Here is a 72,089-nt window from a genome sequence, read left to right as displayed (position 1 = left end):
CTTCTACATCTTCATCATTCAGATTTATTATCTGAAACCCATATAGTTGATATAATATGTTCTTGAATAAATTCTATTTATTTGTTGGTTTTCTCTTAATTTGATTGTAAATTTCTTTTAGATTAGGCAAATCTTGTTAGGTAGGTATGAATTAGATTTATATATTGATATCTTTAGTATATAAATTTAATTATTATAAGGGATGAGATGTCAAGTGTGTCTTGGAAGCTTTGTGTGAACAATTTTATACTAAGAGAAAACAAAAATTTAGCTTTCTGTAGCCATTGTATTGAACCCATAAAAATTAGACAAAAGACGAAATCCGTGGGATGAAGTGGCTGGAGAGAGAGTGAGGAGGAAAGAGAAGAAAAGAGCAAGAAAGAGAGAAGAAAAAAATGTAAAAGGAAGGAGGCGAAATTTCTATTTGGAATTGTGGTTACTAGTATTAAAGATAGAGAATTTTTCTATTGAAGGTTTATTGTGTGGTATTTCCATGGACAATTTGGTTAAATGGTTCTACCTACAATTACATCTATTTTATTTATTTTACTTGATTCCAGTACTATAATATTTAAATTTAAATACTTGTTAGTTGAAGAAATTGTGGAGCTGAAGTTAATATAATTATTCTTGTTATAATTTCTACTATAATTGTGTATGGAATTGAGATTTGTTATGAAGTTGATAATTGTTGTTCAATTATATTTAGAAATGAATATGACATAGTTATAATATTGTTTAGGCAAGGAGAAAGAGCAAACAACTTTGACCCTATCAAAGGATAAGTGAATAAATTGGGAAGTAGTCAAGGTGAGTGTATTCACTGAAAGCTTTACACTTGAATGTGTTATATTGAAGTATTGAAGTCATTTATGTGAAATGAAATGCATATATATATATATATAAGGTCCATACTCTGGCCTGGAAAGAGAGTACTTTAAATGAGGTCCATACTCTGGCCGGAAAAAGAGTACCATATTTAAATAAGGTCCATACTCTGGCCTAGAAGGAGAGTACTATAATATATAAGGTCCATATTCTGGCCTAGAAAGAGAGTACTATATTTTAATGCATGTAATATGTTAATGAAGTTTTATTAAAGCTATCAGATAATAGTTGTTTAGAATTACTCTGATGTAGTAGTGTTGCATTCACTGGGCTTTAAGCTCACTCCTTCCATATCTATATTTTTTTCAGGTACAAGGTTGGGTCGCTACTGCCAGGTCTAGAATTTTTGAGTGGGAATGGGAAAAAGAACAATGGAACGTCTTTTGTTTAATATGTAAATATTGTAATAGAATTTAATAGTATAAGTTGTCGTTAATATTTTTGTTTGTCAGAATTTGCATAACAGGCCTATAAGTAGTTTTTGAATTGTAAACTGTTAAACAGGTGCCCTGATGTAGGATGACGTTATGTTTGAAGGAGGTTAATGCAGATGGTTAGATGCATTCCAATTTATTCAATTTATTTAATAATGTAAATTGGGTTGGGACGTGACATAAACTATCATTGAATGCTACCGAATCAAAAAATCGGCCTCTAGATGGAATCAGGCGATTGTTGGAAGGCAAGGATGTCCCCTTCCTTCAGATTCTTCAGCGCCTCAATTAAGAGGACTTTTAACAAAATGAAATAAAGGCAAAATTAAAGAAGAGAATCAAGCAACCTATCCAAGCGTTCTTCAATTCCAAATTTTAGAATAAATAAAGGAGACAAAGCAAACTGTCCAAGTGTCCAATCATTCCAAAAACGACTTACAAAATAAAATGGAGGCGACACAAATATCCAAGCATCCACTTTATTAAATAAGAAGTAATCTTATACAAAAGTACAAGAGACAGTGTTTGAATATACTAAAACTACTCATATAAAAGACGGTAAAATACAAGTTGAATGAAAGTAAAAGACTACAATGTAAGAAAATGCTGATTGTTGTTTGGTCGAGACCTTTTATACGGTCTTCTGTAGCAATATGTATAGACAAACACCAAATCAGTTGAGACTATTTTTGACAGTTACAACTCCCATTTGTTCTAAATTCAAACTTCCCCTATTTGAAATTAAATACAAGTGTATTTGTTTTGTGCCAATCATGTACGTCATCAGAGCCTACAAACACGTCCTTTTGTATTTGTCATCAAACTTGTATGTATTAAAATCAAATAACTTGATGACATGGCACTAAACTTGCAAAATGTAATTTCCTACACTTGTCTTATTCATGGCATCTCACATGTTTATCCTAATCTTTGCCACGTGTCTTCATAGATTTTCTAAAACAAATATAATACCATATGCTGATATGGTAATCATCTTTGAATTGAATTCTAACGATAACAATCTCCAATTGACTCTTTTTAAAAACAAAATGACCTTTTTTCCTCCAATTGGCAAACACCATGTGGTTAAACAAAAATTTATTTTTAGAGTGCAAACAATGCCCCCTAGCTGTTTAAAAATGAGATCGGATCGAATTTTTGAATAGCTAAATTTGATGGATAGTGATCGACTGCTCGAATTTTTGAAGAGCTGAAATTGATGGACAGTGATCAACCGCTCCTTATTCAACCCTTCACATTGTTAATCGGCCCTTCATCTTCTGACAGTCCTTTAACCATTTTTCTAATTAGCACCTTATTGTCATCAGTCTTTCTCTATTTTGCTTGTTTGCATTCTTTTAGCCACTTTCTAGCTACGATAAATCCATCATAAGATCATTTTTAGCACTTAACCAATTAAGGTGCAGATAATGCATCACCACCAAAGCAACAAGTAAGTGGTTTATATGCAAAACTTAATTGTGTAAAGGCTAATTATTTTTAGCCTCTAGTTAATATCCAATCTCAGCACCAAATAATTGACAATTTCAGCCAAAACTTGCATGTTTGGCTATCAATCAACAACCCATACTTCTAATCGATTTTACTAATCGATTCTTCTTTGGTACCCGAAGTGGTTGTCGCAATGTCTCTTCTTGGATTAAATGGAAATTCCCTAGGCCTTTTTGGGATGATTCTTCTCCCCCCCGCCCCCCCCAGTTGACCTAATTATACTATTTGCCACAAGGTAATGATATTGACCTTTAGTTCTTGATGAGGGAGCAAATCAGGGTCACACACTCTCTTTTCAGCAATTCTAACATTTACATGCATTTATTTCAATTTTTTTTCTTCTTTTCTTTTCAACTTTTTTCTTTTCTTTTCCTTTCTTTTTTTTTTTTTTTAGTAAAAAGAGTTTTGTGCTATGTTCGGATCCCTTAAGCTTTCTGGAAAACCCATGTAGCAAGTTTTAATTAGGTCAATGACTCCCAAACGGTTTTAGGGCTTTAGATGTTAAGACACCCCAAATGACTTAATCACTTGAGTTAACTAGGTTACAGATTCAAACTAACTCTTTAACTTACTTTTTCTTAAGTTTTTCACCCTTTTACATGAATCCTCAATGCTTAATGAGGCAAGAGTCCCAGTTACTCAGTGAAGAACATCATACTTTTGCATACATTCCTATCATTATGCCACAGTCATCATATTTTCCAAACCTACCAACTCATTTCAGTCAATCAAAAAATATAACGAGATGTCAAGTTTACCCCACATAATAAATGCAAGTGTGCTTATGTGTCAAGTGAAGTACTCTAGAAGTCAAAAATTATGAGAATAATGTGGACCACCTATGTAGACAAGAAGTCAAAAATTTGCTATTTATCCCTAAAATAGCATTAATTCCACATACATGATGTATTAATCCATTAAACATTGTTTTGGGACATCAAACTAGCTTCACAAGTATAAAATCATTGCTAACACCACATGCTCTCAGCTCTACCATTCAGAAATTGTAAATTTTTTTAAAAAGTGTGGAATTAATCAACAAACTTGCAATTATATTGCCTTACCCACAAACTTGAACAACACATTATCCTCAATGTGTAATTAGAACAAAAATAGAAGAAATGTTAGAACAATATTACCATAAAAGTGATGAATGTCAAAATCAAACATTCCAAAGCATAGGCAATTGTTAAGTAAGGTGGTACCCCCAAACTTGAATTCAAAAAGCTATTAATGAAAGCAACTAAACACCACCACGTGAGGGTGAACAAATCCCCAAAGGGCATTAAATAATAAATACACTCTCACTATCGCACACATATAGAGTAAAGAGTCATGATAAACAAAATAGAAAATAACTACAAAAACTACCAAAATAATAATAATAATAATAATAATAATAATAATAAATAAATAAATAAATTTAGAAAACCTATGAAATCTACAATTACAAACAAGATACAATGTGTCCCATTGGTGCTAAGTTTAACGTCTCTAGCAAAACGGAATGTCACTCTCTATCCCGTATCTGATAACTCGACTACCTCCATTTCGTGCACCTAAATTCCTGCACTTGAAAGTGAAAAAAAAAATAAAAATTTAAATCAAGAAAAAATTATATACAAGTCCTAAATTAATAATCAAACTAGAACTAATATCTAACTTAACAATGAAACCATTACACAATTCTCGGTAACGGCAATAAAAATTGATGTGTATATTATCAATAATAAAAACCACTCACAATAGAACGAATCCTTGTAGGATAGGGTTATTTTGAAGGTGTCAAACCTCAAGGATTGTGGTGGATTGTTAAGTATAAAATTAATCATAATTTAATTCAAAAGAAAATGATTTTGTTGTTTTCTACTTCTAAATTGTAACTTAATATAAACTAAATTAACAAGTATTGAGATCAAGTGAAGAAGAATTTAGGGATTGACTTCACCACTGATCTCATAACATGGTCAATTATCTCAACTATGCGAAATTCATATTATGCATATTCAGGAATCAAGTGGCTACAAGCACACTTTAATTCAATTCAAAAGGTATATATGAATAAACACTAAGTCATAACTCATTTTCGATGGGCACGAATTGTCTACCTAACTACTCCAATCTACCATGTAGTACAACTCGTCTTCCCTAGGCATGAATTATCAAAACATTCATTCGTACATATTCAATTAAGCACTATTGCATGATCACTACTTAAACCCTTAAGAGAAGCCCATAGCCACCAATCCCTCACAATAAAAGTTGTTTGATTTTGATTAAAGCAAAATTAATTCTAAGATAAGAGATCAATTTCATCAAAAATTAATTATTTTCATTAAAAACCCCATACCTTAAAAATACTAAGTCAATTGTTCAAACCATGCAATCAATATACATATAAAAATCCCAAAGTTAAGAACAATCCAACCATGCTACTTAGACTATGGTAATATCAATTCCCTAAGGAATGCTTTAGCTACTCATGGAGAGGAAAGATATTATCATTGTTGGTGTGGAAGCCATCTCCATGAACCCCCAATTAGAATCTTCAATCTTCAAAACCTTAAAAGCCACTACAAAGTCTATATATATATATATAGGAGATGGCCAGCAGATGGGGAGGAAGAGAATACAAAAGAGACTTTGTAGTGGCTTTTAAGGTTTTGAAGATTGAAGATTCTAATTGGGGGCCATGGAGATGGCTTCTACACCAACAATGATAATATCTTTCCTCTCCATGAGTAGCTAAAGCATTCCTCAGGGAATTAATATTACCATAGTCCAAGTAGCATGATTGGATTGTTCTTAACTTTGTATGTTGTAGGGTTTCCTTCCAAAGAAAGGAAATAGAAAAAACCCAGCAAAACAAAGAAGCCCAAACAACTTTTTATATTTTCGTCAGTTTGCAATATTGTTTTGACCTATTTGGAGTACAAATCTCGAACCTGCTATTAGACACAAAAACGACGGGCTTCGATGTTCTTTCCAGAGCCACTGAGTTTTCCCAATTCCGAGTTTCGGGTAAAATGTTATTCCCAAAGTACTGAAGTAGGTTCAGAATTTCCTGCTCAAGTTGTTTCCTTATTAAAATATAAAACCTTCTTTTCTTCATATAATGACCCAAAAATGAATTTAGCTTGCTGGAAACTCCTTTAAAAGTCTTCTAGAAATATCCTTAAATGATATTATCCATTGGATTACCTTGGATACTGTAGCTCTCGCGGTCTTCATCCGTTGATTGAACTCAAATACCCTAAAAGCAACGGAATAGACTGAATTTCTGGAGATTAATTGAAAATAACAAAAATAAAAAATATATCATAGGTAATATGAAATAAACATTGCTAAGGTATTAGAATATGCAAATCTAATGGCTCGAATGTGCAACATTCAGCGCTTATCATGGAACTGATGGCACCGTCTGCGATCGATACTAAGAATACACCTATTGTTGGAGCGGCTGGTAACGTTGCGGTTGATAGTGCTGTTGCTGATAGAAATAATAGTATGGCTAAACATGTGTTGTAACTTGTGGTGGTGTATTAACCATACAATGTGACCGAGCCATAAGTTGCTAATTTGAATTTACTGCTAAAACGGCAAGTGAATTACAAATGTTTATTGCCAAATTGTGCAAATGGTCAATCACTATATACATTTTATGAAAATCACGTTCATTTTGTCTTTTTTTAATCACCATGAATGTAAATCCAAAAATTCCAGCCCTTTTGATTTTTAGCACTCCTGATTTTTTTGATTTTCAACGCCTCTGATTTTCTGATTCTAACACCTCTGATTTTCTGATCTTCAGTGCTTCTGATTTTACTCTACTGAATGGTGGTGTTCACCCCCTTTTCTTAAACATTTCAAGTTTTGGAAGAGACAGAGCAGATGTCACTTTTCAGACGCTAAGGCGTAGTTAGGGAATTAGTTAGTATTTTATAGTCTATGTTTTTCTCCTTGTATAATTTTGGGCTTAAGCATGTAATATTTATATTCATTCCAATGGCAATGTAATGTTATTATTTTGGGGTATGTAATTGTTAACAATGGAATTGTATCCTTATATTATAAACGTGATTATGGATATTGTAATTTTTACAAAGTATTGTATTAACATTGTAATAATATTCTTTAGTATAGTAAATATAAAATTCTATTTTGGGTATGTAACCTACGATCGTAATCATGTTAACCTTCTTTGGTTTGAGCAGATTGTTTGGGGTATAAATATATATATATATATGGTGTTTCAGTGGCATTTTAGTGGTATATTAATGGTAGTTTAGTGGTTATGTTTTGGGTGGTTGATTGCACGTGGTTGAGTAATAAAAGAAACAAATAAATGTATGTTTAGGAGTTTCGGTTGACGTGTTCCTTCTCACACGTCGAACGGTGTCTCAAGATTTTGGACAGTGAGTATTTTCATTGTGGATAGCCTTATTGTTCGACTTAAAGTACTCACACACATCAAATGAATGTCCCAAACCAATCGATGTGTAGTGTCCACACGTTGACTGATTCCTGCTATTTTCCGTTTATGATTTATTTTTCCATTTTACCTCTTATCACCCATTTAATATTACTAGTATTTACCACATGACCCAGTAAAAATGCAATTATTGTGTTTTAACCACATGTTCGACTGTATTACCACCAGACTTCATCCTAATCATTAGATATCCTTGGTAAAATGACTGTTTTACCGTTTTTGGGTCTTAAACCATTATAATTGAGTAAAACGACCATTTTGCCCTTGTTGGGTCTTAAAGTATTAATTTATTAGGAAATGACCTTAATACCCTTGCATGTCCCCGGATTCGGGTAAGAACCCGGTTGACGATTCGGACCCCCGGGTTCTGGTCCTACAATTAAAATAAAACAACATGATGACATAGCATTAAACTTGCAAAATGTAGTTTCCTGCACTTGTCTTATTCACGGCATCTTGCATGATTTTCCCAATCTCTGCCACGTGTCTTCATAGATTTTCTAAAACAAAAATAATACGGTATGTTGATATGGTAATTATCTTTGAATTGAATTCTAATGATATCAATCTCCAACTGACTCTTTTTTAAACAAAATAACATCTTTTCCTCGAATCGGCAAACACCATGTGGTTGAATAAAAATTTATTTTTAAGGTGTAAACAAATCTAACCTCCGAGGATTAGGTTGCTTTGATCATGAACTTTTCACTTTTAAGAAAAACTAGAGGTAAATCTAAAGGAAAAAGTGCAAGAACCTCCCCCCAACCCCCACCCAAATTAAATCAAAATTGTGCATAAAACACCATTACTATTTAGTATGAGCATATAACTATTTATATGGGAGAGTAAGAAAAGAATCCATATGGTTGATGCCGTTTATACGGGAAAAAGGAAATGATGATGATGATAATAATATAAACTCTTAACATTTGAAAAATGTGTAAAAATTGCCACTTCTATCTTATGTCCGTTAGGAATTATTGATTAACTAAAAAAAAAAATCAAATGAAAACGTCAAAATATCCTTTTTAAAATGACCAATATTCTATATATCATGTTTAGATGCCTCTCTTTTACTTTGGATGGAATTTTGAATCTGTTATGTATATTATCATAATCCACATTTGGAAAATAGGATTTTAGGAGTGATTTTGTAGATATATAATATATCTGTGTATATAATTATATATATAACGATTGTTTATATACTATAATGTGCAGAACCACTAAACAACACCTCTATATCTTATCCGTTAAATTTGGCGGCACTAAACCCACCATTCTCCAGGTTTAGCACCAAGTTTTCTTCTCTCGCTTGAGATTTCTTCAATCACTTCAAGATTCAATAAACAATTGAACATTTCATATATCTGTTTTTTAGGATCCATTGATTTTGTTTGTAGATGTTGTGGGAAGGAAGCAATATGGAAAGCTCAGACACTTCGTTCTCTCTCTAATCTTTGGTGCTAAGAAGAAAAATCTTATATAAATGAAAACGAAGATACGGGTATAAACTTGAACCCATGTTCAATCTGATGATGATTATATAGAGAGTTTGATTCGAAACAAGTCTTGATTCAAGCATCTATCAACATGCTTGGTTTAGTTTTCTGATTAAGAACAGATCTCTGTCTTTAGAGAACTGAAAATCAAAAAATTATACAAATTAAGCCCTACTTGATCAAAGTTTTCGAGAACTAGTTTTTATAAACTCACTTAAAAAAAAAAAAAAAAAAAAAAAAAGGAAAAATTGTTTTAAGAAAATTGTATTTTATATATCTTTGAAAATAATTTTCTATTTTCTAAGTTCGTCATTTTGAATGACAAACCAAGCAAGTCCTATGTTTCTTTAGTAGTTTTCGTTAGGAGTTGGTTTAAACATGCCCGCTTAGTTGCAGTGGTGTATGTTGGGATTTGTATATCCTGGCATAGCGAATTCTCACTTGGATATTGGAAACATATATTCCTTGCGGTAATCTGAAATTATATTTATGTTTTATATAATTAGTGAATGCAAATGTATTATGTTTCGAATCATTGTGAAATTGAAAGTGTCCACTTGATTGCAAAAGATATTTATATGTATAGGATGACGATTAATACAAAAGTATAAATAACAATCATGAATAGTTCATAGTCAATAATTAAGGATGAACTCTTACTTAACTAAGACTTGAACTAGATCCGCGATAGGTTGAAATATATATATATATATATATATATATATATATATATATATATATATTGTGAGAGCCGTGGTATGCAATTACTCCATATCATCGTCATGGCATTTGAGTCTCAAGCATGAGAATAGTATAGATTTATGATTAGGCCCTAATTCACACAGAGCTGGAGTGGGAGTGAATTCAGCAACGGAAGCGCGAAGATAGGAAAATCTAAGCCACGCAGAGTAGGAACTAGAGTGAGAGAATGCACGAAGCCTGAGAGTAAGAACACGCTCGGAGCGTGAGAATGGTACCCATTAAGTAGAATTATGTGACTTAGATTAAGCCACATCGATGAGTATATAAGTATTGTGTTAAAGTGTTTCTCAAGTTTATCATAATACTTTATTTATGGTGGAGAAATCTATAGTTGAGGTGGAGCAATGAAGAGATCCTTGTTTGAGGTAAAACTATGTTAGAGTATGTACGTGGACATAGTTTCATTACGTGTTGATTACGCAAAGAATTGGGATACTCAATGTTACTAATTTTGGTGTACACTTTGGCTACTGCCAAAGTTGAACTTGTTCAAATAGGGCTCAACTGGCTCAAGTGTGGCGTCGACTTTAGCTACTGCCAAAGTTCAAATTATTCAAATAAGGCTAAGCAGGTTCAACTTGGATAGTGAGTTACGTTATTGGAAGCTAAGGGAAACAGTTTCCTAATCAGTTATGTTATTTGAAGCTTAGGGAAAAAGACTGAAGATTTGGGGAAGAAGTTGTACCTACTATTTTAGAGTTTAAGACAAATATAGTAACTCCTTGTAAGAAAGTTAGGGAATACTTGTCCAACAAGAAATTGGGTTTTATAGACTCTATAAATAGAGATGGGTATGAGAGGGAAAGAGATGGAGAGAAAGAGAAAAGATGTAAATGTTGCATTTGGTGTTCATGAATGAAATGGAATTGAATTCTCATTCCAACCATTCCTTTATTTGGTATGCAATTTAAAGTGGGAATGCTCATTCTATTAGAATGAAAATCCATTCCATAACTAAACCTATGGAATGGATATTCCATTCCCATGTACATTTTTTAAAAAAAAAACAACTTCCCAAAAACTCTCATGTTCTAAGTCCAAAAACTACCATTACCTTCAACCACAACCACTTCCGCCTTTCACCACCACCACCACCAACTTTCACCACTACCACCACCTTCCACCATCGTCGCCGCCACTGACTTTGACCATCGCCCACCGCTTTCCACCACCCCCACCGCCTACCACTTCCCACCACCATCACCACCGCCTTCCACCACCAATACTGCCTTCCTTTGCCGCCACCGCCGTCGCCGCCTTCATCGCCTTTCACCACTGTTACAGCTTTCCACCACCACCACCTTCTACCACCACTATTACCACCTTCCAACACCACCACCACCACCGCCATCGCCTTTCACCACCGCCACCACCACCGCCTTCCACCACCACTTCTGTTACCGTCTTTCACCACCGCTACTGCCTTCCACCACTGCCTTTCACCACTACCACCGCCTTCCACCACCACTACTTTCCACCACCACCGCCTTACACCACCACCACCGTCTTCCACCACTACCACCGCCTTCCACCGCTACTGTCGCCACCACCTTTCACCACCACCGCCACTGCTGCCAGGACCTTCCACCGCCACTGCTGCAACTCCACCACCACCATCAGCACCACCTTCCACCATAGTCACCTCCATTAGCTTCCACCACTACCACTTACACCACTATCTTCTTCTACCACCATCACCACACTACTACCACCACCACCACCACCACCACTGCCACCGTCGCCTTCTACCATTATCGCCGCTGCTTTCGAACACTACCACCAACACCACTACCGTTTTCCACCTCCACCACCATCGTCACCACCACCCACCACCGCCACTACCACCATTTATTTTTTAAAAATTTATAAAAGAATTCCATTTTTTATTTAATTTATTTGTTACTAAGAAGGATATTTTGGAGAACTCAATTTGAAATTTATTCAATTCTAAATTTTAAATTAGTCCAACCAAACACTAGAATGATTATTATCATTTCATTCCTACATATTTCATATTTACAACCAAACAGTAGAATGAGAATGGCCATTCTATTCCACTCCCATTCTTATTCCATTCTCACTTGCATTCTATTACATTCCTGCACACCAAAGGCAACATAAGGAGTTTAAGGGTGAGTGTTGTGAGAATGGAGAGTGTATGTAATTCCCGAGTGTATACATGTATGTTGCCTTAAAAGAGATGATGAGTGACATGTAGTTACATATTCTCTTCCTTGATTCATAATAGTGGAAATATCTCTCTTTCCATAGACATAGCCCTAGAGTTGGGTGAACCATGTAAAATATTGTGTTTTGCGTGAATTTATATAATTATTATCTCTATATATGTTTGTATTGATGTGATGTGATGATACTTCCACTATGTATGATGAAAGTGAGATTTAACTCTCAACAACAACCGACCATTGAGTGAATTGAAGGGAGGTAATTCCAACATATTGTTCATTTAATAATGGAGGTCCCATAATAAGCTTAATAAAAATTGATGACATCAGATTTAACTTGGTAAATGGCGATGGTTTCATATCATTTTTTTTTTCCTTTTTCCTATGGATTAAGCACCGATTTTTGTTCTTTTACCAACTAACTGCCATTTTAATTGTTTACTGACTGTCATTTTAATTGTTTGCTAGGCTAAGATAGTCCATTTGTTCCAATTTTTTAACTCCTTGGTGTAATCTTCCTAGGCCGACCCTGGGGCAAGGCGACCAAGGCGGTTGCCTAGGGCCTTCAATTTGAAAGGGCCTCAAATTTAGGACCATGGTGTAAATATAGTATTATATGTCTAACATTCAGACCATAATTTCAATAATTAAAAGAAAATACATACATATATATCATGTAAATTTATGACAATAAATACATAAATAATTTTTTAAAAATATATATATTATGTCAATAAACACACATACTTATAATATCAATTTATATAGAGTAGTGATACACATCTCGAATTATAATTCCAGATTGTATATTGAATTTAACATGACGATAGCTAAAAAGACATGAATACCCTCTGCTTTAATACGTATTATACTTTATTTCTTTATTCATTTGTGTTTTCTATTTTAACAAACTAAACAAATTGACAATTGAAGGAACAAGTAAGAACGAACAATTACACTGGTTCTTTCTCTTTCTATAATTTGTTTCTCTCTCTCTATATATATATATATATATATATATATACACACACATACACTCTTTGTTGGGTATCTCTTTAAAATTTAACCGTAATGAGAAAATATCAAATCAAAATATAATTATAAATTTTTTTAAGTGAATTATGTAAATTGTGGTTTCTATTTAAAAGAAAGAGATCACTTATTCATTGTAAAAACAATTTAGCTTCTACTTTTAATTATTGGAAGATTTAATAAATAAATAAAAAGTCTCCCAAACAAACATATATAGATTCAAATTATTGAATTAAATTAGGGTTTGGATTCTATAATAATAAGCTTTACTATTTTTTTCTCTCTTTCCTTATTAAAACACACGTAGATGCTTCGATAGCCTACTAGGTTAGTGTCTCTAGTGGATTTTGGAGTACCTGAAACTCTACATTTACTAATCTAACTTCTAACACCTCCTACCTTGTAATATATATATTGTAATATATATATATATATATATATATATATATTAATATTAAAACACACAAATTAGCCAAATAAACATCCACCTAATTCAATATAAAATTACAAATCTAATATATTTTATATGTTTCTCGTCTCATTTTAATAAAAATTTCGCACTCTTATAAGGTCTCACATTTAAAAATTCATTTAGAGCCTCTCAAAATTTTGGGTATCTAATGGCCAGTTCTTCCGAGTTCCCAACCTTTATACAGGACTTTTTCTGCATGCACATCTACATCCCAATAATTCAAAGAAAGTTCTGGCCAGAGTACTACAGCATAAAATAAGTCAAACTAAGGCCAACTCTTAGTGAGATGTGCCCTACACAACTAACACTTGTAATTCGGGTAATCAAACACTTTTGGTCGTGTAATTTAAAAATATTATACATGAAAAGGATGGTAACTGGGATGACATCCTCTCCCTTTTTTATTCTAAAATAATAAATAATAATAATAATAATAATGCAACATGTTTAAATAATTAATTTAATTTTAAATTGACAATGCAACAATTATGTAAAATTATTGAATTTTTAATTTAATGGTGTTGCAGTATTGCAATATAGTATATTATTTAAATATTTCATCTTGAATGTAAATTGTAAATATATTATATGAATGACATCATTGTTGTTCTTATATATATATATATATAAGATCGGAACACGACCAATGAAAACACAACAGCATCCAATTCAGTCAATGGGGAAGAATGTAAACAAAATTAACTGAAGAGAAAATATTGGCAGCATAGTGTGATGCCCCCGCCTATGTGGTTAGAGTGACGCAAAAACTCTAAACCGGTAACAGTAGGGTCAAGTACCGCACTGAGAAAATAGTTTTTCTATGTTTTCTATGTAAACTATAATTATTCGTGCAAATCATTAATCACAATATTTACATAAATCCTAAGATCTTAGAACTTCATGATTTTTACATTTCTATAATGCATAAATAAATGGTTAGATATAAATACCTCGATTCATGATATCAAACCTTGTTGAGATTAAATCCAACGTCTAGATCCTTTAACCATGAACTAATCTGCAACTCTGACAGGCAAAGGTGGAAACTGGTTTCTCTCTCTTGACCTTTTGCACACATAAAACTTTTACGTGTTGTATCATTAATTGTACATAATTGATGGAGTATATGCACTTTTATAAAGGTAGAGAGAGGACCAGTTTTCCTTTTAGTAACATAATTCTACTTTCCATCAAAGTAAGGAATAAGAAAGGAAAACACTTCTCCAATAAGTAATTACCAAAAAGGTAATTATAAGTTAACCATAAATAAATAATATTAATTGATATCTATTTACTTAGCCACCAAGTAATATGTCACGTGTCCAAGTCATGTTGGCTACAATTAAATAAATAATCTTACATTCTCCCACTTGGCACATATGATAACTTCTGTAGTAGTTTAGTAAAATAGTCATTAGTGTGCATCATAAATCAAATTAAGGTATTAAGTTGGTTATCATAAATAACATGGTAAATAAACTACTAATGCGAGTCATAGCGGTTATATGTCCTTAAATGGCACAGTCCCTTCCATGTACCACAACACTAGTAATTTATTCAACATAGTCTATAAATGAGAAGTATCAATAATGATCTAACAATAATGTCTTTTCCAAGACTATTCCAATTACCACTTATTAAAGCAATACGTACATGTACATTAACTAATAGGAAATATCAGAAACATATTTAATGAGCGCAAAATGTCAAATATATATAAGCATTGTTAAGCAATCCACAGTTAAAAAAATAATCATTATTGACTACATTCAAGACCAATTCTTTTAACATGTTTCATAAATGTCTTGGGTGGTAGTCCATTCGTTAATGGATTGCAATTATAAGTTGTGTGCTTATATATTCAATAAACATTCGTTGTTTCTAAACATCTTCTTTAATGATAAAGTATTTCAACATTAGAATATTTATCATTTTTCATACAAGAAGATCAACAATTGCAGCATAAATTTTCAGCAATCTCAAAATGGTACCCATAACTCCAAATCCTGAAATAAATTATAAAATAATAAATTGTAGTCTCAAAGCATGCTACAAATTAAAAATTTATAATAGACAAAGTAATAAAAAATTATTTTATACTTTTTCATAATATTGTTCTTCCAGCTAAAAGAAACAAATAACCAATTAAAAATGTCTTCCTAAATGTGAGCATATAATCTTTTATCCCAATACCAACTTGTATATACATCAAACTCCACAATATACGCATAAGGAATATTTTTCGTTTCTTTACCTTCTAGCTAACTCATTCTTTGGGATTGCACTAGGCTGAATTTATCCCCTTTTATGTATGGAACAATACTGGTTTAATAATGTTCCATACCAAATCTTTCTAGAACTTTTTCAATATATGCTTTCTGAGATAATCCTAAATATTTACGTGATCTATTCCTATCACGTAAGATGCCTCATTCATATCTTTCATTTCAAAGTTCTTAGAAATAACTTTTAGTTTCATATAATAAACTAAGATCACTACTAGCTAACAAAATATCATCAATATATATAGAATTTAAACTTACTCCCACTAACCTTCTAGTTTATACACCGATCAACAGTGTTTTCCTTAAAACCAAAAGAAATAATGGTTTCATTTAACTTAATATATCATTGTCGGTAAGCTTGTTTAAGTCCATATATTGATATCTTAAGTTTACAGACCATGAATTCTTTACCCTCTAATGTGAAGCCTTCAAGTTGTTTTATATGGACTTCCTCTTATAAACTCCTACTCATGAAAATTGTATTCACATCCATTTGATGTAACTCTAAAAATAAGTTACTAATGCCATGATATTTTAAAAGATTCCTTCTTAAATACTAGAGAGAAGGTTTCTTTATAATCTCTTTATTCATGACACTAATCCATTTAGTAAAATCATTACTGTTAATAACTTGTGAATATGTAACCGGATCCGTATATATCTCACTATATATCAAAATCAGATTATTGCAGTTATATCACACAGTCATCCAGAATATCAGATCTCCTTTCTTTTTTAGATCTTCTTAATGTTACTCCTCTGTGATTATTCTACAATCTTTTCATTGGTGACAATCTCATTATGGAGTTGTTGATCATTCAATTGCTTTTCGTTATTATACGGTTCAACAACTGAAGGAACAATTATTTCCTTATAAGTTATGGGTAAAGATATTTGTACCCTAACTTCTGGAATGATCAAATTCTTATTTTTATTACTCCCATTGATTTCACCATTCTCAATGAATCTAACATTACCGGTTTCAATAATTATCGTACTATGTTTAGGATAGTAAAACTTATACCCTTTAGATTATTTAACATCCACAACATTATGGGTAATGAGGAATTACTTAACATACTCCTAACCAATTCTATAAGAGTACAATTACGCCTTACAGCTACACACTTCTGCTGTGGCATGTATAGCAAAGTGTATTGAGCACAAATGCCATATATTTCAAGGAGTTTAATAATCGATTAGAGTTTTAACCCGTTTCATCATATTTTTCATAATATTTACCACCTCTATATGACCTTATGATTTTCACTTTTCCATCTATTTATTTTTCAACCTCATTTATATATACTTTAAGAGTACCCACTTCTTGAGATTTTTCATATAACAAATAGATATATCCATAATGTGAAAAATCAACTATAAAGGCGATAAAATATTTTTCTCCTCCAAAAGATGGAACATCAAAAGGTCTACAAATGTTTATAAGAATAATTTCAAGAAGTTATATACTTATTGTGACTCATTTCTTTGTGTATTTAGTTTGTTTACCCTTAATATAATCTACACACACACCAAAATCAATAAAGTTTAGATTCAGAAGAATCACATCCTTTACTAATTTTCCTAACATTTCATTATATATTGACCTAGTCTTTTATGCCACAAGAAAGATAAATTTTCTATTAATTGAGTTATGCTTAATTCTAACATTATGATGCAAGATCAAAAAGTTTTTTAATAAATAAACCATCAAGTTTGAATTTACAGAAATCATCAACAATAATACCATAACTCACAAATTATAATTTCTTGAATAAATATCATTACCAAATTTAAATAAAAAACAATTAACATAAAGTTTTGAAATAAAATCAAATGATGGGAAATTGAATAAACATAAATAATTTAAAATAATTTAAATAAAATCCATTATCTAACATTAAACATAGCGTCATAATGGTTTCAACAGAACTTTTTCCCAATTATCATAAATAAGAAATTCTTATTTGAATTTGTGGTTTAGGCCATAAAAAATTCTTGTATCTATTAGAAACATAAACATTACTACTTAAATCAACCTATCATATATTAGAAAGAATTTCAATAAGTAATTCGAAATATATAAAAGTCAAAAACTTACCATTATTTTTCGAATCATTCTTTATATTTCATATAATCTTTATATTTCATATAATCTTTCTAAAAGTGTTCAATACATTAATAACACTTTTTCATTATTACATTCATTTCTTTTAGTAGATTGACCTAAATCTTTTAATTTTGGGGTTTGCTCACTTAATGCTCTTTCAGGCTTATTCCCAAATTTCTTTCTAGCTTCTTGAGTCATCAGATGAACATAATGATTACCTTGCTACTTAAGCCTTATCTCCTCCTAAATTAACATAATGGTCAATTCATTCATTTCCACTTGTCTTAATTCGAAATGACCCATACTTAGTGGACAAGAAATTAAGAATAAATTGAATGAGAAAATTCTCATCCACAATTATCCATAAGGTTCTCAATTTAGTAGCAACATTAGTCATCTTAAGAACATAACCCTACATGGTAAGAGTACCAACAAAAATGCATAGTAATGATATAAATTAATAATTTTCGTTTTAGATATTTATCTACAATATGAAAACATTCTTCTAGTCAAAATATTCCTTAGTACTATCAATATGAGAAACAATTAGTCGCATAACTATAATGCTTAATCTGTTCGATCTCTCTCAAACTTTATGGAAAATCTTTTCTTCCTCACTGTTTTTCTCAGTAATAACAGTAGGTTTCTCAATTTAAAATGCTAAATTTTAATTTAACATACCTAAATTTTGGAACTCAACTTACTCATTTCATTATGAGAAGTTAGTCCTATTGAGAATCAGAACAGATGTAGCATACGCATTAAGAGATATAATAAAACAAACATAATAAGATAAAATATTCACAACAATAATGCTTTGAGTTAACAACACGTATATATAACTTAAAAATATAAATACAATGTATAACTATAGTACCCCTTTGGGTGGCAACTATAAAATACTAATAATGATGCTTACATGTATTTATATGTATACTTTTATTGGTGATGTATTATTTAATTAAACAAATAAGTTACCTTTGGATATCCTATATTTACCTAATTAAAAATACATACAACCCCTTAATTTTTATTTAATCATTTGAAAATTAATTCCCTTTGAGGAATTATTTCTTATAATTAAATAAAGTCAATATTCATGAATATCACAATAAATCATAAGCATCGTAATTCATGAAATATTACAATTATGTTTACTACTAAAATTAATATTCATCAACCATTATGGTTGGGCCACTTTGGTAGCTACCAACCTTTACATAATATGAATATTAAATTAGATAGTAACTAATTTATGATTAATTATGTCTAGTACAAAAATTAATATTCATCAATCATTATGATTGGGTCACTTTGGTAACTACCAATCTTCACACAATATGAATATTAAATTAGACAGAGATTAATTCATCATTAAGTTATATTTACTACTAAAATTAATATTCATCGACCATTATGATTAGGTCACTTTGGTAACTACTAACCCTCACATAATATGAATATTAAATTAGCTAGTAACTAATTAATCATTAATTTACCTATTTAACATTATACACACATACTCATAATTGTCGATTGAAGTTTAAGCACCTTCGATCTCAAAAACTTAATAGTCCGAAATTTCATAGAAAATATATTTTTATTTTATATAAAAAATAAAACATATTATTTTATTTTTCGGACTTAAAGATCATAATTGAATCAATCTAAAATCGACTCTCCGTCATGTATGTATCTTTAGGTATAAAACAACAAGTTATTTGCATGTCTAATAATATTAGATTAAATTTCTAAACTCACAAATTATTCTAGAACTTCAAATTCCTAAAATAAATAAATCACGTACATTATGTATTTAATAATCTATTTAAAATACTCATGTACAATGACATGTTTCTCATTCATCAATTATCACTGTATATATAAAACAAATATATATATATATATATATATATATATATATATATATATATATATATATATTTATATCCACCACACAAGTAGGTCCAGAAAATTTTTGGGTGTAAAATATACATGCTACTGAAATGATGCACTACAAGAATTAAAGGTATTGGTGACAGTCCTTTAGGGATAATAAAAAAACTATCCCTAAAAGACCCCTTTTAGGGACAGTCCTAAAAGTTTCGTCCCTAAAAGACCCCTTTTGGGGACAGTCATAACCTTTCCGTCCCTAAAAGACCAAAAAAAATGAAATAAGCCAGTGGCGCCAAAATTTAGCGCCATATTTAGTGAAATTATATTTTTTTTTAATAAAAAAAAATATCAGAAATAGCTTTTTGGGATGGTAAACTGTCCCTAAAGACACTACTTTTTGGGCACAGTTCATAGGTCCGTCTCTAAAGCCCAAAAAAAATTCTCCCAAATAAATCTGCTCGCGGGGAATATGGCACCAAGTGATTTTATGGTAATGTGAATTTTTTGTAATAAAAAAAAAATTGAAAAAGCTTTTGGGGACGGTAAATTTACCGTCCATGATTCGCTAATAGTAAATGCCCTTCATAAACGATGTAGTTTTTGTCTATTAAGTATATACATCTCTGCTCTCTCTCAAGTCGAAGATCTACAATGCCCTAACCCTTTCTCTCTCTCTTTCATGGCACCTCAGGGGGCAAACGATTCTCTCTCATCAGCGATGGCGAAGGGATCGTATCTAGGGTTTCGACCGCCGTCTTGCGGTCGTTGATTGTACACCACAGCAAACAAGCGACGTCGGACGCAGCCTACGTGACCAAACGCCTGGTGAAGAGCACCGGAAAGGCTGTTTGGATCGTCAGCACGATGTTCCTCATCCTCTTTTTGCCACTCATCATCGAGATGGACCATGAACAGCAGCTCTATGAGCTCGAGTTGCAGCAAGCGAGTCTACTCGGTGCCCCACCCGTCGGGTTAACTCAGAAGTGAGATTTGATTCATTGATCGATCCCTCTGATGGTCATCTCACATCTCAGGTAGAGTTTCTTAGGATTCATATTGGTTTCTTTGGTTGGAAGCTGGAATTTTTTTATTTAATTTTACGTGTTTTGAAAATTTTCTGAGCTTCCATTTGAGTATTAGGGATTTACAATGGAATTCTTAATTTGTCTCAGCGTTGAAATTTAAAGTTAATTATTATGTTGCAAAAAAGATATCAGATCGAAGTCCAATTTCGCTTTTTTTTTTTTTTTTTGCTTTCGATTGAAGCCCCAATATCTTACTCTCACTCGCTTCAATCTCTTACTCAGAGGCAATCCTTTACTAGGTATTTATTTATCTATCTATATAGATATATATGTATGTACATATATATATATCACACACAAGCACACATTCTGAGAGTATTTTAGTTTATTGATTTTGGTCTTTAATTTTCTTTTTTTATTTTACTTTGGTATGGTGTTGGTGTATGAGATCTTATGTTGTAGATGTGTGGTAGTGTTTGGGTATTTTAGATATTATTTTTCATGTGTGAGCATATATGTGTGTATGAAAATGCAGATGTGTGGGTTGTTCTAGGTGCTATTTTTGTAAATTATTTTGATATGGTGTAGATGTATGAGATTTGATGTGTGGGTTGTTCTAGGTGTTATTTTCTTGAGTCATGGAGAATAAAGAAAATCAATTCATACCATCTTTATTCTCTGTTTGCTTGCTTAGGAAACAGAGAAAAAGAGTGAAAAAATAAAAAATAAAATTGTGTGCTAGTCTTTTTGGAAATAACCTATGTCACTTGGGTAGATATTTTTAAAAACAAAAAATAAAATAAAATAACATTCCAATTTGTTGAGGGCTAAAAAATAAAAATAAAAAATTATAAAAACATACTTTCTTGATGCGGAACTACCAACAGAATTATATAAAAAGAGGTGAAATTACTTTTTTTTCTTTTTTTCTTTTGTCTATTTCACAGTTCATTTTATATTTTTTTTATTACAATGTCATGTGTTGGCTAGGATCCCGCAGAAATTTTTTATTTGTTGATCTAATATCTAATCTTCTTGCCTCAAAAATGTTACCTTCTTATGAAAAACCAAAACCATTGACCGAGTTTTTTCTGCCTTCTCACATATAGAATTTAGTTCCCCTCTTCAAGTAACCCCACTGTTCAGATCTTTAGCTGCAGGGATTCCCAGCCCAAAATTTTCAGAAAGCGTAAGTTATCTATCTTATAGTTGATTTTGCCACTGTTATTTTTATGAAGAGTAGTACTAGTAGTAGAACTTTGTCACTGCTGATTACTGAACCAGTAGTAGTAGAAATTATATTTTCATTGTCACTTTAGTTTTGGTAGCGGTACTTTGTAAGATTATGAGTCTTGTTACTGATTATCATGCTGCTACTGTAGTACTAGGACTTGTATGTGCTGATTTAAAACCACTACTAGGACTTTTGAGTGTACTGATAGTGAAGCCGACTACACTAGCAGCATAGGAAAAATATGGTAGCATTAGTAAAAGGAAAAACTTGTAGCCACATCATATTATCTTACATTATGCAAACATCAACGTGAAAGAGAAATGTGAGGGTTTCTGAAGGTTTATAGAGATGTGAGGGAGAGACGGGATAAAAATGGGGAGTAGAGAAGTAAAGGATTGTTATGGCTCAGGACCTTTGGGTGTGAGCAAGGAAGTTTAAAATGAAGTAATTGTAATAACAACAACAAAAAAAAAAAAAAAAAAAAAAAAAAAAAAAAAAAAAAAATTAGAAAAACTAAAAACGTTTCATTCTAAACTCAAAATTCTGAACTTTCACTAGAACTCTATTCTTCATTTTAACTTCGATATCTAGGTAACATACATATATATGGGTATCTTTTTTCTTTCCATCAAGGTTTTATGCCTTGTGTTGGTGTATCATTTTTTATTAATAATGATGTGAAGGGTATTTGAATTGCTTGACATTTGGGTATCATTAGTATTGATTGGTGGCATACTGGTGTGTGAATTCACCATTTTCCTTGTAATATGACTTCAAATTGCATGTTTGTTACTCCAATAAGAGCATAAACACAGTCCTTTCTTTTGTTAGAAAAACCATGTCTGGATCAGGTCAAACCTCTGGTTTTCACAAACCTAGATTAATTGTCAAGAAGGTCTTGGCCAAGCCTCAAAGTGAAGGCGATGGTGCTGTTGTTAGGAAAAGCATTGGAAGGTACTCTAATTTTCTTCATTTTTTTTTTTTTATCAATTCTTCGGATATTATGTCATTTGGGTATTGAAATTTTTTTGGGTTTTCTCAATTTTGATTCATGAACACTTGTTATTTGAACAATTTGTCTTATGTGTTTGAATTGTTTTGTGTGTTTTATGCATTTTGATCCAATAGTTCTTGTTGCTTAGGTGTTTTAGTTTTTTCATGTTTATATTGATTGCTTATAGGTAATTGATGGGGATTTGACTTTTCAGGTCAGAATTGAAGTATTTGGATCCTTTTCTCATGTTAGATGAGTTTGCAGGTCAAATTTGATGATCACCTATTTAATCATGGCACTCTTGATATCCATTCTAATGTAATATGACCATACTGTCCTTGATCATACAGTGTCACCTCCTGCTGGATTTCCTGATGGTTTAATTAAAATCCTCATTTTTTTTCTATGTTTTTTATTTAAAAAGAACCCTATTTGTGCTCATTTTCTTGGATCCTGAATTGCATGCTAATTTTGTAAGTTTTGAGACTGTAACATATATGTTGCAGGAACTCTTTTTTTTTTTTTAGCTACAATCTATTTGAAAATTTGCTTGTGAGAAGGTTGAATTGTTAGATACTGAACATGGGTTTTAATGTTAATTCTTAGACATGACTAATTTGGTTTTTTAAATAAAGATGGAGGCAAAAGTCATTTCAAGAGAAATTGGTGTTTATGCTGATTGAAGGACTTTGACAGTTGAATATTGTGGTCTGGAATAGCGATACTATCTTTTATGAATGACTCCATTGGCAGTGAGTATTGCAATCTTTTAATTTTTTTAATTTCTCGATCTCTGCACTCGGTTTTATCTAAAATCTAGTGATCTCTCTGGTGTTTTATTTAATTCTAGGGTTCATTTACAAAAATCCTTTCTCAAGGCTACAATGACTGCCCTGGCCACTTCAGACTAAAACTGGCTGGTATAATTTTCTTGATTGAAGATCAATACTTCATGATTAGCTCAGGTTTGGTGAATTCTAAAATGTAGTAATAAATTTGAACAATAATGTTGGTTAAGCTTAAGGTCAAATTTGAAGAAAGTTCTTAATGGCCATTTCAAGAATAACATGAGATCTTCACTGTCAAATGTCTTTGTGGAACTTGGATCATATATCAAATAGTAGTGATTAATACAGTATATACTTTGTTTTTTTGGTTTGAAGACATAGTTAGATGGTAAAATTGTCTCATATGTAGAGCATGGCCATATTCCATAGAGTGGTTATTTTATTCACTTCACTAACTGTATGTTGTTTATGAACATTTCTTCCTATTCTAGAATATTTTGTTCTTCAATTGAATTGTGTGCAGAATTTGATTGAATAATACATCTTAATTTCACGACAACTCTAATTATTTTGACAGTTCTTAACATTTTCGGGAAGCACTAGGGTACATGACTTTATGGCAATATGGCTATAGGTTTTTCAGAATAAGACATTAGAGAGAGGCACTGCATTCAGTTCCTTACCATTCTTTCTTTAAATCTTTAGCATTAATTAAGTTAGTAGTATACATGCAACAGTGAGAATAGTGTTACAAGAGTGTAAGTTGCCTGCTTTCTGTGATGATTTTAGTAATTTACATGCTTGTTATGTACCTTATTACTTAGCGATAGTGCTGATTCATGGTTTTCATTGTATAATGGTGTGATAACAAAGTTTCCCTTTCTACACACAGTGATCTTGGAAATGCAAATTTATCTGGTCAACTAGTTCAGCAGCTTGGTCAGCTTTTGAATTTGTAGTACTTGTGCTGATCATAAGAAGAGTAGTGAGCAAAATGGTTAGTTCCAATCCAATGAACCATTACATCACCATTAAATATTGTCTTATTTATATTTTATCTTCATCAATTTGATTATAGGTAATATACTAGCTAGTGTTATTGTTCAGTTTTTATTTGTTTGCTTTTTCAAATTGTAGATGTTTAAAATGGGGACATACCTCTTAGGAAGGTGCATTTCAAGGTTGGTTGATTTAAAATACCTAGAAATTTTGGCTTATTAATAGAATCTTACTTTTTAATAGCTTTTTTGTCACTATATTTTGGAACTTACTACTCTATTTGGATTTTAGAAATTAAAACATAACAAGAATTTAAAGTTTAAAATTTTACAATTTTTTCCAACTCTAGATAGTTATTAAAAATGGAGAAATTAAGCAATTTAGTCATTTAGTATCGACGTAGATAGCTATTTTTTTTTTTTTTTCTTGAATTAACCATTAATAACAAAACATAATGTGCAAATTAGAGACCCCACAATAGCTTCTTGTCAATTAAACTAGTAGTTTTAGCAGCTCCACACTTCCTACCAACTTATAATTTTGTGATGTAGACTCATAATACTACTATTTAAGGTAAAGAATTTAGTAATCTGAAATAACTATAAGTTTGTTGTTTGAAATATTGACCATATTGCCCATTTAGGTGTATCAGTTGTACAAATAAAACCATTAGAATATCTGGTATGAGGATGGAAATTTAAGGAATTAAGAGTAATAATGTGAATTTGAGAGGACAAATGATGGTGAAAATTGTTAATACTAATCAACAAATGATGGTTCTATATACTTCTTATGTATCTATAATTTCAACTCTAATGCGAATTTCTTTTCAATACTATCATTCAACTAGTATACTTGATTGACTATTGATACCATAATCAAATCATGAAAAGAAGCATAAATTTCATATTTAGAAATGAATGAGCATTAAAAATGAGGATCACCTGGAGAAAGTTTTCTGACTTTTTGGAAAAAGTTGCAGTATTGAGGTGCAAGATCCTGGATGGAAAAAAGTTTTGACTTTGATAAGGTCTGGATCAACCTTTCCCAACGGTCCCTCATTGTTTCATATGCAAAATCAAATTTCAGAAGTTTCAGAGCTCTTAATTGAGTATCACGTGAGACGCCCATTTCTGAGAAGATCATATAAGTTATCATTCTTTGGTATTCAGCCTCATCCTTTACTAATGCCCACCTAAAGAAGGAACAACAATGTGATGACTTGAAAAATATACTTAAATTTTTAATCATGTATATAATATAAAGATGTCACATTTAGCCTTTCTTATTTTTCACTATTTTTTTTTCTCACTTACCTAATTTGTCTCACTTCTCTTGGATTCAAACATATAGGAGATGCATGGAAGATGCTATTTGGAACGGCTGGAGCAATGATGCCTGACTATGAGGATGTTGAAACCATTTGATGTTAAGGCTGCTACTATTTGGAGCGGCTAGAGCAATGATGCCTGACTATGAGGATGTTGAAACCATTTGATGTTAAAGCTGCTAGCGAATATTTTGTAGTTTTTTAAAAAAAATTAGAGATTTTTATAGTTTCATTATGAAATTAAGAGCTTGAAGTTTTTATAGATTTTATAGTGCTATTGTTATAATTCTTTTTCTGAACTTGATATTGGTATAGAACATATTAACTGTGTTCTTTTTATTAAGAATTTGTCCCATTTGATTCAGAAAAGTTGCATACACAATCTCCCTTTTTTTTTTTCCTTCATACCTTAGACTTGCAACATAGAATGTTTTAATCATACAAATCAAACCGAGCCCAAAATAAAAACATAATAATAAAAATAAAAAATCAAACGAGTATTAGGGATAGTTTTTAGCTGTCGTAGATTTAAAAATAAATAAAAGAATTATGTATTAGGGACGGTATTTACTATCCCTAATACTATATGTAATTGGGGACAGTCACCAAAACTATCCCTAGTATATAAATGATTAGTGACGGTTTTTATTGTCCTTAATACCTTTTAGGGACAGTATTATTTGGGACAGTAGTACCGTCCCTAAAGGTCGAGTTTTTTGGGGACTGTCATTTTTTACTATCCCTAAAGATCTTTTGGCACGCAACAATTAGGGACGGACGATTTTGATCATTAGGGACGGTCTTGGGGTTTTTAGGGACAGATTTGACTGTCCCTAAAAACCAAATTTCTTGTAGTGATGTTTCAAGAAACATCTATTTAATCATGCAAACCAATAAAGTTATATATACATATGCTCACATATATATAGTAACTTTCAAGTCAAATATACTGGGGCGGAAATCAAGGCAGCAAACCAAAATAAATTCTTTGGTAAGCAAACTGATCAAAAACATACTCTAGAGACTAATTGGACATTATACAATCATAGCCACGATTTCAATCAAAACATATCAACGATTTCAAAATAATGAATTATATAATATATCATTTAATTTTTTATTTTTATTTATGTAACTTTAGAGAAAAATCATGAGTTCCTAAACCATAAGCTCTGATACCACATGTAAACTATAATTATTTGTGCAAATCGTTAATCACAATATTTATATGAATTCTAAGATCTTAGAACTTCATGATTTTCACATTTCTATAATGCATAAATAAATGGTTAGATATAAATACCTCAATTCATTATATCAAACCTTGTTGAGATTAAATTCAACATCTAGATCCTTTAACCACGAACTAATCTGTAACTCTGATCAACAGGCAAAGGTAAAAACTGGTTTCTCTCTCTTAACCTTTTGCACACATAAAACTTTTACGTGTTGTATCATTAATTATACATAATTGATGGAGTATATGTACTTTTATAAAGGCAGAGAGAGGACCAGTTTTCCTTTTAGTAACATAATTCTACTTTCCATCACAGTAAGGAATAAGAAAAGAAAACACTTCTCCAATAAGTAATTACCAAAAAAGTAATTATAGGTTGACCATAAATAAATAATATTAATTGATATCTATTTACTTAGCCACCAAGTAATATGTCACATGTCCAAATCACGTGGGCCACAATTAAATAAATAATCTTACATCCTATAGAACCATGGGATTTTATTTAATCAGATATTTATTATTTTATTTAAGAATGTTGCGTGTCAAGAAAAATGGAGTCACATATCAACAAAGTCACACCACTTTGGCGCGTTTCTAGAAAGTCAAACATGTAGCCCTCGTCTGTGAAGGGTTCAAGGGAGGTGTTTCATAATTATTTTACATCCATTAAAAAACAAAGCACATACCATTATAAATATTCGTTGCCACAAACCCATTAATCCCCACCAACAGATCCTAAAACCTTCAGCAAAAGTGTTACATTTCACTGCTTAATTCTTATAGTGCTTACAAGCATACATAGCACTGCTCATATTTCACTCCCGGCCACCACTATTTCTTTCAATACCATATTTCTAAACAAGTCAATCTTTATAAAGAAGATTAATGGCAGAGAAGGAGCAGCAACCAGGGCATAACTCGGCAACACCATATAACTATGGCCGAGCAGACGAAGAGTCACAAACCAAAGAACTTAAACGCCAGAAACGCAAGAAACTTATTCTATATATTGCTGCATTCGCTGTGTTCCAAACCATTGTTATAGTCATCTTTTCACTCACTGTCATGAAGGTCAAAACTCCCAAGTTCCGCGTACGTGCTGCCTCATTCGAGACGTTTAGTGTCACGGCTTCCTCATTTGACATGAGAATGAATGCTCGACTTGGTGTCAAGAACACCAACTTCGGTCCCTACAAATTCGACAATAGTACCATTACCTTCTACTACAGGGGTGCAGAAATAGGGAATGCTTTTGTTCCTAAGTCAACGGCTAAATTTCAATCAACCAAAAGGTTCAATGTTACAATAAACCTATCATCAACCAATTTACCAACCAGTTCAGAATTAGGAAGTGATTTCAATTCTGGGATTTTGCCACTTAGCAGCACATCAAGATTGACCGGAAAGGTGGAGCTAATGCTGGTGATGAAGAAGAAGAAAGCTATCAATATGAATTGCACCATGGAAGTTAATATCGCCAGCCAGCAAATCCAGAATTTGAAATGCAAATGATAAATATTTGTGTTAATATGCCTAGTGTTTAATTCCTGAAAATTCTTTTGGTTCTCTTATTCTTTGTATTTTTTTTTCCTCAATATATTTGAGTGTGCACTTACTATATATTTTTTTGCGCCATCCTTTCCTGCTTTTTTTTAGTTCATACGCGTGTTTTTTTGAGACAATATAATATAACACTCACAAATGGCATTTCCATATAACATTTGCGGGATGAAAGGGTTCCTAAATGGCGACATATTACTTTCTTTAATGGTATTTGAAATCTACGACCCAAACAATTTTTTTTATAATACTTTGTTTTCATAATAGCTTGCATATCATTAATTAGTCTTAATATAGAATTCGTCAAAAGGTTTTGTTTTTATCCAACCCAACATGGATGGTGCCAGCATGGGTCTGGGGAATGCTGGTTCATTAATTTTTTCTTTTAAATGTATAAAATTTATAAAATACATGCCTCCTCGACCATGCTTACCCATTAAATTTTTTATTTTCAACGTATATAATTTTCTTCATTTCTTTAATTCTCTTCAAAAAAAAAATATATTGCATTTCCTTTCTTGAATTGATTTTATCAAATGTGAACATACCCCCTAAACCATATTCCTGACTCTATCCCTGGATCCTAAGATTTTGTAACTTAATAGTTGATCAGTATTTAAATTTTAGAGATTTTGATTCGGTTGTACATTCTTTTAAAAAAATCAAACTTCTTTAAAAAAATTAAAAATAAGTTCACAATTCTACCGAATTCCGTAATACTGCGGTTGGTTTGCGGGAATTGAATAGAATGCAAATAGGAACGGAATGAGAATGAGAATGGGAATGGAATGGAATAAAATGTCCATTCTCATTCTATTGTTTGTTTGCAAAGATGAAACATGTAGGAATTGAATGATAATAATCATTCTATTGTTTGGTTTGACCAACTTAAAATTTAGAATGAAATGAATTTCAATTTCAATTCTCAAAATACCCCAATTGCTGACAAATAAATAAAATTAATGAAATATCATTCTACTATAATTTTTTTAAAAGAAAATATGACGGTGGTAGATGGTGGTGTTGATGGTGGTGGAGGTGGAAAGTGGTAATGGTGTAGGTGGTGGTGTTGGAAGGTGACGGTGGTGACAGAAGGCAGTAGTGGTCTTGGTGGAAGATGGTGGCACTGGCGGTGGTGGGAGCAGTGGTGGTAAGGCGTCCATAGTGTAGGTGATGATGGTGGAAGGCAGTGGCGGTAGTAGTGGTGCTGGAAGGCGGCAATGGTGTACGTGGTGTTGGTGGTGAAAGTCAGTAGAGGTGACAATGGTAATGGTGGTGGAAGGTAGTGGAGGTGGAGCTGGCCGTGGTGGAAAACGATTGTGGTTGTAGAGGTCGGTGGTGGCGGCGGTGGTGATGGAGGTGGTGGCGATATTAGTGGAGGCGGCAGCAGCGGATGACAGTGGAGACGATGATGGTGTAGTTGTGGTGGAAGGCGACGACAGTGGTGATGGTGGCAGTGGTGGAAGGCAGTATTGGTTTAGGTGGAAGGTGGCATTCGTGGAATGCGTTGGTGATGATGGCGGCGGTGATGGTAGCAGTAATGGTAACGGTGGTGGTGGCAATGATGGTGGTGTAAGGCAATGGAGGTAGCGGTGGTCGGTGGTAATGGTGGAAATCGGTGGTGGTGATGAAAGGCACTGGAGGCAGTAGTGTGGTGCTTAAAGACAACAACAGTGGTAGCAGTGGTGGAAGGCAATGGAGGTGGTAGTGGTGAAAAGCGGTGGTGGTTGTGGTGGAAAGTTACTGTGATAGTAGTGATGGTGACGGCGGTGGTGGAATGAGTTAGTGATGATGGCGGTGGTAATGGTGACAATGGTGGAAGTCAATAGAGGTGGTGGTGGTGGTAGAATGCAATGGTGGCAGCGTCAATGTTGTAGATGAAAACGGCAACAATGGTGGCGATGGCAATGGCGGTGGTGGAAGGCAATAGAGGTAGCGATGGTGAAAGGTGGTGGTGGAATGCAATGGAGGTAGTGATGGTGAAACACGGTGGTGGAAGGTGGTGGTGGCGGTGAAGGTGGTGTAAGGCAGTGGTGGTTTTGACGAGGGTGGTGGTAACGGTGGTGGTGGTGGTTTTTGAACTTGGAGCATGAGCGTTTTTGGAAATTGATTTTTTTTAAAAAAAAATTATTTGGGAATGTAATGACTAATCCATAGGTTTAGTTGTGGAATGGATTTTCATATGTATTTTCATTCCAATGGAATACCCATTCTAACTTTAAATTGCATACCAAACAAAGGAATAATTGGAATGGACATTCTGTTCTATTCCATTCCTGCACACCAAATGCAGCATAAGAGTATTCAAGTCCCTTGAATTATAATTAACCACAACTTTGTTACACCAAGCTATAATATGTTTAGGTACACTTTTCCTAGTTGGATGAGTAAAAAAAACCAAAATTTCACATCCAATGGTTTAAGAAAAGCTCTCATTCGGACTTGCCAATAGTTATCGTTAAACTCTCCAAATAAATTTGACTTAGATATGAACTCACCTTCCTTAAGACCTTTCAAAATCTAGAAAGTACTTTAGAGCAACCCACTATGATAGTAATTAATAGCTAGTTTGTTAGACCATAACCCTAAAATCTAATAGAGAGTTGCGTAAGGTTTGTGGTCTTGATCTAGAAAGTGAAATGGTTTCATCTATTACAAAGATGGATGTTAAGTTTTGAATTCTTTGAGGGCTCCAAGTCCCTAGGTTCAAAACTAAGTGAATACTCAATTATATAGTCTTGGTTGGCCTTTTTTTTTTTTTTTTTATGGGCGTGCCGGGGTCTATTTCGACCCAAATTGTTGAATGGATAACCAAACTATCCTTGAATGCAACCGAATCAAGAAATCGGCCTCTAGATGGAATTAGGCGATTGTTGGAAGGCAATGATGTGACCCTACCTTTAGGTTCTTCAGCATCTCAATTAAGAGGACTTCTAACAACATAAAATAAAGATAGAATTAAAGAAAGGAACAAAGCAAACTGTATAGGCGTTCTTCAATTCCAAATTTTGGAATAAACAGAGGAGACAAAGCGAACTATCCAAGCGTCCAATCATTCCAAAAATAACTTACGAAATAAAATAATGGAGACACAAAGATCCAAGCGTCCACTTTATTAAATAGGAAGTAATCTTATACAAAAGTATGAGAGACAGTGTTTGAATCAACTAAAACTACCATATGAAAGACTACATTATAAGAAAATACAGATTGTTATTTGGTCGGGAACCTTTACAGTCTTCTATAGCAATATTTATAGACAAACACCAGTTGAGAGTATTTTTGATAAGGGGAAAAATCACATAACCCCCCTATACTATCGTTTTCATTCAAAATGCCCCTACTAAAATTAACCCCCCTAAACTAACAAAACCCATCATTTTACCCCAAACCCGTAACCGACCCGTTAATTAGACTGTGAAATGACATATTTAACCTTATTATTTAATATTAAATTAAAATTAAAAATTATTTTTAAAGTGACTGTTTTACCCTTTCATTATTAACGAAACGACGTCGTTTGTTAGTACGGCCGACACCATATTCCCAAACCCTTTCCTCCTACAACACTCCCTCATGAACAAATCTTCCACATATAGACTCGGTTCTGGGTTTAATTAGGGATTGACAAAAAAACATTGGCGTGGACTGAGGCATAGATCATGTCCTGGATCTTTTTTTGATGGGAATTGAAATTGTTCTTGCGGATATAACTGCAATGGTAGTTGGTGGTACTCTTTCTTCGACCCATTCGGGGGTTAAGGCGACAGTGGGAGGTGGTGGTGTTGGAGGCGGTGGAACTGGTGGTGGAGGGTGGTTTTAGCGGTGGCGAACTGAAGCAGAGCAGACCCTGTACTTCGGAGTGACCCTGTACTTCTAGGTTTGCATCTTGACACCATCTCTTCTCTCTTTATTCTTGAATAACAACAACCTATTTTTATTCTCTCTCTAAAAATGCACATACACTCTCTCTCTATCTTTCTTCCTCTAAAACTAGACCCATCAGAGAAACAGAGCAGGATGATGATTTTGGATAAATTTTTTGTGACAGTCGTCTGTGTAGACACTAAAATTGTGTAGACACTAAAATTTAGTGGTCTTTGGTTTTAACAAATGAACCCATTAAATATGGGCCTAATGTTTAATTAAATTATTTAATTGGTCTAGGCTTGGTCCACTTAAATTATTTAATTAACCCAGCCCAGATGATTAAATGAAAAGATAATTATTCCTAATAAAATATGTTTGGATTAATTATTTTTAAAGATAATTATCATAATATAACTGGCCCAGCCTAGTTATGATTTCTTCCTTATCAGGAGGTGACACATGTCATCATCTTATTAATTCAACAAGCCTATAAATAGATGCCTGGAGAACGAAGAAGGGGTACACAAATTCAGAGTCCAGAAATCCAAAGACTCGGAAATCCAGAAAGTCTAGAAATTGAGATAATCAGAAATCTAGAGGGCTAGAAATCCCGAGGGCCAGAAATCCCGAGGGCAAACCTGAAGGCGAAGAACACCAAGCATATCCAAAGTCGTGCCATACTTCACCAAAATTAACAAATTCTCTCCTCTCTGAAGATGAAGAACAACAAGCACATCCAAAGACGTGCCGTTCTTCCTCAAATTCAACAAAGGACACAAATTCAGAATTCTGAACTCTAGAAACAAAGGACACAAATTCAAAATTCAGAAGTCCAAAAGTCCAGAGACTCAGAAGTCAGAGACACAAATTTAGAATCCAAACCCAAAAGTGAAGAACATCAAGCACATCCAACGACGTGCCGTTCTTCATCAAATTTCACGGTGAGTCAAGAATAAGCTCGTGCAGCCCTTGGATCCAACCGACAACAAAAAGGAGATTGAATCAGAGGACCATTCTTTTTGTAAAGAATATTATTACAGAGGATTGTACTACAATTGTTTACAAATTAATAAATTACGATTTGCTCCATATTTTGCCTTTATTTGCAGAGAACAAAATTTGTGTGTACAAATTTCTGGTACGCCCGGTGGGACCTCCTTTGCCTCTCATTTCTTTCTCCTACATCAAATCCTCAACAAATTCATCGTCAGATTCTATGACTTCCAATAAGATTCAGACGAAGAGCAAGAATATCACCAAAGACATCGCGGTCATGACGAACAACATCAATACCATCACAAAAGGTGGCAAGAAGGTTACAACTTCGTTAAGTGGTACAAACACCTCTACAAGTTCAATGATGTAGAGCATGGCCAAATCATCCGTTCTTACCAAAAGACAGCACGATGCGATGAGAGTCAATTCTGCCAAATCTGTCAAAGTAACAACTCAAACTCATACCGTCTTTACCTCGCTGGGGGCAAAGAGGAAGGTTTCTACAACCTCAAAGGTTGTTTTTGCCACAAGTTCAAGTTCCACCTCACTGGGGGCAAGGAGGAAGGTTCTTACAATCTCAAAGGTTGCTCCAGTCACAAGTTCAAGTTCAAGTTCAAGGCTGGTCCACCAAAGGCCAAAGATTTTTTCTGACTCCATCACTATGCCAGTCATGATGACGAGTACTACCTCGTACGAAGAGCAATTGACGACTATGGCCAGTGCAATTGAAAGATTACAACACTCTCTCAAGGAGCAAGATCTGAAAATTGCCTCGCTGACAGAAAAGTTAAAATTGTGTGACAACAATGCTAAGTCAAGCAAAGGCCGAATTTCTCATTCTAATTCCAAGCCAGAAAACACTCCAATTGATAATCAAAATGACGTGTCCGCCAATCCAACATTTGATGCTGCCTCCATCACCTCACTTTCTGTCCAACAACTTCAAGACATGATAATGAATTGCATAAGAGAACAATACAGTGGCATTCCTTAAAGTGATCACATGTACTCAAAGCCTTACACAGAAAGAATTGACATCTTAAAAATGCCGGTTGGGTATCAACCTCCAAAGCTTCAACAATTTGACGGAAAAGGCAATCCCAAGCAATATGTCGCACACTTTGTAGAAACTTGCGGCAATGCTGGTACAGGCGAAGATCTCCTTGTCAAGCAATTCATTCGTTCCCTAAAAGGGAATGTATTTGATTGGTACACAAACCTCAAAGCTAGAGGTATTGACAGTTGGGAGAAGATGGAACGAGAATTTCTCAACCATTTCTACAGCACTCGTCATACTGTAAGTATGCTGGAGCTTACAAACATAAAATAGATGAAGGGTGAACCCGTGGTTAACAACATCAACTGTTGGCGAGCTCTAAGTCTTGACTACAAGGATCGTTTGTCTGAAATTTCTGCAGTTGAAGCATGTATGCAAGGCATGCGCTTGGAGCTTTTTCACATCCTACAAGGGATTAAGCCTCACACATTTGAAGAGCTTGTTACTCGAGCCCACGACGTGGAGCTTAGCATGGAAAATCATGGTGCTAGAAAAGATGTTCTTGATATATTCGACAACCTTCAAGAAGATGAGGAAAGTGAATCCGAAGAAGAAGACACTATACTTCCTAACTCAGATGACGAAATAGCTTCATCTTTCATTGTAAGCATCATCACGAAAGACTTGCATCAAGAAACGCACCATGCTACAACAATGACTTCACAGGGGGCATTAAGTCAAGGAAACCAAGAAGAAATCCTCAAAGTGATGACGAGATAGTCCGTGCCCTCCAGTATAAGCTTGGATTGTCGCTTGATTCTTACAAAGTTGAAGAAAATTATTAAAGTTAAAGTGCTCCCAGATACAAGCCTAAACTGTCGATGATACTCCCTGACACGAGAATAAACTGTTAACTTGAAAAGAAAAAAAAATGACACTCCTCCACACGAGCTTAAACTGTCTACCTAAAAAAAAAAAATCAAGAACTTTTTGATACGAGTTTAAACTGCCTCCAAAAAATAAAATAAAATAAAATAAAAATGACACTCCTTGACATGAGTTTAAATTGTCTACCTGAAAAAAAAAATTCAAGAACTCCTTGATACGAGTTTAAACTGTCTAACTAAAAAACAAATCAAGAACTCCTTGATACGAGTTTAAACTGTCTCCCAAAAAAATAAAAAATAAAAAATAAAAATGACACTCCTTGATACGAGCTTAAACTGTCTACCTGGAAAAAAAAAAAAAAAAAAAAATCAAGAACTCCTTGATACAAGTATAAACTGTCTACCAAAAAACAAAAAACAAAAAAAATTTGTGAACTATATGATGACTTGATCCCTGTTTAGGGTATGTAGGCATCTTGGAAGTTTGTTCCAAGTTCAGTCAACCCAAAAAAAAAAGGGCAAAGTGTGCTCATCGCATGATATCAAAAGTGCTCATCGCATCTGTCAACTTGGCATGCCACCAAAGTGTAGTTGCAAAGAAAATTTTGGTCTGTCACCAAATTGTAGCTGCAACGAAGAAATTTGGCCAACCGCCAAAATGTAGCTACAAAGAAGAATTTTGGTCCCTCGCCATAATTTTAGCTACAAAGGAAATTTTGATCCAACAAAATGTAGTTGCGAAGAAATAAATTGGTTCGTCGTCAGACTGTAGGTGCTAAGAAAAATTCATGGCGTCGCCAAGATATTGCTGAAGTAAAAACAAATCACCACACGGAGGCATAGGCATGCAAGCTTTGTTTGTCACATTCTTACAGCATCTACAACAGAACTCTATCTTCGAGACAGATATGCACAAGCACACTTGCGTAACTCGGTAACTTCATGTCAAGTGACTACTGGTGTCTGGTGCATAAGTAAACTTATACACTGAGTCAGATCTTTTGGTAGAGTTTCGGCTTAAAATCATCATCAAAACTGATAATGGCTAATGATGCTGGTGCTATGACCTCTCGGAGTATGGTCTCGTTCTATCAATGGCTGCTAGATGATCTATGGCTGATGAAAACGTTCTGGCGATGTCTAACAATACTAATGGTATGACCTCTTGAAGTTTGTTCTTACTCTCTGAATGGTTGTTGTCTGATCTATGGCTAATGAAGACTACATCTGTCGTTACTCTCTGGATTGATTTATGACTGTTGACGACACTGTCTGTGCTGGTCGCATGACCCCTCGGAGTATGGTCTCGCTCTATCAATGGCTTGTGGATGATCCATAACTGATGAAGACACTCTAGCAACAGGTGTTGATAACATTGTCTAAGTTGTTGGTAAAGCCTCCCTGCATCTACATATCTCGTTGCTCTCCGAATCGATTCGTGGTTGCTGATGACACTGTCTATGCTGGTGGCATAACCTCTCAGAGTCTGTTCTCGCTCCAAAATGGTGATAGCATGGGGTTTGAAACTCTTGAAAAACACCATGGTTGACTAGCACCCCCTGGAAAAAAAAAATAAAAATAAATAAAAATCAAAAATCAAAAGTGTGGAATGGCATGCATGGAAGATTTTGGTTCCGAAGGAACAATGGGTCCTTACGGACTAGTGCGTTCCGAAGGAAAAATGGGTCCTTACGGACTAGTTGCGTTCCGAAGGAACAATGGGTCCTTACGGACTAGATGCGTTCCGAAGGAACACTGAGTCCTTACGGACAAGTTGCGTTCCGAATGAACAATGGGTCCTTACGGACTAGTTGTGTTCCGAAGAAACAATAGGTCCTTATAGACTAGTAAAAAAAAAAATTGTGAAAAAAAAAAGAAGAAGAAGAAAAAGAAAGAGAATGAAGAAAAAAAAAAGTTTGTGAAAAAAAAAAAGAGCGCAAGAAAAGTAAGAAAAAAAAAAAATATATATATATATATATATATATATATATACAAGAAGCAAGCATGAAAAAAAAAAAAAAAAAGGTGAAAAAGAAAAAGAGAAAAAAAACGTGAAAAGGGAGGAGAGAGGGAAAAAAAAAAAAAAAAAAAAAAAAAAAAGGTAAAAAAAAAGAGAGAAAAATCATACCGATTATGTGTTCAAGCAAAGGCTGCAATCCAACACAGTCTTCAGAAGTTGTAATCTGACAAGTCTTCAGATATTATTGGAATTAATGTCAAACCCTATAATATTGAGGGTATATATAGGCAACAAAATACCTCCAAGTTGTATTGGGATTTGGATAATTCAGTTCAAATAGGAAAGTAAAATTCCAATCCAAAGTTGGATAGGAAAGCAAAAGAGGAAATCTTACAATCCAAAGGTGGATCGGAAAGTGAAAAAAATAAAATAAAATAAAATTTAAATACTTCAAGTCCTACTTGAAAAAGGAGATAAGTCCTGTCAATCGTGGGACTCGAAGTGGGGGCAATTTGTAGACACCAAAATTTACTGGGCTTTGGTATTAACAAATGGACCCATTAAATATAGGCCTAATATTTAATTAAATTATTTAATTGGTCTAGGCTTGGTACACTTAAATTATTTAATTAACCCAACCCAGATGATTAAATGAAAAGATAATTATTTACAATAAAGTATGTTTGGATTAATTATTTTTAAGGATAATTATCATAATATAACCAGCCCGGCCTAGTTATGATTTCTTCCTTATCAGGAGATGACACATGTCATCATCCTATTAATCCAACAAGCCTATAAATAGAGGCCTGGAGGAAGGAGGAAGGGGTACACAAATTCAGAGTCCAGAAATCCAGGGACTCAGAAAACCAGAAGGTCAAAAAAAAAAAAAAAATCAAGAACTCCTTGATACAAGTATAAACTGTCTACCAAAAAACAAAAAACAAAAAAAATTTGTGAACTATATGATGACTTGATCCCTGTTTAGGGTATGTAGGCATCTTGGAAGTTTGTTCCAAGTTCAGTCAACCCAAAAAAAAAAGGGCAAAGTGTGCTCATCGCATGATATCAAAAGTGCTCGTCGCATCTGTCAACTTGGCATGCCACCAAAGTGTAGTTGCAAAGAAAATTTTGGTCTGTCACCAAATTGTAGCTGCAACGAAGAAATTTGGCCAACCGCCAAAATGTAGCTACAAAGAAGAATTTTGGTCCCTCGCCATAATTTTAGCTACAAAGGAAATTTTGATCCAACAAAATGTAGTTGCGAAGAAATAAATTGGTTCGTCGCCAGACTGTAGGTGCCAAGAAAAATTCATGGCGTCGCCAAGATATTGCTGAAGTAAAAACAAATCACCACACGGAGGCATAGGCATGCAAGCTTTGTTTGTCACATTCTTACAGCATCTACAACAGAACTCTATCTTCGAGACAGATATGCACAAGCACACTTGCGTAACTCGGTAACTTCATGTCAAGTGACTACTGGTGTCTGGTGCATAAGTAAACTTATACACTGAGTCAGATCTTTTGGTAGAGTTTCGGCTTAAAATCATCATCAAAACTGATAATGGCTAATGATGCTGGTGGTATGACCTCTCGGAGTATGGTCTCGTTCTATCAATGGCTGCTAGATGATCTATGGCTGATGAAAACGTTCTGGCGATGTCTAACAATACTAATGGTATGACCTCTTGAAGTTTGTTCTTACTCTCTGAATGGTTGTTGTCTGATCTATGGCTAATGAAGACTACATCTGTCGTTACTCTCTGGATTGATTTATGACTGTTGACGACACTGTCTGTGCTGGTCGCATGACCCCTCGGAGTATGGTCTCGCTCTATCAATGGCTTGTGGATGATCCATAACTGATGAAGACACTCTAGCAACAGGTGTTGATAACGTGTCTAAGTTGTTGGTAAAGCCTCCCTGCATCTACATATCTCGTTGCTCTCCGAATCGATTCGTGGTTGCTGATGACACTGTCTATGCTGGTGGCATAACCTCTCAGAGTCTGTTCTCGCTCCAAAATGGTGATAGCATGGGGTTTGAAACTCTTGAAAAACACCATGGTTGACTAGCACCCCCTGGAAAAAAAAAAATAAAAAAAATAAAAATCAAAAATCAAAAATCAAAAGTGTGGAATGGCATGCATGGAAGATTTTGGTTCCGAAGGAACAATGGGTCCTTACGGACTAGTGCGTTCCGAAGGAAAAATGGGTCCTTACGGACTAGTTGCGTTCCGAAGGAACAATGGGTCCTTACGGACTAGATGCGTTCCGAAGGAACACTAAGTCCTTACGGACAAGTTGCGTTCCGAATGAACAATGGGTCCTTACGGACTAGTTGTGTTCCGAAGAAACAATAGGTCCTTATAGACTAGTAAAAAAAAAATTGTGAAAAAAAAAAGAAGAAGAAGAAAAAGAAAGAGAATGAAGAAAAAAAAAAGTTTGTGAAAAAAAAAAAGAGCGCAAGAAAAGTAAGAAAAAAAAATAAATATATATATATACATACATATATATATATATATATATATATATATATATATATATATATACAAGAAGCAAGCATGAAAAAAAAAAAAAAAAAAAAAGGTGAAAAAGAAAAAGAGAGAAAAAAAAACGTGAAAAGGGAGGAGAGAGGGAAAAAAAAAAAAAAAAAAAAAAAAAAAAAAAAAAAAGGGAAAAAAGAAGAGAGAGAAAAATCATACCGATTATGTGTTCAAGCAAAGGCTGCAATCCAACACAGTCTTCAGAAGTTGTAATCTGACAAGTCTTCAGAGATTATTGAAATTAATGTCAAACCCTATAATATTGAGGGTATATATAGGCAACAAAATACCTCCAAGTTGTATTGGGATTTGGATAATTCAGTTCAAATAGGAAAGTAAAATTCCAATCCAAAGTTGGATAGGAAAGCAAAAGAGGAAATCTTACAATCCAAAGGTGGATAGGAAAGTGAAAAAAATAAAATAAAATAAAATTTAAATACTTCAAGTCCTACTTGAAAAAGGAGATAAGTCCTGTCAGTCGTGGGACTCGAAGTGGGGGCAATTTGTAGACACCAAAATTTACTGGGCTTTGGTTTTAACAAATGGACCCATTAAATATAGGCCTAATATTTAATTAAATTATTTAATTGGTCTAGGCTTGGTACACTTAAATTATTTAATTAACCCAACCCAGATGATTAAATGAAAAGATAATTATTTACAATAAAGTATGTTTGGATTAATTATTTTTAAGGATAATTATCATAATATAACCAGCCCGGCCTAGTTATGATTTCTTCCTTATCAGGAGATGACACATGTCATCATCCTATTAATCCAACAAGCCTATAAATAGAGGCCTGGAGGAAGGAGGAAAGGGTACACAAATTCAGAGTCCAGAAATCCAGGGACTCAGAAAACCAGAAGGTCAAAAAAAAAAAAAAATCAAGAACTCCTTGATACAAGTATAAACTGTCTACCAAAAAACAAAAAACAAAAAAAATTTGTGAACTATATGATGACTTGATCCCTGTTTAGGGTATGTAGGCATCTTGGAAGTTTGTTCCAAGTTCAGTCAACCCAAAAAAAAAAGGGCAAAGTGTGCTCATCGCATGATATCAAAAGTGCTCGTCGCATCTGTCAACTTGGCATGCCACCAAAGTGTAGTTGCAAAGAAAATTTTGGTCTGTCACCAAATTGTAGCTGCAACGAAGAAATTTGGCCAACCGCCAAAATGTAGCTACAAAGAAGAATTTTGGTCCCTCGCCATAATTTTAGCTACAAAGGAAATTTTGATCCAACAAAATGTAGTTGCGAAGAAATAAATTGGTTCGTCGCCAGACTGTAGGTGCCAAGAAAAATTCATGGCGTCGCCAAGATATTGCTGAAGTAAAAACAAATCACCACACGGAGGCATAGGCATGCAAGCTTTGTTTGTCACATTCTTACAGCATCTACAACAGAACTCTATCTTCGAGACAGATATGCACAAGCACACTTGCGTAACTCGGTAACTTCATGTCAAGTGACTACTGGTGTCTGGTGCATAAGTAAACTTATACACTGAGTCAGATCTTTTGGTAGAGTTTCGGCTTAAAATCATCATCAAAACTGATAATGGCTAATGATGCTGGTGGTATGACCTCTCGGAGTATGGTCTCGTTCTATCAATGGCTGCTAGATGATCTATGGCTGATGAAAACGTTCTGGCGATGTCTAACAATACTAATGGTATGACCTCTTGAAGTTTGTTCTTACTCTCTGAATGGTTGTTGTCTGATCTATGGCTAATGAAGACTACATCTGTCGTTACTCTCTGGATTGATTTATGACTGTTGACGACACTGTCTGTGCTGGTCGCATGACCCCTCGGAGTATGGTCTAGCTCTATCAATGGCTTGTGGATGATCCATAACTGATGAAGACACTCTAGCAACAGGTGTTGATAACATTGTCTAAGTTGTTGGTAAAGCCTCCCTGCATCTACATATCTCGTTGCTCTCCGAATCGATTCGTGGTTGCTGATGACACTGTCTATGCTGGTGGCATAACCTCTCAGAGTCTGTTCTCGCTCCAAAATGGTGATAGCATGGGGTTTGAAACTCTTGAAAAACACCATGGTTGACTAGCACCCCCTGGGAAAAAAAAATAAAAAAAATAAAAATCAAAAATCAAAAGTGTGGAATGGCATGCATGGAAGATTTTGGTTCCGAAGGAACAGTGGGTCCTTACGGACTAGTGCGTTCCGAAGGAAAAATGGGTCCTTACGGACTAGTTGCGTTCCGAAGGAACAATGGGTCCTTACGGACTAGATGCGTTCCGAAGGAACACTGAGTCCTTACGGACAAGTTGCGTTCCGAATGAACAATGGGTCCTTACGGACTAGTTTTGTTCCGAAGAAACAATAGGTCCTTATAGACTAGTAAAAAAAAAATTGTGAAAAAAAAAAGAAGAAGAAGAAAAAGAAAGAGAATGAAGAAAAAAAAAAGTTTGTGAAAAAAAAAAAAGAGCGCAAGAAAAGTAAGAAAAAAAAATAAATATATATATATATATACAAGAAGCAAGCATGAAAAAAAAAAAAAAAAAAAGGTGAAAAAGAAAAAGAGGGAAAAAAAAACGTGAAAAGGGAGGAGAGAGGGAAAAAAAAAAAAAAAAAAAAAAAAAAGAGAGAGAAAAATCATACCGATTATGTGTTCAAGCAAAGGCTGCAATCCAACACAGTCTTCAGAAGTTGTAATCTGACAAGTCTTCAGAGATTATTGAAATTAATGTCAAACCCTATAATATTGAGGGTATATATAGGCAACAAAATACCTCCAAGTTGTATTGGGATTTGGATAATTCAGTTCAAATAGGAAAGTAAAATTCCAATCCAAAGTTGGATAGGAAAGCAAAAGAGGAAATCTTACAATCCAAAGGTGGATAGGAAAGTGTAAAAAATAAAATAAAATAAAATTTAAATACTTCAAGTCCTACTTGAAAAAGGAGATAAGTCCTGTCAATCGTGGGACTCGAAGTGGGGGCAATTTGTAGACACCAAAATTTACTGGGCTTTGGTTTTAACAAATGGACCCATTAAATATAGGCCTAATATTTAATTAAATTATTTAATTGGTCTAGGCTTGGTACACTTAAATTATTTAACTAACCCAACCCAGATGATTAAATGAAAAGATAATTATTTACAATAAAGTATTTTTGGTTTAATTATTTTTAAGGATAATTATCATAATATAACCAGCCCGGCCTAGTTATGATTTCTTCCTTATCAAGAGATGACACATGTCATCATCCTATTAATCCAACAAGCCTATAAATAGAGGCCTGGAGGAAGGAGGAAGGGGTACACAAATTCAGAGTCCAGAAATCCAGGGACTCAGAAAACCAGAAGGTCTAGAAATTGAGAGAATCAGAAGTCTAGAGGGCCAGAAATCCCGAGGGCAAACCTGAAGGCGAAGAACACCAAGCACATCTAAAGTCGTGCCATCCTCTCTGAAGACGAAGAACAACAAGCACATCCAAAGACGTGCCGTTCTTCCTCAAATTCAATAAAGGACACAATTTCAGAATTCAGAAATCCAGAAATTCAGAGACTCAAAAGTCAGAGACACAAATTCAGAATCCAAACCCAAAAGTGAAGAACATCAAGCACATCCAACGACGTGCCGTTTTTCATCAAATTCCATGATGATACAAGAATAAGCTCGTGCAGCCTTTAGATCCAACCAGCAACAAAAAGGAGATCGAATCAGATGACCATTATTTTTGTAAAGAATATTATTACAGAGGATTGTACTACAATTGTTTACAAATTAATAAATTACAATTTGCTCCATATTTTGTCTTTATTTGCAGAGAACAAAATTTGTGTGTATAGTCTGAAACACAAAGTGTCACAACTGATGCTATCATCCAATGTTTATGATGGTTTAATATGTATTGTTTATTGTTCTGATTATAACTTATATATTTGTATTATATATATATATATATATATATATATATAAAAATTAAAATTGTTGATAGAGCGAACATAGTGATGATAACCAAAACATATTCCGATTGATTTCATAAAAGGAATACATAACCTCCTACTCATACTGAGTGTTTGCTTATATTTTGTATTCAATTTGTGATTTTTTCATCTCGGAGTTTCAATTAGTGACATATATACATATATATATATATATATATATATATATATCTGTTTAGATAACTGAACTGGCACGATGAGGATGCATACATTATGATGAGATCGAAAGATCTTTTTAAATTTTGATTTTTTTTATCCAATAGTCCTTTTCATTCTGAGGGCCACAATCTCTTCAATTTCATTAATAAATTTTTTATTTCTTGGTTCGTATTGAATCAGAGATATTTTAGCCATTTACTCAGTCCATGAAACCCAAAATTACATGTGTGTATGTATATAATATATATATAGAACATCCGATAAAGATTTTGGAGAAAAGGTTCGCCGGCGGTCGAGATGAGATGGTTTTGAGAAGAGGCGTGAAGAAGACCCACTTTTAAAGGGGTATTTTTGGAATTTTAAAATAAGAATTATTAATTAAAAATTTAATATTACATCACGAGGCCAATTTTGACATTTCACAGGTAATAATCAATTTTAGAGGTAACTTGATGACTTTTGTTGGTTCAAGAGAGTGTTTAATTTTAGTAGGAGCATTTTTAACAAAAACAATAATACAGGGCTTATGTGATTTTTCCCTTTTAACAATTACAACTCCCATTTGTTTTAAATTCAAACTTTCACTATTTGAATACAATTGTATTTGTTTGGTACTTATCATGTAGAGCCGACAAACACGTCCTTCTGTATTTGTGGTCAAACTTGTATGTATTAAAATCAAGGAACTTTTACAATAAAGTGGTCTTAGTGTAGGTATATTACCCATAGCCAAACGTAGTTTGCATATTTACAAATACGTGAACCCAGTTCTATTTTAGCCCTTTATTAAGCCGAATTTATATTTTCACCCCTAGAAGTTTAATTTATGCACAATTTACCCAAAGAACAACTTATTCAAGTATTAGAATTTTGTCAAACAGCACTTAGGAATTGCTACATAGCGCTCGAATTAGGAGACACAACACGTAGTCTACAAAGAAAAATTGAAGAACTTAGCTCTAGAATTATATTAATACAAAATATTTTAGAAGTTAGACGGCAACGATTTTAGTTTATGAATAGATTTGACTTTAATAATTTAGATACTTCTATAAAACGATTAGGAGAAAATTTGGATTATATTAAAAAACAAGTAGTACAGAATTCTAGTCCAAATAATTTAGACAATAAGATGATATTAGTCGCAATAAAAGATATTAATAGTGATATTAAAAATATTGCTGAAAACCAAAAAATAATCCTAGACTCTTTAAAATCCCTTAAAACCGCTATCCAAAAATTATTACAATAGTTTTATGAGCACCAGTAGTCCTGAATATTTGACCGCGTTAGCTGAACTTTACAAAATTGATAAAGAACCTATAGGATTTACTAGCTTTAAAATAGACGTACAGTCAACTAATATACACATTAGACAAAATAACTTTTTAATTCAATTATTACTTCAGTTATCCGATAAAGTTAATAAACTTGAAGATAAATTAGAAGTAATATAAGAAAGTATTCTCAGAGAATCTTTAAAAAGAATTATCTGAATTATCAGATAAAATAAAAGAAATAAAATTGTCAGTTAATAACCAGTCCTCTCCTACAACAGCCAAGCGTGTAAATTTATTACAACTTCAACCTCATAAGCAAATCCCACAATGGCCATTATCCTTAGAAAAGTCAAAGAAATAATGAGAGTAGAAGATTTATATGACAATGAACATGATGCTAAAAAATATATAGAATAAGGAATGAAAAAGGTAAAAAATAAAATCAATCTTTATTCTAATAATTTATTAGATTTTCAGAGCAAGATATACAATCATTTTAGCCAAAGAAAAATAAGTGCAGTTAACAATCAAGTTATTTTAGATTTTATAACACCCGAAGCATGCCAAGAACTAAATAATAATAATCTATAACTTATGCATTTAGGCGTCATAATGATAGGATTAGTAGGATTAAACAGAGCAAAAACCGGAACTAGAGCACTTGCTTATATTTATGATGATCGATGGAATAACCATCAACAAGCTCAAATAGCCAGTGCCGAAATAGACTTAGCCGACAAAGCCGCAATAGTAGGATGTATTCCCAATTATACGATGACTACTAGAGAATTTAGTAAACATATTAAAATAGCTATATCTACAAAAGGATATAATATGACCGGACAATTTGAAAATCTATTAGTTAATACTTTATTTATAGAAAAGGCAGTTAATCAGTATAACTTAAAATTTAAAGCCCAATTTAGTGAAATAGTTAAACCTTTTAGTAGCAAATATGTCCAGATGATAGAAGCCAGAAAAGTAAGCAGTATTACTCATGGAGGAACAGAATGGAAATTACCTAAACTTACTACTACACCTAAAAAGATTCCCGAAAATAATATGATATATGTTTCAACTAACGGAGATGCTAGCATAAGGTTTAGTAATTATAAAAAAACAAGACAATTTAGTTGATGATACTCAGGAAGACTTTTTAACTACACTAATAGAAATCGAATCTCCAGAAGAGATAAATGTCCTTTATGATAGATTAGAAGATGAAATTCTAGATAAAATAATGTACGATTTTGATAATTTAGAATTAGAAGCATTGCAAGACAAGTATCCAGAACCTCAATACCAACTCATTGAAAGTGTTTATTTAGGACAAAGAAATAATGATGATATTAAGAAAAATATTTTAAATGTCGGATTTGAATCCTTCTATACAGCATTAGAATTAAACACAATAAAAGAAGAGTCAAATGTAATAGAGCATAGAGAAAGGAAAGCACCAGAAGCATTAGAATCTCATTCAATTGACCAGGAAATGAGTGACCAAAGAAAGAATAACACCTCAGGAAGTAATATGTTAAGTGATGATTTTACTATTGGACAAAGATTAAATCCCTCACGAGAAACTTATTTAGAAAATAGAAATATACCAGATATGTACACCTTAACAAAATATCGTAGACAATTCAAAAATATACCGACATAATCATCCGGAACAATATTAGACATAGCAAGACACGATCCCCAAGACTGGGCAAAAGTAATCGAAAACTGGGAACAGGATTGTATTAGGCAATTTATTTTGACCAATTTTGATAATCGAACTCAAGCCTTAACCTATTGTGAAACCTTATTAAGAGGAACCATTCATAACTGGTGGTAAGCTTATAAAGTAATTTATCCAAATGATTATGCCATTTTACGCGATAATTTTACCATTCAAGGATTTACAAGCCTCATTAAAAAGGTATTAATTGGTGAAGACAGATTATTAGATGACACCTTAATAAAACAAAACGAAGCTTTACGTAATTTAGAATTACTACAGATTTGTGACTTTAGATACATAAAACCCTATACCAATAAGTTTTTTGAGTATTTTGCAGCCACTGGTAAAACAGGTGATAAAACATTACTTGATCGATATCTTCAGAAGTTACCCGGGAGCGTATGAACTAAAATATGGAAAAAATGGTTAGAAAACCCTAGACGTGATACGCTAACCATAGGAGATAGAGTTAATGATGTTTATAACATGTTAAAAGCAGAATGTCGATAATGTAAAGAGTCTAAACAAATCAAAAAATAATTTTATTATACGTGTAGACAAATAGATTTTCCACCCCAATATGGGTGTATGCCTCAGAAAAATTATAATTATAAGCATAATAAACCTAAAAAATATAATTTGCGTAAAAGCAAAACCTACAGGAACTTTCGTAATAAAAAACCCTATGTTAGAACTAACCCTAGGCAATTTAGAAAGTGGCCTTGGTATAAGAAGCAAAAGATAAATAAAGATAAAAAAGACAACAAAGACAAGAATAATAAGGTAAACACGTTACCCACAAAAGAAAGACATTGCAAATGTTTTATTTGTGGAGATCCAGGACACATTAGACCAAATTGCCCTCATTGATACAAACAAAACCCTATTACAAGGATACAAGAAAAGATCAACATACTCGAAGATATTGAAGAACAGATAGAGGAATTATATGAATTAGAAAGCATTTATGACTCTGACGATGATAATGAAAGTATATATAGTATTGAGAGCTTAGATAGCAACTTTGATAATGATGAAGACTTTGAACAATGACTTCATTCATTAGAAGATTTCATTTATACTATAAGTAATCCATCATGTCAGTATAACGCAGTTAGTTTTCAATTTTCCTCTTATAATTGTAAACAGTGCAACATATCTATTAAAAAAGGTTATTACTGTGAAAACCATTGTAAAACTTTATTATGTCATAATTGCTACACAAACACTACAAGAAATGGTGCTATTAGGGACCAAAAAAACTGTCCCTATAGGTGCCCAAACTGTCCCCAATACCTTTTTGGGACGGATGATGCAACTGTCTCTATATGCAGCGTCCTAAAAGGGTTTTAGGGACGGACTAATTGGGACGGAATAAAACTCCGTCCCAATTGAGCATTAGGGACTGAATTTGTTTATCTGTCTCAATTAAGCATTAGGGACGGAATTAAATTCCGTCCCAATTGAGCATTAGGAACGGACTTAAATTCTGTCCCAATTGATCATTAGGGACAGAGTTTTATTCTGTCCCAATTAAGCATTAGGGACGGACTTAAATTCTGTCCCAATTGAGCATTAAGGACAGAGCTTTATTCTGTCCCAATTGTGCATTAGGGACAAAGTTTTATTCTGTCCCAATTGAGCATTAGGGACGGAATTAAATTGATGTATTTTTTTTTTTTTTTTTTTTGGCGCCTCGGACTCTTTCACATCTGTTCTTATTTCCCATCCGCTGTTGACAACCTGAAACTCCTCTACCTTTGATCAGTGATTTGATTCATATCTTCATCCATTCATAATCTGCATTCATAATCTGCCTGCTATATATATTCATAATCTGCATTCATAATCTGCCTGCTATATATATTCATAATCTGCCTGCTATATATATTCATAATCTGCTTCTACACAAACTAAAGTTAATGTCAATATATAATTAAAATATATATAGGTTGTTTAAATTACACTTCTAGCAATTCTAAAAACTGTACCAAAAAAACATCATATGTAATCCCAAAAAATTAGTTTCTAATCAAAAACTTTCTTAGCCTTACACTTGACTTTCTTATACTGCCTTTGGAAGAGGTGCAGCAGATGCCACCTATTTGTGTGCCTAGCTATTAGGAAATGCTATCAAAAACTTAGTTTCTAAACTTCAATGTCTGAAATCATTGATCATGTATTGCAGGCTCGGATTGAAATGGTTGGTACGGATGACCAAATGCCCCAAACATTGGTGGCTGAGGACTATTCAATAGACAGCCAAATGGTCCACAAGTTGAAGGCTGTTGCTACTGCTGTGGGCTACCAAACGAAGGTCGATGTGTGCCAAATTATGTGAACATAAGTTGAGAAGACATTCTGTTTTGATTATCTGCAAGACTAGCCACAGTTGCCTTCAAATCATTTATGGAATCTTCAGCTCTATCAGCCCTCCTCCTCTCAGCTTCTAATTCTGCCACCAATTCTGCAATATTGGCATTCCTTTTACGTCCTCGTGGAGCCTTCTTTCCATGACCAAACCCGCGGAAATAAGTACCTTTTCCTTTTCCAAGACAATTCTCTAATATCTGCTCATCCACTGGAATTGGACTACTAGCATCCACATTAATAAATTCCTTTGATTGGGCAACCATATTATCCTGTATTTTGAAATGTCAATGAAGTAATTTAATAGAGAAATTGATGCAACCTAGATAAGTAATAATTTATATTGCTTTCATCAGGAAAACCAATTTTATTTTGGAATTAAGGCAAAACTGAAGCACTGTTAACTTTAAGGATGATGAGAATTTTAGTTCAAATAATTGAAAAGAGTGATAAGTTTGCAATGCAATGGTAAAAATTCCTCCAGTAACAACATCACTAACACAAAAACAGAGTTACACAAACACAAAGAGGTCAATCATGGCAAAAAAATTAAAGGCCTAAGTCACTGTTTATTTGATTCATGGGTTGTGTCTTTACTAAATATAATATGCAAGGTTCTGCCAAACTGCAGGCTACATCTATACCCACTAGTAAACACATTTAAGAGAAAAAAGACCTAAATAAATCAAATAGGTAAGCATACCATTATTTAAGAAATTAAAGAATACCATATTCAATTACTTAAATGTTATAAAAAAGAGAATTACAAATAGCAGGACCTAAAGATAAATGGACATAGGATGACATTTTTCATATCTATACAACAAGATGAGAAGAAGACTTTAGAGCATCAAAATTTAAAGTATTATCTCTGAAAGTGAATCAATATTTTTCAATATAATTCCCTCCACATTTTCCAAGTCAGAAATCATTTAGTAATAGCAATTTTCAACTATAACAACTGCAAAAGAAAAAACCTTTTGTTAAGTCTTCCATACAGTTATTAGGCAAGTAAAACCATTGGTTTCACTTTGACATGAACATGAACTTTGACTCGCCAACTCAAACCCATCTTTCCTTGCTCTAATTGTCTCGCCAGTAAACCAGCCGCCGTTGGTCTCACCGATAAATTTCGTGGTTGCAGTTTAGACCCATTGGGTGTTCTGGGTTTATTGATGTGAGGGCACCATTGTCCTTTTGAGTTTATAAGTCAAGGATAGTATTGTAAATTTGAAGTGATTATTGAGGTTAAAATTTTCATTTCAGGTATTAGAAGGGTAAAATTGTTTTTGTACTGGTTTTTTCTAACGGACGTAAGCATAAACTGTTAGTTGTTTAACAGCAAGGGAGGTTTGTATTATCAGTATATAAACTTTGAGGGAGGTCAGTCTTGTTTGACAAATAAGGGGGGAGGTCAGTATAATTATCTCTAAAAAGTAAAAGAAGTTATGTGGTGGTAGGTTTCTATACCTAGATAAGTCACAAATGATAACTAATTCTTGATTCTTAGACAAATCACAAATGAGAATTGTTTCCTAGACTAATAGGATAAGTGATGTGGTTAGCAAAGCTCATAGGACATTGTTACAGATTTTTAATCTATAAGTCCAGAAAACAAGAAAAAAAGAAAAAAGAAAAAAAATGGATGATGGATCATCAAGCTTTAATATCCTACGTTGACAATCCTTACTTAGCTGACTATGACCACCAACAAGAATTCTTCACCATTTTGGATGAATTATATACAGAAGAATTACATTATGACATGATAGAGGACGAATTTGATGATTTTTACTTCTCCTCAGCTGTCTATCAACAAGAAGAAATCTTCCCAATTTCGGACGAAACATATGCAGAGGAATTGTAGCTTGAAGAGGCTCCCATGTCCTCAGCTATCATTTCAACCAGGAAATGGGAGAAATCAGAAATGGAAAATAATTGGATGGAAAAGGAGAAGGAAAATGTATCAAAGAGAAGTGAAACTGGTGAATATTCTCAAAGCTTCTGTTTGATTTGCATGGATACAAAACCAGCAGGAGAGATGTTCAGAAACAACACTTGTGTACATATATTTTGTGCAGACGGCATACGCAAATATATAGCTTCAAAGATAAAGGAAAATATTAGTATGGTCAAGTGTTCACACTTGAATTGCAAAGGGGTTTTAGACCCTCAGGTTTGTCGTTCCATTGTTACGGGAGAAATGTTTGATAGATGGGAAAATGTGCTGTGCGAGTCTATGATTCTCGTGGCACAAAAATTTTACTGTCCTTTCAAGGATTGTTCAGCTATGTTGGTTGATGATGGCAGGGATGTTGTGACTGTATCTGAGTGCCCGAATTGCAGGAGGCTGTTCTGCGCAATGCAAGGTTTCGTGGCATGCCGGGATGGAGTGCGGGGAGTTCCAGAGGTTGAAAAAGGGTAAGAGAGAAAGGGACGGAGACAATGTGTTGAAGGAGCTTGCCAAGAAACATAAATGGAGGAGATGTCCCAAATGCAAGTTCTATGTCGAAAAGATTGATGGTTGTTTACACATTACCTGCAGGTTAGTTTTTGCTATGTTGAAACTGGACATGTTCATTAAAATAGACCATGTTAAATTTATGTACAAATTACTACGAATGAAAAAATTATTGTAATTCTTTAATTTATTGGTTTTGACAGGTGTAAATATCAATTTTGCTACAGTTATGGATCAAAATGGACTGAAACTCACATATGTAGAACAGCCTAGAAAGAGAAGTAAATTTATCCTATGATATAATGTGTGTATGTATGTGTGTTTCCTATCTTTACCTTTTCACTCATTTAATTGCTGTTAAAGAACAGATTTTGGGATCAGTTTATTAATGGATTCTGTTCAAAGTTGATGTTGTGAATCATATATACAATTTGGAGATTATAAGTGATGGTTCTTTCTAATTATAATTAAAGATAAAAACAATATTAGAATCTTTTTATATCGAACATTGCCAAAGCCCCACATTCAAAACAACCTTGACAATTTCCAAAAGAGCTAAGATCTCAGCCTAAATAGCAATTTGGTGTCATCCAGCATAGAGAACCCAGGTATCTAATTTATCAAAGTGAAAGCTAATTAACAATCTTGCATTATCCTGAGCTAGAGTATACAGTATATACATATTTGTTGTAAAATGTGAGTGCACTAGAAGACAAGAATGTGTGATGTGTCAATGGGTATTGAGGTCCCTCTATATGCTGGAAAATGTCAGGATAATACTTTCTCTAATGCTATTGGTGGATCTAGCCATCCTTATCCGCTATACTAGGGTTTTTCAGTGTGACAAAAAGTTGGTATAAAGCATCCTTATAGTAGCCTGCAAAAAAGAGAGCCAAGAGAGGAATATTGAGCTAAAATAGGCTGCATTGCAAAAGGGGCTCGAAGCTGAATATAGTGAGTGTTTAATGGGTGATTTCAGGTTTATCCAAGTCTATTTTATTCACTGAAATCCTCATAAAGAAGCTGTAGATGTGTTGAACAGAAAGGAGGGCTTGTGTTGCTGATTTTCTGGTGTAAAAGAGTGATTCAGAGCCTCAACATCTATGAAGGACAGTTCAGAGGTTTGTACAGGTTAAGGCAAGTATATTCTATCTATTTAAAGCTGTAAAAAACCTGTTCTTAAGCATATAAGTGCTGTAGCTAAATTTGAGGTCCCATTCTTCTTTATTGTTGCTGATTTTTGGTTTAAGTAACAGAACTGAGTTATATATATACAAATCATGGTGTGAGTTGATTGTGTACCCTTGGAACATGATTGTGTTAATGATTATAAGCTGTTGAAGTTGGTTTATTTCCTAAAAAGTGGTCAGTGCTTGTTTTGACATCTTAAACCTTATAAGCAAGGGTTTTAAGCTTAATACACTGAGATCACAAAACTAAAATTAAAGTGTTATGCCTCAGTTAGTGTGTTCTACATCAGAGCATATGTGTAATGATGGTTCTAGTTTGTGAGAACTCAATTCAGGCCTGAGATTATACGAAATTCCAGAAATACACTTCAGTCAAGCAATTCTGCAGAAACTGTAGCTGAGGACAGTTTGTGAGCTATTTCTTGAATATTAATTGCTGTGTTCGTGTGGTGGTTAATCTGAGCAAGTGTAAGGTGAAAAATCACTAAATCTGAACCAAAAGGAAGATAAAACAACACTATTTAGTTCAAATCCAAAGCCAAACAAAACCACATGTATATAGAAACAAGATATTCAAAAAAATAAAATAAAAAAAGAAGTAGACTTAAAATCTAATCAAAACACATGGAGACAAATTTACTGAAACAAATAGAACAGGAAATTAAGAAATCACAAGACATTGAAAATTGGACTGTTTAATTACAAAATCACAAGATCACCTAATTTACATCCCATGTGGGACAGAACACATCTACGCAACATAAAAAATGGTGTCTTTGGGTTTGCTTTTTTACTTCTAAATTTTGGTATGAATTCTGATCACTATACTCATAGTCTTGTATAAAAGTAAAATTTGGAAATTGAGCAAAGGTGATCTATGTACCCGCTCTAGGTCAATTTCATATTGGAGAATCCAATTATGTATAAAGCCTTGAAACTTCCAATAGTTGAAAGAATTAACATGACTACAATTGTGTCCAGGAATATAAAAATAAAAATAAAAAAATTTGTTATAGCCTCCCAAACAACCAGAAAATGAAGGAACATAATAATTATTTTTTTTCCTAAAGATAATTTTTTCCCAGATTTAATTCAAACAAGTTTTTATTTTTAGGCAACACATGAACAGATCTGTATAGAATACAAAACAAAATCATAGAGTTTTGTCCATAACTTCAACTATATATCACAATGTTAGACGAAACCAAAACCTAAGAGATCAAAAACAAAAGCCCCATTTCCTAGTACTTCATTATCTAGATGTGAACTAATACAAATACTCACACACACACACATATATGTATATATAAGGCCATAAAAAAAATGTGTGTTAAATCTATTGAACTGGTTTCTTTTACTTTTTGAACAAAGCACATTGAGTTAGATATAAAAATACTCAACAAATTACACCATACACACAAAACAATAAATAAAGAGATAACTCTAGCCTCACCAAGCGAAAAAGCAAATATACAAATTTAAAAGCAACGGGAAAAAAAAATTAAATATAGAAAATAAAATACACTTACAACACCCGTAGAAGAGTAAGTAGTGACACTGAACTTCTAGTCGCTCTGGTAATCCTTATAGAGAAGATCTACAGCACGAAGCAAAGAAGCAAATGATAGAAAACATTCCAAGCTATCAATCCAATCAACTGAGACAAATGGATGGGGTATTCCAAAAATATAAAGGATGGGCACTTTATGCGTTCAACTAAACTTTTTGAGCTAATGCAAAATTTACAAATCCATTGAATTGATAACATTTTTGGCTGCTCAAGTGGATCAGTAATGCTGGGGATTAGAGATTTTCTTAAATACACAATACACAAGTGTTGCATTCTATAACAATTGGTTACCAAAAAATTGTTAAAATAGCTCAGTAATCTTTTGAAAAATAAAGCTTGAATTTGGTATTTTTAAAACTATAAGATTAGCAATACAAAATAATAGGGATCATCGAGTCACTTGTTGAATTTAAAGTATTATAGGAAAAAAAATCCCCAAGAAACAATTTAGTGACAAATAACAATTTAATAAATAGCTAGTGAGTCAAGCATAATTAGGGAAAAAGTCCCAGATATTGGATCAATTTGCGGTGACCTGGGAGGCACTCTCCTAGTTGGTGTGACTTTCAGCACCACTCTAACCAATTCGTGCGCACCAAGACAGGGCGTGACACCTTCTCCTTGTCAGATAAATATATATATATATATATACATATATTTTTTATATAATACTAACTAAAAAATGAAAGAAGAAAAAAAAAACAAAAACAAACAAACAAAACAAAACCCTCTCTTAAACATCTTGTGAAGCTAGAACCAAGTCTGCAGAACTGGAAAAGGCAAAGTGATGGATTAAGCTGTACAGTTTCAAAATAACATTTGTCCTTGGACACATACTTTGCACTTCTTCTTATCTACATGATACACTCTAGTTATCAAAAATAAAAAATTTGTTTTGTTTTGTTGGCTATAGTTATCAATTAATTAGCTTTACAGCTAACTTGCACTCTACTTGGGGATAAGAAGATCAATGGGATATAAAGTCTTGTTTATACATTCTGTTTTCTTGTCCAATAAAACTTTTTAAAAATTTAGTTCCAAAAGAAGATGGATACAACTCAGGCCAATAATTTATAATACTACTAAATTTAGTTTGTTATGATTTTTTTTTTTGGAAGATTTTTTTTTTTTCCAAAAAAAAAAAAAAAAAACGTTAAAACCCATCAGTACCATTTAGGTTAATGCAAAATTAAAATATTTCCAAAGCCATAAGAAGAATATTAAAAAATGAAAAAGTTGGGTTTGTGAGAAGATGACGGACCTGTTGCAAGGAGTGTCTAGAGTAGGAAAGTGGGTGAGATCAGAATACAAAGAAGGAAGAAGAAGCTTTGTCCACCATTGATGGACTGACTTTGCTGCCTCCCAATTAAAATGAATTAGATGTTCACCCAATTAGACAAAGAAGAGGCCAATAAACTGCAAATTATATATTACTAAGATCAATCAACAAAACCCACAAAAAAGGATCGACTTTCCAGCAAGAAAATTAAATTAATGAAGTAGCTTAGTTTATAGATTGTGCAAAGAAACTACTCTTATACGAATTATGAAATTTTATATTATTCTCAAAATACGCGAGATATCAGGTTCCTCAATGGATTAAAAAGAAAAAGAAGTGAAGACAATTGTCTATTTTACTTCATAATAGCAATATATAGCATAACTCCTTCAAAATATATATATAAGAAAATTTATTCTATTTTATTTTATATTTTATTTTATTTAATAATTTTTTTTAATAGAAACTCACTCTTACATTCCACTTTTTCTTTTAAGGGATTTAAACCTAGATCTTCTATTTTGAAAGGTAAAAAAGTGCCACTATTTTAAAAGTAAAGTTTATGTTTTGCATTACAATCATATGTTTGAGAAAATTTAGAAAACTTAACTGTAGAAGGAATATATATTTTTAGCCTGGCAATTGGTTGAAGTTTGATTAGAAGTTAGAGGGTAAGTAGGCGACTCCAACAGAAGCTCACACACCAACTGTAGGGCTTCCCACCAACTGGGACATAAAGCACGTCTACCATAAGGAAATTCCTAATGTAATACCATAAGAAAATTGAAAATTGAAGTCCAAATTAATGCGCTTAATGTACAATTTGGAAGGATGAGCGCGACAAGAACTTATCTTCTGATTTCAAGTTTTAAAAATCTTCTCCAGCATTCCACAATTCTAAATCAAAATAAAAATTCAAATAAGACCTTTACAATTCTTCTTTTTTAATTTTTCTGTCTCATTTTCACCAAAAATTTAATATTCAAAGTTAATCATAACTTGATCCTAATCCAAATACAGAGTTCCATGCATGACTACTTACCAAATTAAATATTGATCTTTGAACCCACCCCCCGTTTTCCTTTTTGTTACATTTTTTTTTTCCTTAATTTCGTTTTCAGTACAAATATGGTTGTTAAGCAGTGAACAATAAAGCGAACACTCAAGTTTTGTGCATCTAAAACATTTATGTTAATTATATGCATGTGTATATATGTGTATATAGTGAATGTATACGCAGTAGGGTTCATTAATTGGGAAATAAGGGAATTGAGGAGTGAAAATTACCGGCGGTGGGATTGATGTTGAAGACGGCAGAGAGTGTTAGAGGACTCGTCGATAGGAGAGCAGAGGATATCAAGAAAGATCGTTTCCGGCTGCTGTTGTTGTTGGGCTCTTCAAGACCTCCATGTTGATACCCACTTTTGCGAAAGAGAAAATTAGTTCGCAATGACTTGAATTGAAAAGAAAGTGATCGATATTGGGGAAGACCATACAAGTTTTACAGCACTAGATGTCATGTAAAGGCAGAGGGATCATCATCGTCTGAGATAGAAGACGGAAGGAGAAGAGCTAGCTAGGGCAATCCTTCAGAAAGAGGGCAGAACAAGTTTAATATAATTGAGAGGGTTCTGCGCAAGTGTCTCCCTTGTGGGCAAAATATATATATGCTAATTGACCGAAACTACGTCGTTTTAGAAGGATAGTTTTGTAAAATTACCTGGTAAGTAATCAAGGACGGTACGTTTACCGTCCCAAAAGGCCATTTTCATAATTTTTTTTATTAAAAAAAATATAAATATGGCGCTAAATTTTCGCGCTAACAAATTGGAGACGGGGGAATTTTTTTTTTTTTTTTTGGTATTTTAGGCTTTTTTGGGTAATTTAGGACAAACTGCCCCTTCCGTCCCAAATAAACTACCTTTTTGGGACAAATTTGAAACTATCCCTAATTGTCCGTCCCTGTTGCCCAGAATTCTTGTAGTGAAAATATGAAGATAAACAAGAAGATATTTTTGTTGAATCTATAAATTCAATATATAAACCATCTAGTCTAATTCAATTCCCAGTAACATTAGAATTTAGAGAAAAATTAGTTCAAACCTCAGCTGTGCTTGATACTGGAGCATCTAAAAGTATAATTCAAAAACATTTAGTCCCAGACGAAGCCTTAGTAAAGTTAAATTATAATGTTAATATGAGCCAGTATAATAATGAAAAACTTCCAATAACCCATTATGTTCAAAACATTCCTATATTAATTAATAATGAAAAGTTCGTTTTACCCCAGACTTACGTATTTAATATTATCCCTAGCACCTATGATTTTGTCTTAGGATTAAATTTTTTAAACTCACTTATCGGAGGATTTATGTATACCCCTACAGGCTTACAGTTTTTTAAGAAAGGAACCTTTATTCCGTCTAAAAATCCTTTTATTCCTCAAAAAGATAAAGGAGTCATTACATATGTTAATACTCTACCTATGACAGAAGAAATGACAGAAAATTTATTTGATGTATCCGAATTTTTAGAAGACATTTCTGAAGCCTTAATGTTTCTTAGTCATCTTGATGAACTAAAGATTTTCCTTAATAATAAAGCCATATTAAAAACCCCAAACTAAACATAGATAACCTCATAAGATTAGCTGAAACCACAGAAATTTTAGGTGAAAACCCCCAGAAATACTGGTATAAAAATAAAATTGAAGCAAAATTAAATATAAAAACTCCTTTTATAACTATAAAGACACAAGATAATTCTCATACTTTAGACGATCAATAAGAATTCCAAAGACAAATTAAAGAACTATTATTATTAAAAGTAAAAAGAAAAAGTAATAGTAGACATAGGAGTCCAGCTTTTATGGTTAGAAATCATGCCGAAATAAAAAGAGGAAAGGCTCGTATGGTTATAAATTATAAAAGATTAAATGATAATACCTATGATGATAGTTATAAAATCCCTAATAAAGATGTTTTAATAAATCGAATCCAAAATAGAAAATGGTTTTCTAAATTTGACTGTAAATCAGGATTTTGGCAAATTCGGATGGCTGATGAATCCATTGAATGGACAACGGTCACATGTCCTGAAGGACATTATGAGTGGTTTGTAATGCCTTTTGGATTAAAAAATGCACCCCAAGAGTTTCAGCGAAAAATGGATACTATATTTAATAAACACTCAAAATTCTGTTGTGTTTACATCGACGATATCTTAGTCTTCAGTCAAACTAAAGAAGAACATAGAAAACATCTTGAAATTATATTCACTGAGTTCATAACACAATGACTCATTATAAGTAGTAAAAAGATGATATTAGAAAAACAAGATATTGAATTCTTAGGTTTATACATAAAAGATGGAACAATAGAATTACAATCTCATATTGTTAAAAAGATTTGAGACTTTCCTGATAAATTAGAAGCGACCAAGTTGTTATAAGCATTTTTAGGATTATTAAACTATGGTCGCAATTTTATTCCAAAATTAGGACAACTAGTCGGACCTTTATATTCAAAACTAAGAAAACATGGTCAAAAGTATTTCAATACCCAAGATATAGAATTAGTTAAGAAAATTAAATCTTTAGTCTCGCAGTTAGAACCTTTACAGCTTCCACTTGAAAAAAGTTATAAAATTATTCAAACAGATGCATCAACTCAAAGATGGGCAGGGTTACTTCTTCAAAGACCAACAAAAGAGTCTTCCCGAGATGAAGAACAAATTTGTCGCCATACTAGTAGAACCTTTAATAAAGCACAATCTATTTTACCCTCCAAGGACTTAGAAATTTTAGGGGTAACCAACTCTATTGAAAAATTTCAGATTTTCCTTGATAAAGAATTTCTTATACGAACAGATTGTGATAATATAATTAAATTCGCAAATAAAGCAAAACAACAACGGATGTCTGCTAAAAGGTGGATTTCCTTTATTGACTGTATTACTAGAAGAGGTTTTAAACCTATATTTGAACATGTCAGAGGAAAAGATAATTATTTAGCAGATATTCTATCTCGTTTACTTATCGATTGTTAAATTTTGCAAGAATGGAGATCACGAGCAACAATAGCTATAGCCTTATACCAGGCACTTCTAATCCTCTTTTAATTATCCAAAACCCAGCTCAACAGTTCCGCGCTAGACATAATCTTTTGCCTGACCAAAAACTTATTTTAGATAATATTTGGTTTTCCAGAAACAACCCCGATAGAACCCTCGTTAGAAATCTAAATACATTAAGTGAATATTTTGTATCAACTAATACAGCATATCAGAATTTACAAAAGGAGCACGAGATTCTTATATCTCATTATAAAAAGTTAAATTTAGCCTATCAAAGATCAACAGAAAACCCCACAGAACTAACTATTTCTGAACAGATAACTAATGAAGATGAAAATCTTTAGAAAGTTCAGTTTTTGCAGGTACAAACCAAGTATGCTAAGCTTCTACCCCTCTTTTCCTCAACTTACAGAGAAATCCTAAGACAACAAGTTGAGCTCTTCCCTGATGATCTTAAAGACCTTATTCTTGAAGAGATTAAGTCTGATGGTCTCACAGAGTGGGTTGATATCCAAAACTACCTCAAAAATAACAGTCCACCCAAAGGAACCCAATATAACTACTTTTTCCTACGATTTATACAAACAGGCACCCAGATACTTATGTCCGTTATCTTGTTAGATGTAGATCCTATTTTCTTTATTCCTTTTGAAATAACGAGAAAAACCCTTTTCTCTACCAAAACAACCATTTGTTATTTAAGCAAGCTATTAGAACTAGGAATGATCTACAGTGTCACAATACCCAAGGATACGCCCTTAGAATATCTTAATTCTCTGTGTAATTTTCCCAACCGTTTAAACCAAGCCATCTCCTTCGAACAAAAAATAACCTAGAGTTTTATGCCAGAAAGTCCAATTCTCCTTCAAATCCACAGTACTCCCCCAGAATGGGTAAAAGATGGAGCGATAATTTTGGGACAGCATCAAGTTTACATTCATTCTGATCCAACTGAAATCAAGATTCTAACACGACATGTTGATTTCGCAAATAACTTTTGTGTTGAAATTGACCCCACTACCTTTAACCATTTGGTGTACTATAAAGCTTATCGACAAATTAACCAAAGCTACAATCCTGGTTTCAAACTCTATGATCAGAATATCAATATGGAAATTTTTGTTAAGGCAAGAATTCCTCATGTCATTAAGTCTCCTCCAGAGATTGAGATATCCCCGGAAGTTGAAGAAATAATAAATGAGGAAAAGATGCTGTTAGAACAGCTTGAACTGGCCTTCAGAAACGAAGAAACTAGCTCACCAGACAGTACTGATGAATATCTGGCCCGCATGCACAGAGGAGATATCTCACCAGCTAGCCCAACCGACAGAAATTTGGATAATATGCACGAATTTTGAGCAAAAAGCAGGTTCTTTACAGTAAAAAGTAGATCCTCAATAGTGTACAGATAAAAGCAGATCCACCGGAAGCAAATTCCCAACAGCAAAAGTTAATATAATTCTCCAGAAGACGACATCAACAGTTCAGCAATAATTCATGCCATCTTATCTCTAAAGTATCTTGAATCTCAACCATCCATGCGGCATCTTCAATCTCAACCGCCGATTCATCCCTCTCTTCTGCTATAAAAGGAACCTCTCTGCTCAAATGAAGATCATCGAGTTTTAGAGCAAACAAGTCTCGAATCATCAAGCGTCCTAGCCTTCAGTTTCTAGTGTGTTTTCCTTTGTGATTTCCTTCAGTATATTTCCTTTGTAACATATAGTGTGCAAGTGTATCCATGTATAAACAGTGTGTATCTATGTATATATTTCTCATGAAATAAATCATCTAGTTTGCTCCTGTTCAATAAACTTCTTTTCCTTATTTAGTATTTTCAGTACTTTCGGGCAAAAGACTTCTGTCGACAAATAGATCAAATATATAGATTTTATTTAGCCAGACAATGTAGATCCTAGAGTTTTCACATATTCCAACCAGTACAAGCAGCCTTAGTTTAATTTAGCAATTTCTTCTGTGAGTTGACTCGAACTGTTGGCTTGTTGGCCTGTTCTTTGCCGGTGTTCAGGCGTTTTTACAGGGCATTATCAGAGCGATATCAGGTTCGGCAGTCATTTCTGTGATTTAATTGTTAAATTGCTTCTATGTTATTTTGCATGCTTCTATCCGGTCGGATCCGTCTCAATTTTGGTATCAGCGCTATACTGTTTCGTTAAATTAAATTTATATATGCGATCTTTTGTCTAAAGAAGTCTATAAGTCTTTATTAAGCTATTGTCTAATTTTAACTTACCGTGAAAAATTAAAAAGAAAAGAAAAAAATATTAAATATTTTGTTTAAAAAACCGTTCTGTAATTTTATTTCATGATCTAAGGCTTTTTTTCTATTCAAATATTACTTTGGGTCATTTTAGTATTATAAGTTCTTTTGTGATATAAAGCATAAAGTGGAATTTATTTTAGAGAAATATTATCTAGGTCAATCCTTTTAGAGAAAATCAAGACTTTATTTCCATTTTAGAGTAACATTGAGTCCTTAAGCCCACGTATTAGTAATTATCCCTAAAATCAAATAACTTTGATGACATGGCACTAAACTTGCAAAATGTAGTTTCCTGCACTTGTCTTATTAATGACATCTTGCATGTTTATCCCTATCTTTGCCACATGTCTTCATAGATTTTCTAAAAGAAATATATGATATGGGAATCACCTTTGAATTGAATTCTAACGAACAATCTACAACTCACTCTTATTAAAACAAAATGACCTTTTTTCCTTCGATCGGCAAACATCATGTGGTTCGATAAACCTTTATTTTTAGAGTGCAAACATTGCCCCAGTTCTTTAAAAATGAAATTGATGGATAGTGATTGACCACTCAAATTTTTGAAGAGCTGACATTGATGGACAGTGACCGACTGCTCCTTACTCGGCACAGGACAAATGATGAGAAACACGATAGGAAGAATGTAAACAAAATTAACTGAAGAGAAAAAATTGGCTGCATGGGGTCAAGTACGGCACTGAGAAACTATTTTTAATATGTTTCCTATAGAACCATCTTATATTATTTAATCAGATATTTATTATTTTATTTAAGAATGTTGCGTGTCAAGAAAAATGGAGTGATATATCAACAAAGTCACACAACTTTGGCGCGTTTCTAGAAAGTCAAACTTGTAGCCCTTGTCTGTGAAGGTTCAAGGGAGGTGTTTCATAATTATTTTACATCCATTAAAAAAAAAAGAACATACCATTATAAATATAGCTTGCAACAAACCCATTAGTCCTCACCAACATATCTTAAAACTTTCAGCAAAAGTGTTACATTTCACTGCTAAATTCTTATATCGCTTAAAAGCATACATAGCATATTCATATAACTGCTCATATTTCACGTACTCCCGGCCACCACCCTTTCTTCAATACCATATTTCTAAACAAGTCAATCTTTATCAAGAAGATTAATGGCAGAGAAGGAGCAGCAACCAGGGCATAACTCGGCAACACCATATAACTATGGCCGAGCAGACGAAGAGTCACAAACCAAAGAACTTAAACGCCAGAAACGCAAGAAACTTATTCTATATATTGCTGCGTTTGCTGTGTTCCAAACCATTGTTATAGTCATCTTTTCACTCACTGTCATGAAGGTCAAAACTCCCAAGTTCCGCGTACGTGATGCCTCATTCGAGACGTTTAGTGTCACGGCTTCATCATTTGACATGAGAATGAATGCACGACTTGGTGTCAAGAACACCAACTTCGGTCCCTACAAATTCGACAATAGTACCATTACCTTCTACTACAGGGGTGCAGAAATAGGGAATGCTTTTGTTCCTAAGTCAACGGCTAAATTTCAATCCACCAAGAGGTTCAATGTTACAATAAACCTATCATCAACCAATTTACCAACCAGTTCAGAATTAGGAAGTGATTTCAATTCTGGGATTTTGCCACTGAGCAGCACATCAAGATTGACCGGAAAGGTGGAGCTAATGCTGGTGATGAAGAAGAAGAAAGCTATCAATATGAATTGCACCATGGAAGTTAATATCGCGAGCCAGAAAATCCAGAATTTGAAATGCAAATGATAAATATGTCTGTTAATCTGCTTAGTGTTTAATTCCTGAAAATTCTTTTGGTTCTCTTATTCTTTGTATTTTTTTTTTTCCCTCAATCTATTTGAGTGGGCACTTAATATATATATATTTTTGCGCCATCCTTTTCTGCCTTTTTTTTTTATAGTTCATAACGTGTGTTTTTTGATACGATATAGTATAACACGCACAAATGGCATTTCCATAACATCTTCTAGATGAAAGAGTTCCTAAATGGCAACGTATTACTTTCTTTAATGGTATTTGAAATCTACGAGGCAGAGGCCCGAACAATTTTTTTTTTGGTTTTTCTAACCACTTTGTTTTCATAATAGCTTGCATATCATTAATTAATCTTAATATAGAATTCGTCGAAAGGTTTTGTTTTTATCCAACCTAACATGGCCGGTTCCAGCATGGCCCTGGGGCATGCTGGTTCATTAATTTTTTCTTTTAAATGTATAAAATTTATAAAATACATGCCTCCTCCGCCATGTTTACTGTCACAGGGCTAAATTACACCACGAATTTTTGCCTCTGCAATGGCACTTGGGGCCACCAAGTCTTAGCCAACACAACAACACAATACACATAGTCTAGAAATGTAAAGAAGGCACACACACAGTTTACAGGGACAAGCCCCAACCTTTGCTCATATTAAACATATTACAAAGGAACATGAGTTCGTACAAGGAACAACCAAGGCTCACACCCTCCGCTCTGTTCCCTCTACAAAGCCCACCTTAGCATTATATAGGCCACTCTCAAAACCGCCTATAACTGCCCACTAAGACGATGGATGACACCCCCATCCACCTAGGGTCGTGCTGGCACCCTCTAAATGTGCCAGCATTATAATGCAGTTGACAAGCCCAACTGCTAGAATTGGTGGCATGTTCTGCTCATACCACATAACCACAAGAAGTTACATTCTGCATAGTGGAAGAAACCACCCTTAACCGCCTGCGTGTTGGTCCTCTCAGAATTGTGCCACATGCTTGGGAGGTTACTCAGCACTCCCCCACTTCCCATGATGAGTGGGAAGTGCTAGTAACTTCCCCCAACCGACCGAGCCCACTAAGCCACCACCTCTTATAACCGCAAGCCATGACTTTGTGTTGTCCATGCTCTAGCCACATCTGAGTCAACCTTGTGAACCTAGCCCAAGCCAAGTCCACCAATCTGCACCCACATATATATGTCTCTGAGTGCACGGCGTGCCAAGCCATGCACGCCCGTGCGCACGCTCGGGTGCACACCAAAGTGCACGCCGGCGCACATACTAGTGCCCTTCTTCGCGCGCCATGTTTGAACCCTCATGCGCCCGTGGCTATACACCCACCTGGACACCCATGCGCACGCCGAGCTAGATGCTCGCGCACACTAGGTTGGACGCCAGCCCGCGTGCCCACCTGCACGCCTGCACGCGCGCCGCTGCACACCAGCGCGCGTGTCGGTGCCCACTTGTTTGCCCTTCAACATCTTGGATGCTCCCCACTTGTGCAACCATCTTGGAGTGGTGCAACACGTGCCTATGCACGTTGGCTAAGCCCTCTAAGCAAGCCATGCCATAGCCCAACCGATGTGCTCAACAGAGCCCCCCTAATATAGTCTTAAGGAAATCCAGCACTCTGACAGGAGTAAACATCACCCATGCTTGAGGAGTCATAATGGCCTTTCAGGCCTTTCCCGACATCCAAATTGAGTGTCGTCAGCGCCAACCAGCTTCTATGGACTCAAGTTACCTACCATAAAGATCCCGAGTCAAAACTCCAAGTTTCACTTTTCGCCATATTTACAAAAATGCCACTGGGCACCCCCAGTGCACGCCGAGCATCCTTTTAAGCATCTTGTGTGCACGCTGAGCATCTTGTGCACGCTGACAACCCACTGAGCATCTTCATGGTTGTCTAACCAAAGCCAAAGTATTTTCGAGACATGGCATGGCCTTGAAATGTCCATGTCTTCCCTTGGACGACCGTCAAGGGGCTAACAAACCACCCCCACCAGAAGAAGTCGACGCCCTCGTCGACTTGTCCAAGTACTCCCTTACCTGTTTCTCAAACTGCCATAATGTCACATCTCTTTCCCAACTCGCCTCTGCTTCACTGCATCCTTTCCATTGCACCAAGTAATCAGTTCTGTGATTTTTCTTACTCTGACCTTGGGTTCGGTGAGACAAAATCTTCTCCACCTCCTTGTTAAACTGCAACCGAATAACAGGTGGGGCTCTCTTAGCCCGCTGTCTTGATGTATCTGCAGTGTCCTCATGAAAAGGCTTGAGGAAACTCACATGAAAAGTAGGATGGACCTTCAGTCTCTCAGGTAACTGTAATCTATAAGCAACATTCCCCACTTTCTTCACAACTTCAAATGGACCATCATACTTCTGAATCAGCCCTCTGTGAATAGTCTTGCTGCTTATCTTCTTCCAAATCTGTGGAGTCAACTTCAACAGAACCTTGTCTCCCACTTGGAACTCTAATGGCCTTCTCCCTTTATCTGCATACTTTTTCATCCTTCTCGCAGCCTTGGCAAGGCTGTCTTGTGCCTCTTCCACCATCTCTTGCATGGAACGGGCATATCGGTATGCTGCAGGGCATCTTCCACCAGTCCTCTGCACTGCTACCTCCTGTGGTGTGCGAGGTTGTTGCCCTGTTGCCAACTCAAAGGGACTCATTCCTGTTGCTGAAGACCTGTGCAAATTATAAGACAATTGTGCAGTGTCTAGCAACTCCAGCCAATTTTTCTGACTTGCAGTGACATAGTGCCTCAGATATTCTTCCAATAACTGGTTCATCCTTTCAGTCTGTCCATCAGTCTGAGGATGGTTTGCTGTAGAGAACTTCAGTTCAGAACTCATCAAGCCAAATAGCACTGTCCAGAACCTTCCTGTAAATCTGGTGTCACAATCACTAACAATATCTTCGGGCAAGCCAAAATATTTCACCACAAACTTATGAAATAAACCAGCAGCAACTTCCGCTGGGCATGCATGTGGTGCAGCAATAAAAATTACATACTTAGAGAATCTATCTACAACCATAAAAATAGATCTCATACCTTCCAGCTTAGGAAAACCAGAAATGAAGTCCATTGAAACTGACTGCTGTGGACGCTCTGGTATAGGCAAGGGTTGCAGTAGCCCTGCCTCCTTCTTCCTCTCATGCTTGTCTTTCTGACAGACCAAGCAAGTCTTGACATATAACTCTATGTCATCCTCCATCTTGGGCCAGTAATGTGATCTAGATATCAACGCCAGCATTCTATCCACCCCTGGATGTCCAGCCCACTGAGGATCATGCATTTCCCACATTAGTTCCCGTCTCAAACCTCTAACAGGAACATATAATCTACCTCCTCTGGCGTAGAGTAGATTATCTTCAATCCTGTACTTTCTGACTTCACCATCAGTAACCTGTTGCTTTAGTTTCTGATAGGCATTGTCGAACTGAGATTGCTCTTTGATTCTGTCAAGGAAATCAGGATACACCGTTGTCAACGACGCCACATACTCCTGCACTTCTTTCCTACTCAAGGCATTAGCAACCTGATTCTGCTTTCCAGGTCTATGAACCCACACAAAATTGAACTCCCCAAGAAACTCTTGCCAACGAGCTTGCTTTGGAGTAAGCGTTTTGTATGTCTTGAAGTAAGTATTGGCCACATTATCAGTCACCACTATAAACTTGGTACCCAACAGATAGTGCTTCCATGCGTCAAGACAATGTATCACTACAGTCATCTCCTTCTCGTGAGTTGTATACCTCTGTTCAGCATCTTTAAGCTTCCTGCTTTCAAAGGCACATGGGTGTCCTTCTTGGACTAGGACCCCACCAATTGCTCTATCAGAGGCATCAGTATGCACTTCAAATGGTAAACCAAAGTCAGGCAGTCTCAAGACCGGTTCTGTAGACACTGCCTGCTTAAGCATCTCAAAAGCATTCTGGCACTCCTCAGACCAAACCCACTGTTTGTCCTTCTTCAGCAAGTCCGTTAAAGGACTAACCTTCTTGGAATACCCCTTTATAAACTTTCTGTAATAGTTTGCCAACCCTAGAAAAGATCTCAACTCTGTCACTTTGGCAGGTGCAGACCAATCAAGGATGGTTTTCACCTTTCTCTCATCCATTCTGACATGGCCCTTACTGATCCAATGCCCCAAAAACATCACTTCTTGGCGACAAAACTCACACTTCTCCTTTTTGACAAATAACTGAAACTCCTTCAGTTTTGAGAAAACCAATCTCAAGTGTTTTAAGTGATCTTTCAATGACTCACTATAGACTACAATGTCATCCAAGTAAACAACAACAAAGCGATCATTGTAGTCATAAAACAAATTATTCATTAAGTTGCAGAAGGTTGCCGGGGCATTAGTTAGCCTAAACGGCATTACAAGAAATTCATAAGACCCATAACAAGTTACACATGCAGTTTTGGGTTCATCTCCTTCTGCTATACGCACCTGCTAGTAGCCTGCACGTAAATCCAGCTTAGTAAAGTAGGATGCCCTTGACAACCTGTCAAATAAATCAGCGGCATTGGGCACTGGATACTTGTTCTTCACAGTCACCTTATTCAGAGCCCTATAGTCCACACACATCCGCATTGAGCCATCCTGCTTCTTCTGGAACAATATTGGCACGCCATACGGTGCCTTGGATGGTTGAATATAGCCAGACTCCAACAACTCATCCAACTGTCTACGCAGTTCAGCCAGTTCTGAAGGCGTCATCCGGTATGGGGCCTGAGCAGGAGCCCTTGCACCCGGCTCCAACTCTATCTTATGATCAACAGTACATCGAGGGGGCAATTGCTTGGGTAGTTCTGGTGGCATCACTTCTGTAAATTCCTCTAGAATTTCAGCAACAGAATCCGGAACTTCAACAAGCTGGTCCGGTTTGATCTCTATCATAGCTGCAAGAAAGGTAGAGTCTCCCCTCTTCAAACCTGTTTTCACTTGCAATGCAGAGATTATTTCGATGCAGCCATATTTACGATCTTCCTTCTTTTGGTGCCCATAAAGAACCACTGATGGAATAAAACATGGACAACTCCTATCCCAAATAAAAACTCCTCCCAAATATGGCACAACTACCACTCTAGCTTTCGTAAGGAACTCAATTCCAAGAATTAGATCAAAATCATCTAAGGGTACAGCCATAAGACTAACTACGCCCTCCCAACAACCAACTTTCATAGAAGTGGTGGCCATGCCTAAGACAGGCTTGGCTTCAGAATTCACAGCTTTCATCTTATTAGCATGTGGAATTAACTTTAAATTAAAGTTACTTACTTCCCTCACTTCCTTGCCATTCAGCGTCACCTAAATGAACATGAGCCCTTTCAACTCTATGGACTGTTCTTCAGTAAGACCATTCAACATTTGCAAAGGATTAACTCGGGTTGGACCAGATTCCAAGTCTGAGTCTCCTTTTGAATCAGCGACAATAGCACTCAGCTTCTCCCTCTTGGGACAGTCCCTAACACGATGGGGACCATTGCAGATGAAACAACCGTAGTTGGGCTTAGTCCCACTACTACTCCCTTTGTTATTATAATCTGCCTTGGCCTTGACAAAGCCAACGCCTTTATCCTTCTTTTGATTCTTGTCTTTAAACCTGAAGGACTGGCCTTTGTCTTTCTTCCCCTCCTTGGACTTCTTCTTGTCTTGTGTAGTAGACCCAGTCATCTTAAAATCTATAAGACAATATGCCGCTGTCATGGCAGTAGGAAGGTCCCTCACACCTTGCCTACGAAGTTCTGCCTGAGCCCATGGTTACAATCCGGACATAAAATTGAACAGCTTGTCCTCCTCTAACATATTTCGAATGTCCAGCATCAAGGAACTAAAGTCCTTCACATAGTCACGAATGGTACCTGTGTGCTTTAATTTCTTCAGAGATTCCCTTGCAATCCATGCAGTATTTTGAGGCAAGAACTGGTCCTTCAATTCCTTCTTAAGAGTCTCCCAAACTTCAATCCGAGGCCTACCCGCAAAAGCATCGTCCTCTGTCCGTGTGCGCCACTATAGTTTTGCATCATCAGACAGATACATGCTTGTAATGGTCACCTTCTCGCCATCAGGGATTCGAGCAGCCTTGAAGTACTGCTCCATGTCCCATAAGAAATTCTCCAACTCTTTGGCATTTCGGGTACCACTGAAAGACTTAGGATCCGGCACCTTGATCTTCTGTGAAAGAGGATCACCACCGCCTCTGGAACTCCCATGAATGGCCCTCTTCACCAAGGACACTTCATCTTCAAGGTCTTTTAGGTTCTTCTTGAAGACATCAGTCAATAACTCAACATCTTCAGAGATACGGGTCAATCGCTCTTTGGTGGCTTGCATAAAGTCACCAAACCCACCAGGATCAGTCTTTAAGATCTCCACTTCAGAAGCGAAGTTTTCAATTCGAATAACAAGGCTCTCTGCACTATCTTGTACCTCTGTTTCTGTAGGAAAACCCACGAACTCTTCCAAATGGGAAACTCTCTCACGAGTATTACCTCCAGCCATCGTAGAACGGGGCTCTAACACCAATTGTCACAGGGCTAAATTACACCACGAATTTTTGCCTCTGCAATGGCACTTGGGGCCACCAAGTCTCAGCCAACACAATACACACAGTCTAGAAATGTAAAGAAGGCACACACACAGTTTACAGGGACAAGCCCCAACCTTTGCTCATATTAAACATATTACAAAGGAACATGAGTTCGTACAAGGAACAACCAAGGCTCACACCCTCCTCTCTGTTCTCTCTACAAAGCCCACCTTAGCATTATATAGGCCACTCTCAAAACTGCCCATAACTGCCCACTAAGATGATGGATGACACCCCCCATCCACCTAGGGTCATGCTGGCACCCTCTAAATGTGCCAGCATTATAATGCAGTTGACAAGCCCAACTGCTAAACTTGGTGGCATGTTCTGCTCATGCCACATAACCACAAGAAGTTACATTCTGCATAGTGGAAGAAACCACCCTTAACCGCCTGTGTGTTGGTCCTCTCAGAATTGTGCCACATGCTTGGGAGGTTACTTAGCACTCCCCCACTTCCCATGATGAGTGGGAAGTGCTAGTAACTTCCCCCAACCGACCGAGCCCACTAAGCCACCACCTCTTATAACCGCAAGCCATGACTTTATGTTGTCCATGCTCTAGCCACATCTGAGTCAACCTTGTGAACCTAGCCCAAGCCAAGTCCACCAATCTGCACCCACATATATATGTCTCTGAGTGCACAGCGTGCCAAGCCATGCACGCCCGTGCGCACGCTCGGGTGCACACCAAAGTGCACGCCGGCGCATACACTAGTGCCCTTCTTTGCGCGCCATGTTTAAACCCTCATGCGCCCGTGGCTGTACACCCACCTGGACGCCCATGTGCACGCCGAGCTAGATGCTCGCGTACACCAGGTTGGACGCCAGCCCGCGTGCCCACCTGCATGCCCGCATGCGCGCCGCTGCACACCAGCGCGTGTGTCGGTGCCCACTTGTTTGCCCTTCAACATCTTGGATGCTCCCCACTTGTGCAACCATCTTGGAGTGGTGCAACACGTGCCTATGCACGTTGGCTAAGCCCTCTAAGCAAGCCATGCCATAGCCCAACCGATGTGCACAACAGACCCCCCCTAATATAGTCTTAAGGAAATCCAGCACTCTACAAGGGTAAACATCACCCATGCTTGAGGAGTCATAATGGCCTTTCAGGCTTTTCCCAACATCCAAATTGAGTGTCGTCTACGCCAACCAGCTTCTATGGACTCAAGGTACCTCCCATAAAGATCCCGAGTCAAAACTCCAAGTTTCACTTTTCGTCATATTTACGAAAATGCCACTGGGCACCCTTAGTGCACGCCGAGCATCCTTTTAAGCATCTTGTGTGCACGCTGAGCATCTTGTGCATGTTGACAACCCACTAAGCATCTCCATG

General features: G+C 34.8%; 3 protein-coding genes across 3 annotated transcripts; 2 read left to right on the top strand and 1 right to left on the bottom strand.

Moving 5' to 3' along the window:
• Window positions 1-28,066: 28,066 nt before the first annotated feature.
• Window positions 28,067-28,693, top strand: LOC132270223 (late embryogenesis abundant protein At1g64065-like). The gene has a single exon (XM_059771413.1). The coding sequence runs from the start codon at window positions 28,067-28,069 to the stop codon at window positions 28,691-28,693; it is 627 nt and encodes a 208-aa protein (XP_059627396.1).
• A 1,830-nt stretch (window positions 28,694-30,523) lies between these two features.
• Window positions 30,524-30,832, bottom strand: LOC132270222 (extensin-like). Its single transcript, XM_059771412.1, has one exon. The coding sequence runs from the start codon at window positions 30,830-30,832 to the stop codon at window positions 30,524-30,526; it is 309 nt and encodes a 102-aa protein (XP_059627395.1).
• Window positions 30,833-63,512: 32,680 nt separating this feature from the next.
• On the top strand, window positions 63,513-64,139 carry LOC132270221 (late embryogenesis abundant protein At1g64065-like). Its single transcript, XM_059771411.1, has one exon. The coding sequence runs from the start codon at window positions 63,513-63,515 to the stop codon at window positions 64,137-64,139; it is 627 nt and encodes a 208-aa protein (XP_059627394.1).
• Window positions 64,140-72,089: the final 7,950 nt, after the last annotated feature.

The sequence above is a fragment of the Cornus florida genome, unplaced genomic scaffold (genome assembly GCF_030987335.1).
Source record: "Cornus florida cultivar Cherokee Brave unplaced genomic scaffold, ASM3098733v1 CherokeeBrave_3.0.0_Hap2_Chr08, whole genome shotgun sequence".
In the NCBI taxonomy this organism is placed as follows: domain Eukaryota; kingdom Viridiplantae; phylum Streptophyta; class Magnoliopsida; order Cornales; family Cornaceae; genus Cornus; species Cornus florida.
Note: the sequence above shows the minus strand (reverse complement) of the source record. Positions and strands in the feature narration are given on the sequence as shown.

Coding starts and splice junctions, on each gene's coding strand:
- LOC132270223 (XM_059771413.1), top strand. CDS start 28,067: ATGGCAGAGAAGGAGCAGCAACCAGGGCATAACTCGGCAACACCATAT.
- LOC132270222 (XM_059771412.1), bottom strand. CDS start 30,832: ATGCTCCAAGTTCAAAAACCACCACCACCACCGTTACCACCACCCTCG.
- LOC132270221 (XM_059771411.1), top strand. CDS start 63,513: ATGGCAGAGAAGGAGCAGCAACCAGGGCATAACTCGGCAACACCATAT.